Source organism: Sciurus vulgaris (genome assembly GCF_902686455.1).
Source record: "Sciurus vulgaris genome assembly, chromosome: 11".
Taxonomy (NCBI): domain Eukaryota; kingdom Metazoa; phylum Chordata; class Mammalia; order Rodentia; family Sciuridae; genus Sciurus; species Sciurus vulgaris.
Window position 1 is genome coordinate 113895095 of NC_136472.1, and position 65264 is coordinate 113960358.

Here is a 65264-nt window from a genome sequence, read left to right on the forward strand (position 1 = left end):
GACATATACAATTTAAACAGATCAATGTCAAGCAATGAAATAGAAGAAGCCATTAAAAACCTACCATCCGAGAAAAGCCCAGGACCAGACAGATTCTCAGCTGAGTTCGACAAGAACTTCAAAGAAGATCTCATTCCAATACTTCTCAAAGTATTCCAGGAAATAGAAAAAGAGGGTACCCTACCAAACTCATTCTGTGAAGCTAATATCACCCTCATACCCAAACCAGACAAAGACACATCAAGGAAAGAAAATTTTAGACCAATATCCTTGATGAATATAGATACAAAGATCCTTTACAAAATATTGGCAAACCATATCCAAAAGCATATTAAGAAAATCATGCACCATGATCAAGTGGGGTTCATCCCTGGAATGCAAGGATGGTTCAACATTCATAAATCAATAAACATAATCCATCATGTCAATAGACTTAAGGATAAGAATCATATGGTTATTTCAATTGATGCAGAAAAGCGTTCGAAAAAATACAACACCCCTTCATGCTCAAAACACTAGAAAAAATAGGGATAGTAGGAACATACCTGAACATTGTAAAGGCGATTTATGATAAGCCCATGGCCAACATCATTCTTAGTGGAGAAAAACTGAAACCATTCCCTTTAAAAATGGGAACAAGACAGGGATGTCCTCTTTCACCACTTCTATTCAACATTGTCCTCGAAATTCTAGCCAGAGCAATTAGGCAGACCAAAGAAATTAAAGGGATACAAATAGGAAAAGAGGAACTTAAGCTGTCACTATTTGCTGATCACATGATTCTATATTTAGAGGATCCAAAAAACTCCTCCAGAAAACTTCTAGACCTCATCAATGAATTCAGCAAAATAGCAGGCTATAAAATCAACACACATAAATCTAAAGCATTTTTATACGCAAGCAACGAAACAGCTGAAAGGGAAATGAGGAAAACAACTCCATTTGCAATAGCCTCAAAAAAATAAAATAAAATACTTGGGCATCAATCTAACCAAAGAGGTAAAAGATCTCTACAATGAAAACTACAAAACATTGAAGAAAGAAATTGAGGATGACCTTAGAAGATGGAAAGATCTCCCATGTTCTTGGATAGGCAGAATTAATATCGTCAAAATGGCCATACTACCAGGGGGGCTGGGGAGATAGCTCAATTGGTAGAGTGCTTGACTCCCAAGCACAAGGCCCTGGGTTCAAATCCCCAACACTGCAAAAAAAAAAAAAAAGTTAGAGGCAAAAAATGACCATACTACCAAAAGTGCTATACAGATTCAATGCAATTCCAATTAAAATCCCAATGACATACCTTACAGAAATAGAGCAAGCAATCATGAAGTTCATCTGGAAGAATAAGAAACCCAGAATAGCTAAAACAATCCTTAGCAGGAAGAATGAAGCAGGGGGTATCACAATACCAGAACTTCAACTATACCACAAAGCAATAGTAACAAAACGGCATGGTATTGGCACCAAAATAGACAGGTAGATCAATGGTACAGAATAGAGGACATGGACACAAACCCAAATAAATACAATTTTCTCATACTAGACAAAGGGGCCAAAAATATGCAATGGAGAAAAGATAGCCTCTTCAACAAATGGTGCTGGGAAAACTGGAAATCCATATGCAACAGAATGAAACTAAATCCCTATCTCTCACCCTGCACAAAAATCAACTCACAATGGATCAAGGATCTTGAAATCAGACCAGAGACCTTGCATCTTATAGAAGAAAAAGTAGGTCCAAATCTTCACCTTGTTGGCTTAGGATCAGACTTCCTTAACAGGACTCTCATAGCACAAGAAATAAAAGCAAGAATCAACAACTGGGATAGATTCAAACTAAATAGCTTTCTCTCAGCAAAGGAAACTATCAGCAATGTGAAGAAAGAGCCTACAGAGTGGGAGAAGATCTTTGCCAATCATACTTCAGATACAGCACTAATTTCCAGAATCTATAAAGAACTCAAAAAACTCTACACGAAGAATACAAATAACCCAATCAACAAATGGGCTAAGGATATGAACAGACGCTTCACAGAAGAAGATCTATAAGCAATCAACAAACATATGGAAAAATGTTCACCATCTTTAGTAATAAGAGAAATGCACATCAAAACTACACTAAGATTCCATCTCACCCCAATTAGAATGGCGATTATCAAGAATACAAGCAACAATAGGTGTTGGAGAGGATGTGGGGAAAAAGATACACTCATACATTGCTGGTGGGGCTGCAAATTAGTGCAGCCACTCTGGAAAGCAGTGTGGAGATTCCTTAGAAAACTTGGAATGGACCTACCATTTGACCCAGCTATCCCACTCCTTGGCCTATACCCAAAGGACTTAAAATCAGCATACTACAGAGATACAGCCACATTAATGTTCATAGCTGCTCAATTCACAATAGCCAGACTGTGGAACCAATCTAGATGTCCTTCAATTGATGAACGGATAAAGAATGGAATATCACTCAGCTATAAAGAATAATAAAATTATGGCATTTGCAGGCAAATGGATGAAATTGGAGAATATCATGCTAAGTGAGATAAGCCAATCTCAAAAATCCAAAAGGCAAATCATCTCACTGATAAGCAAAGATAAGCAAAGCAAAGATGGTGGGAGGGGGGAAAGAATGGAGGAAAGAGGGACTGTATAGAAGGAAAAGAGGTGTGGGAGGGGTGGGGGGAAAGGAAAAAATAACAGAATGAATCAAACATAATTACCCTATGTAAATGTATGATTATGCAAATGGTAAGCTGTTACTCCATGTACAAATAGAAACAACATGTATCCCATTTGTTTACAATAAAAATAAATTAAAATTTAAAAAATTAAAAAGAAAAAGATGTAACCCCTTAAAAAAAAAAAAAAAAGTTATGTTGGTTCTTGTTATAGGACTCTAAGGGATTTTTACTGTTTTTTTCCAATTCTATGTGATGTTGAGTCTTAAATAAAATAAAATTTTAACTTACTGCCATTTGAACATGATATCCTTAACATAAAAACAAACCCAAACTGTATCTTATCTTTTCTGTGGTACAGAGAACAGGTAATACACTAACCTGTCTAAGAAGAGTGGAGAGCAAGATTGTAGGTACTGATCAAAGGACATTTGCTACAATGTTTAAATCATTTACAAAAATAATGTTTTTATATTGTGTAATTAGATTTTTTTTTAATTGTAAGGTTAGAAGAACCATTTGAAAATCCTGAAACAAAATGAAGTGTGAAGGTGGTGGAATGAGACAGACCTCATTACCCTATGTACGTGTGCACAAGCATAGAAACGAAAAATCGTACCCCCTTTGTGTACAGTGAATCAAAATGCAGTCTGTAAAAATTAAAAAACAAACAAATTAATAAATAAAAATAAAAAAATAAAGTTTGAACTGGCACTTTGGAGCTGAGCGCTTTGGTGCACACCTGTAATCCCAGCGACTGGGGAGGCTGAGGCAGGAGGATCGCAAGTTCAAAGCCAACCTCAGCAACTTAGTGAGGCCCTAAACAATTTAGTGAGACCCTCAAAAAGGCTGGGAATGTGGTTCAATGTGTGACTGCCCTGGTTTCAATCCCTGTTACAAAAAGAAAAAACAGGTGTGTTCTATAACTAAAGGATCCCAAAACAACAAAATTTTCTTTTCCTGTCCAGGCTCAATTTGCCTTCACTCAAGACACAAATGTGGGGAAAAGAGAGAGGCCTGGAATGTTCCCCCTCCCTTTGAGAACATGGTTCCTGGTGACACACCCCAATGTCTTCTGCTTGCTCTAGAAGTGGATGGGATACGGAGACCTCTCCCCTTCTCCCTGGGTCCAGCAACTTCCCTCAGAGGCGCCCAGCTCCAGAAGGGAGGAGCAGATCAGCCTCCTGCCAGTGAATTACTCACAATTTAGTTTGCTTGGTTGGAGAGAGGCTGGCCTCCCAAGGGTCATCTGACTTCAAATTCCTCCAGCTCAGTGACCCACTACTGAGCAACTGCAAAGCCTGTTTCTCTCAATGACACACCCACATGCGTCCCATCACCCTGCAGTAGCTTTGGATTATAGAGAGAAGTCCTTCATTAGCCTTTTGTGCCACTGTGCATTCCTCAGACCCTTTTTGTGATGGCTTCCAAACTCTGCCTACCTCAAAGGAGAAACTAGGTGTACAGGAAGCTGGTGCGGCCAATGTGGGGCCCCTTCCTTCCTGTCCCTGGACACCTTTCCAGCCATTCTCTTTCCCCACTGCCCAGACCAAGGAGTCTTCTCTGCCCTGGTCAGCCCCCAGAATCTGTCTCCAGAACAGCAGTATCCACAGCCAGGAAGACTGGCCCATGTCCATTTTCCAGACACTGGGCTGGTTCATGGTGATCAGTCCATTGCCCCTTTCTCTGCCCCACCCCACACCTGGGAAAGGCCAAAAAGCACTGGGTGGTTTCTGGGTCAGTCAACAAGCCAAGGGTGACTGTTCTCACAGGTGAACTGAACTCTCTGAGCCACTCTGTCCTTGCAGGGCACATCCCCTCAGCACCAGTGGGACTCTGGAGGGTCTTGGGGCTGGATCATCGACTGGAGGTCAGATTTCTTCCTGTCCTGAGGCAGGCAACAGGGACAGCAGCAGCTTATATTCATTTAGTTTCCTGAGTAGGATTTTAGCAAGTTTTTTTTGTTTTGCCATGCTGGGGATCAAACTCAGGGCCTCGCACATGCTAGGCAAGGGCTCTACCACTGAGCTACACCCCAGCCCCAGGAAGTAGGATTATAAACTCCAGAGACTACTGATTCAGTCATTGTATGTGTTCATCCATCCAGTCACTAATCTTCATGGACTATAAGCCCACCCTATGTGCCTGGCACTGTGCAAGGCCATAATCCAGCAGGAAAGAAGGTGAAAGTATTCAGACATCTGTATGACAAAGAAGAGTCAGGTCAATGTCCACACACCCCCAGCCAAAAACAGAGACTTGGTGAAAGAAAAAAAAAAAAAGACTATCAGGTACATAATTTGTCAACATTCTTTATTGAGCATCTACTACGTATTGGATGTTTTCATGTAGCGATCCCATAACGATCTCACGGTAACCTTTGTAGGCAGCAGTTACACCATGAGAAAGTACTCATGAGAAAGAACACGGAGACTTGTCAAATGTCACAAACCTACTAAGCACCAAACCCAAGATCCATAGTCTGTGTCCTGTTTCTTGACCTTGCTGGCAGCCCCAGCGTGAGCACAGCAGGCCCGGGTCATGGAAACGCTCAGGAGAGCGAATGTGGCCCTACCCACCTTCTCCACCAACCCCAGCTCGCAGCCTCTTCGTGCCTTCATTCATACAGGTCCGTGACAATTGCTGAGCATCTACTTGTGCAAAAGTTTTGGGGAGAGGAAGAGGGGGAGGAATCATGAATGGCTTGTCATTGATGGTTCCGATAAGAGCTGATGGTCATAAATAACTACCGTGCAGAGGGACAATGGGAAATACGGTGAAGTATTTGCTCAGGTTGGGGTGGATGTTTGATTTCATGGACTTTGTGGAGGAAGGGACACTGAGATGAGCCTCAAGGACATTTAGATTTTGGTTACACAGAGCTGTGGGGGAAAGGGCTGCCCGAATTTCAGAAACAGACCCTAAGCGAAGGTGTGGGGGAGGGAGAGGCATGGAGGCGCAGGCAGAGGGGAGGCCCTGGGTCTGTCCTGTTGGAGGGGAGCGCTGGGAACACACCAAGCTTCTGTAAATGTCTGTCACTTGAAAAACCCAAATGGTAAGTTGAGACCAGACGACAGAAGACTCAACATGCCGCGCTACAGAGCTGGCCCTTCTTTGTGTTCATCCCCTGCCCTCCTTTGGCAAGGAAGGACAGGTGGCCGTACCCGCTGCACTCTCGGAGCTGGTCCCACAGTGTCAGCAGCCCCATCTCCCCTGCTGTGTCATCACTTGCCCTCTTTCAAGTGCCTAGCCCACACCCAGCTGCCCCCACTGTGTGGCCCAGAACGTTTCCTTCCTGGGGCAGCAGGGCCAAGTCATTTGGAAACCTCTCTCTGATGAGCTCCGTGATCAAGGTGCTGATATGGCAGGTGGGCCGCCTCACTGTGTCCCCAATCTCGGAGGTGAATGCGGTGGGGAGTTTCGTTGACCTATCTCCTCTGCCTTGGGCCCGGTTCACTTTCACTGCAGGGGACCGTGCGGCTTCACCGGAGGATGCCACAGGCCACATCACGATCCTACTTAGGCCGTTTCCTGCCTTTGTCCTGCCTGTCCCATTCTGGGCCACCCAAGGCCATGCCTCTAACTAACCAGTCACTGACCACAGTTCCTCACGCTAGGACTCTAAGGACTGAAATTGGGGAAGATAAACTTTGTACCATTTGACTTTTGAGTTTCTCCTCTAGAACCAGCAGGCTAGCTGTCCCTCAGGGGATAGTTCGTCTCTTGCTGCTTGGAGGGCAGAGTACAGCGTCCCAAGTCAGAACAAGCTGGAATTCCCTTCTACCTGGATAGACTCCTGAGACCTGCGGAGGCTTACTTTTCTCATAAATAAAATAGGTTAAGAACTCCAGGCTGGCTTTCATCCCAGGCTGAGATGAGACCCTGGTGAGACAAAGGATGTGTGAGAGTTCCACAAACTGTATATTAATCTGGAAGCATTATGGTGGAGGTTATTAGTTTATGAAGATTGAGTTCACATTCTTATTCGTTCTCCTAGCACCCTGTTCTTTTTCTTCATAGCATTTATGGATTTTTATAACTACATTGTAAGTTCCTATTATCACTAGGCACATGGTTTATGTGTTTTATGCCGGCCTCCTCAGCAGGGCATGAGCTACGGTGGAGCCAGAGCCACTTTTAATTTTGTTTCTCATTACTCTCCCAACACCTAGTTCAGTGCCTGGAATGTCACAGAGGCTCAAGGAATAATTAACTGAGAAGTTATTTCAGGACCCACCACCCATCCTCACTAGACATTTTTTATTAGGTTAGTCTGCATTGCTCACTGCTGAAGCCTGCATGTCATAGGCAATTAATAAAGGCTTTTTTGGAAGTGGGAATGAATAAAGCTCTCTAAATGCCATGGTCATTGTCAGGTTCTGTTGCTAAAAGCTCTGCTATATTTCCCAGTTTCACCCTCTGTGATCCCAGCACCCAGACCGGCTTCTGGGGCCTCTCAAACCTGCCCTCATGGCCTCCGGTCCTTCTCCTGCAGCTTCCTCTGCTCCAGCCCAGACTGAATACTCACCATCGCTCACCAAGGTGTGCCATACCCACTGCAGACTCTGCTGCTGACCGGGTCTCCCCGAAGTTTCGTCTCAAGTTCCTTCCTTTCCAACTCCCCCTTTAAAAGCATGAGTGTGTTTTCAGGTGTGTGTATGTTTGTAAATATGTATGTGTGTGCGTGTGTGATAGTACATCGTACCATGGAGAATTTCTTCTCAGAAAAAAGGCTTTCATGTGCACAATATTATTCAAGACAAAAAATACTGAGATTGGCCATGCAAACAGTCTGCAGGTTAGGAAACTACAAATCAGAGAAGTTATATTTGGCTGTGGTTTTGTTGTTGTTGTTGTTGTTTGTTTCATTTTGTTTCTTGGTACTGGGGATTGAACCCAGGGGTGCTCTACCACTGAGCTACGTCCCCAGCCCTTTTATTTATTTATTTATTTATTTATTTTTATTTTGAGCAGGGTCTTGCTAAGTTGCAGGGGCTGGCTTTGAACTCCTGAGTCACTGGGGTTACAGATTGTGTCACTATGCCCATGCAAAGAGTTATATTTGTAATTTTCAATCTGAAGATTGCACCTTATGTGGATCCAGGAAGATAATTTGGTTGAGTGGCCTGAATTCAAAAAAGAGAAAAGAGCAAGAGAAAGAGAGAGGAAAGAAGGAAGGGTAGAAAATAGGAGCATATCACATATACTATGTATTGTTCATGATATTTGGTGTGTGTGTGTGTGTGTGTGTGTGTGTGTGTGTGTGTGTCCTAACTGGTTGTGATATAAAATATATCTCTTATTATGAGTCATGATCAAAGTGGCAGGATTATGTGACATGCTGAAGGTTAACTAGCAGAACTTAAGTTCCACCAATTATAGTGGGGACTGAGATAAATCAGAGAGGTACTGGAGTCTGGGAGGCATAACAGAAACCTCAGCTGTGCCAATTAGGCCCCAGGGAAGCTGGCTGTTCTGGGGAAAACCAACTGTGGGCTGTGCTGGGTGTGGGAGGCGCTGTCCATTGTTCTGTAGAGGCCTCAGCTCTGGCACTCTGCGTGAAGGGACCCAGAGACTTGCTGGGGTGGGATGGGCACTCCAATTTAGGATATCAGCTGTGCCAGGGCAAGTGTACCAATTGATACATCCATGCGAACCAATCCTGTGTGGCCTTGGGGCAGTGGTTCTCAAAAGGGAATTCTCAGGCCAGCGGATAAGCATCACCTGGACACTTGTTGCAAATGCAAATTCTCAGGGCCACCCAGACCCTGAGTCAGATAGTCTGGGAGTGGGCCCCAGCAATCTGGTTTACCATGCCCTCCTGGTGATTGTAGCCTAAAGATGAGACCACCATCTTCCGGATGCCCTGTTTGGCATCCTGTGTTCGTATGTCCTAGAACATTAAGCAGGGCCTGGTCTACAGAGCCCTGCTGACCAAGGATGGTGCCTGAGCCTCTTGATATCAACTCCACATTCTCTCACCCACTCAGCCTCACAGTTTACCCAGCGCTTTCACACACAGCACTTGTGTGAAAGGATGCTGCGTGTATCCTTACTCCACGTGCTTTCTGGACTCAGCCTGTACTGTTTTCATTGGCATGGTTCAGTTTTGTACAGAGCTCTGAAAATGTTCTCAGGAAGCACGTGCATACGAGTGTGCAAACTTGCATATGTGCATCTGTTCTGCCTTCTCTATTGGACACTGTGCTCTTGGGTTAGTCTCCCTTCTTGTTGGTGCTCAGCTTGGTACCCAGCAGACAAGCACCTAACCCTGGCCACACTGCCTGCTCCCAGACACACTCATGGCCCAGGTTACCTTGAAGTAAACTTGATGTGCCTACCCAGCACCTGCAGCCCATTTCCTCCCTGTGGACTTCTACCTGTTACCTAATGACAGAGGAGCTGTGCGTGGGTGCTGCCTCCCAGCAATGACAGCCTTCACCACCCACTTCCTGTGTTGACTTGTGCTGTTGGGTCCCTGTTGCCTGAGTGAGCTGTTAACATTTATACTACTTCCCACTATCATCCGAAACTCAGTTTCCACATCTGTAATGTGGTAAGACCAATATCTAACGCTTAAAGACGGTTCGGGGGATGAAAGGAAATGATAGTGTGAAGAACTTAGCTCAGCTCATGGCACATAGTAAGTACCTGAAAAATAGCCCATAAAGAGTTTAAGCCTAGTTTTCCTGTTAGATAGGTAAGCGCCTATCACGTACAAAGCAGTCTCTTCTAGAAGGTCACATGGTCTTGTACAGTAGCAGATTTGGTGTCTGTAGAGCTGACTTTAGACGGTAACTCTGCAAGCCACTCTCCATAATCATTAGCAAAATAATGAGACTGTTTCTCATCCTCTCAAAAATATGGCCAGGGATGGTGCTGATGTATCCTGTAAGAGGTGTCTTGAGGATTTTATATAATTAAATGTAAAGAATTAGTGAGGTAGGAAGCCAGGTACACTGGTGCACACCTGTTATCCCAGTGGCTCCGGAGGCTGAGAGAGGAGGATCGTGAGTTTAAAACCAGTCTCAGGGGCTGGGCTGTAGCTCAGTGGTATAGCAGTTGCCTAGCATGTGTGAGGCACTGGATTTAATCCTCAGTACCACATAAAAATAAATTTAAAAGAAGTATTGTGTCCATCTACAACTAAAAAAAGAAAGAAAAAAAAAAAAAAAAAAAAGCCAGCCTCAGCAACTTAGCAAGGCCCTAAGCAACTCAGCGAAGCCCTATCTCAAAATAAAAAGGGTTAGGGATGTGACTCAGTGGTTAAGCGCCTCCAGGTTCAACCCCTGGTACCAAAAGAGAGAGAGAGAGAGAGAGAGAGAGAGGAAAGACTGAGGTGTGAAGGTTATTGAGACTCTCTTTGGGGACCTAGAGGGACACCCCACTCTTCCTGAGGTTGATGAGGTGGTGACCTGTGGAACTCTGTTCTGCATTGTTGAAAGAGACACAGAGAAAGAAGAGAACAAGTTCTCTGCCAACATAAGAGGGAGACCATCCCAGGTTAAAGAAAGGAACAGAGGCAAAATCCCAATCAATTCCCTATAGCAGCACCTCAAACCTCTGTGAAACAGTTGAATTTTTCTATAGACCCAAGTGATTATAGCTGATATCTAGAACAAATAGAAATTTAATATAACCTATGAACAGCAATGTATAATGACTGAGAAAACTCCACCTGAGCTGATGTTAAGCAGCCACCCACACCAGACACAAACCCAGTCTTGGCAAAGCCACCAATGCTCATTTCAGTGGAAAGCCGAGAATACAATTCGGTTTCAGTGAAGATGCCCACTGATTGGGTGTTGGATTCCCACATAGATGAAACATAAACAAGTAAAAAACTTAAACAGAATTTGGGCTGCCTTTCCTGGAAGGGTCGCACCCCATCTGATTGTCACACACAGGAGGAAGCCCAGTCATTGCATCTTTAAAGTCAGAATTGTAACTTAGGCATTGCCCTCTCTATCTTGAAGAAACTAGTCTGGTTTTATGGGTTTAAAGATCACAAGATCATGTGTTAGTCAGCTTTCTATTACTGTAACAAATACTCCAAATCATCTGCTTATAAAGGAGAAAGGTTACAGAGCACAGTGGCACACCCCTTTAATCACAGTGACTCAGAAAGCTGAGGCAAGAGGATTGTAAGTTTAAGGCTAGCCTCAGTAACTTGGTGAGACGTTGTTTAAAAATAAAATATAAAATAAAAATAAAGAGAGAGAGGAAGAACAGTAGATACCTAAGGGCATGAAGCAGGGCTTATCTTGACTTTGTCCTATCAATATTTTCTATCAGGACTTGGATAGGCCCAAAGGAGTCTTTTGTATGTTGTCATCATATCACCAGATGACTGAATCAGGATCATACGTTTCCTCTATGAACTGAAACAATGAGCTTAAACCATACAATTGAAAGCCATTGATATTGTTGTCTAGGTGCGTGGGAGCCCACAGAAAAGCTCATGTGAATTGCAGTTATATAAGAATGGCGTCTTAAAAGAGGAAAATCATACCTTTCTATAGTTTTTCTTGGAGGAGGATTTCCGGACCATTATCCAGAAGTCACCCAGAGACCAAAGAATAGGCTGACGAGGCGCCCAAACCAAGTGTTTGAAGAATAGTTGAAGGCAGTTGTGAGGGGGTGTTTGGGGGCCGAGGAGACTCACGGGCATGTGATATCTGTCTTCAGAGGCACTTATTGGAAGAGGAGATTCATGATCTGGACCAAGGCACAGCCAGGACCCCTGGGGATGAGTTACAGGAAACAAATTTTGACTCAGCATGAGGAATAAGTTTCAATTCATTCAACCATCCAACGCTGAATCATGAAAGGAGCAAATTTCTCACCCTCTCCCTGAGATGTTTGTCCTGTACTGAGTGATCATCTGATGACACAGTGACAAGAATCTTGTATTTGCTGAGAATGGGGGTGGTTTGAGGATGGTCTGATTTGTCTTTCAAAATCTCTTTCGATTCCATGAGACTCTATGTTGTATCCTTCCTGATCAATGCCAAAGCTACGTTGAATATGCTGATGGTGTGGAGGGGTCAGAACATGGAGGTGGAGTGCTGAAGGATGAGGAGGCCCAGAGAGCTTTGGACCCGGAAACATGGAGGAACTTTCTCCCAGAAGGTTTTAGGACTGGACATGCTGGAAGGGATCTCTGACCCTTGTCCTGGGATTCTTACTCTGTTTTTTTTTGGGTTTTTTTTTTTTTTTTTTTTTTTTTTGTTTTTTGGTTTTTTTTTTGTCCTGAGGATTGAACCCAGGGCTGCTTTCCCCCTGAGCCCTTTTCATTTTTTACTTTGCAACAGGGTCTTGTCAAGTTGCTGAGGCTGGCCTCGAACTTGTGATCCTCCTGCCTCAGCCTCTCAAATCACAGAGATTGTGGGCATGTGCCACCACACCGGGTTTGGAAAGTCATTTCTGAAGGAAGTGAATGGAGAAGAGAAAAAGAAGACTTCAGACAGCATAGAGGCTGAAAACTATTCACACCTTTGAAACTTGAAAAAGACGCATGTGTCGGGGGTGAGGTGGGACCAGAAGCAAGGAGTGTAAGTAAGAAAAGGGAAAGGTGACCATGGAGAAGGTGAAGGAGGACACTCGAAAGGGTAGGGTCTTAACGAGATTTGGCTGGAGGGGAGTGATAACAGGGGAGGGGCGGCAAAGAAACAGTATACTGTGTGCAGGCCCCTCTATGTGAGCAGACATAATTTTTACATCATTTTGGACCAAACCATCCATGTGTGAAGGACCTCTCATGGAAGAAAAACCATAAAAAGGACACCTGGAGGGAACATGATCAATGTCAACGAAGGAGCTCCATAGAAGAAGCCCAGGCCCACAGACAGGGCAGAGCCAGGGTTTCCTTGAGCCTTGAAGAGCAGCAGCCTGCATAGCAGAGAAATGCTGAGTGTGGAGTTAGGGAACCTGACTTCAGGTCTCTGCTCTGCTGCTGGTTAGCTGCAGGATTCTGGTAAGATACTGTCCCTCTCTGGACCACAGAGACCTCTTGCACAAAACCCAGGGATTGGACTCTGACATCCTCCCAAGCCAGGTAGTCTGTGATGTTAATAATTATCTACATGCCAACCAAGTTCATCCATAGGTAGAACATGATTATTTGTGAATCAGAAAATGACTCTGTGACCGTGTTTATGTTGTGCTTTCCTTTGGTAATTTCATCTTTGCCTTCCAGTATTGTTTTAGGATTGAAAAATGCTAACCCCTCTCTTCCAAACTTGAGCTGGCAAGAGAAGGGGCTTTGCCCCTGTCTGGGCAAAAGGGTGGGGTATATTGGTTAACTAAGTGTCCTGGTGTGTCCAGGACTTGGGGTTCCCCGGGACAGGGGACTTTCTGTACTGGACAAGCTGAGATGTTTGGTCACCATGGTGGTAAGAAAGGTGAAGAAGGTCTAGAGGTGGCTTGGAGGACAGGTGGCTGGAAGGACACTTCCTTGCTTTTCCTTGGGGAGTTTCCCTTGTCAGCTGTGGTTTTTGACACAAGGCACAAGTCCCTTCAGAGGTGCAGGGGCAGAAGGGAGGGACAGCCTTCTCATCAGTCCCAGGCCCCGGTTGAGACAGCAGTTGCCAGGAAAGAGGCTGAAATGCTTGATGAGCACTGGTGCTGTGGGGGATTTTCCCTTTTTATTCAAAAAAACAGAAAAGACCCAGTGGAAAAAAAAAAAAAAAGATGATTGGTGAGGCCGGCAGCGGGCCGTAGGCAGCCCCAGGAGACAGCGTGAGAGTCATTTGTTTAAATTTGCAGCTGACGCCTGCCACCTCTCCATAGGCACCGGACGCAGAGGCTCTCAGCCTCAGACAGTGACCAGTCTGGTGACGCACAGCTGCGGCCATGAACTACCCGCTGACCCTGGACATGGACCTCATAAACTACAACCTGGAGGACCTGGTGAGTAGGGGCAGTTAGCTCTCTGTTGCCCAGGCAGGCCCTACTTGGAATTCTAAATATTCTGTGCCAGGGTCCACAGGAGAGGGGACAACTTGGGAGTTCCCTCCCACTGTAGATCTATAGAATCTAGACAGGTCCATCAGCTCCTGCCTTTTAATGTTTTATTTCCCATTCTAGTGGATAAGTAAAGCTGCTGCCCCTTAATAGACATCTTTTAGAAGGAGTTTCAGACCCTGCAGCCTCCCCTGACTTGCTGTATGACGAGGAACCCAATACTCTGCCTTTCCATTTTCAATACAGAATCCTCTCCTCATCTCTTTGGGTTGGAAGAAGGGACTAAACAGGAAAGCACTTTGGAGGTTGTCCTTACGTTGGGGGGACTTGCACTGCTATTCGATCAATTGATGTATAGCTGTTCATCTCCTGCTGTGTAATCATATCATCAGGGCATGACATTCTATGTTGGATGGAGAAGTAAAAGACCTAATCTTTGCCCTCAAATGGTTTATGGTCCAGTTAGGAAAAAAATAACCTTTGGAAGTTATTAGACAATGATTATGTTCTAGACTTGAGGAAGTATGAGACCAGATGGTAGCAAAGGAGAGGATCCCCAGGGCCAGAGATGGGAACCGTGGGTGCAAGGTTGGAGAGAGAGCCCTGTGTTAACCTAGAAATGTCTTAGAGCATGTTGTAGCCTTCTGCAAAGAACTGGAATCTCTAGAGGTGAGGTATTCTTGGAAGGGTTTCTTAGGTGGGTAAAGAAAGGGTCCCCAGCAACAACAACAACGAATGGTCTGGCACCACTTGAGTTTCTACAACGAAGCATCACGGTTCAGTTGACTTGGTTGTCACTGGACTCCCAAAGGATGTATGTGGGAGCAGCTCGGTTGAAGGACCCCCCAAGGATCTGGTGTGCACACAGCAGAGGACTGGTTAGGAGGGTTTCTTGGAAACTTGGTCTTGATCTTTTGCTGTCTCTGGTGAAAGGACTTCTCTCTGAGCTGCTCTCCAGCCTCGGTCATAAAGAATCCAGACCCTGGCTCCTGACCGTAAATTCACCCCCAGCAGCTGTTCGATTCCCTCCTTTTATAACTCTACCCACTGTGATCCCAGACTCGCTTGGAGAAGCCTGCCTCTCTTCTTGCCCAGGTCACAGACTGGGAAGTGTCAGTGGGACATGGGCAGAAGTGAAAGGAAAAGTTCTTTATGCCAAGTCTGGCCTCTGGGATCTAACCTGTTAAAATCAGACATATAACTAATCCATCCCTTAATCAGATCCTGCTCAAGATTTTGTGGGTTCAGTGCCTGATGGAAATGCAGGGCCCCTTGCTAAAAAATGTTAGTAATTTCAGGACAGCAAGAGCAGAGCATTAAATCAAGTGTGAGGTCCTTCTAAGCGCAGGCCCTCTGTGACTGCCCAGGGGCACGCCCACACAGCCAGCGCTCAGTCTAACTACAGGGTCTGGTCTGTGCCCCAGATCAGACTAAAACCTCACTGCCCTCCAAGGCAACATGCCCCTAACCTGGCCCCCGGGCCACCACTGGCTGCACCTTCTAGGCCACTGGGTGTCTTCTAACCCACAGCTTCATGCTGTCCACAAGCCCTGACCCAGTTGGATGTTTTAATAACCACCTGGAGAACTGGCCGTTCCTGGCTTCTGAGAAACCTCAAGAGTTTCCCCTAACTGCACACCTCACTTCACTGCGTGACCTACTAGAGACAGGTGGTGGCAGGGGGCTAGCCGGGCATGTTCCATGTCACGAAGAAAAGCTACATCTGGAGGAGACAGACTGGCAACTTGCTTCATGCCACACCTTAGGCCATTGGTCCTCAGTCAGGCATCTGAATGTGCCTGGACCCCTCCATCAGGGTCTAGCCAAGAGCCCAGGAGTCCTGGGACCCTCCACGCTCTGGAGCCCTTCTTCAACCTGCCACCAACGCCCCCTCCCTCCTTCACCTACCTCCTTCATACTCTACCCAGGGCTGTTGTCCTTGGGAATGCAGACCATCCCGCTCCGTCCTATTCTCTCCCTGCAGGGTCCTGAGCAGCACTGGTAGACTGCATCACAGTCACAGCACAGAGACTCTGGGGTGGAAGGGCAGGCAGAAAAGTCCTGCCGTAGTGCCTTCTTAATAAGTTGTTTCGGGTTTTTCGCAGTACTGAGGATGGAACCCAGGGCCTTGTGTATATTAAGCCACTTCAACTGAGTCAACTGAGCCAACCCCCAGCTGCAGTAAATATTTTTTGGTACCAGGGATTAAACCCAGAGCCACAACCCCAGCCCTTTTTTATTTTTTATTTTGAGATAGGGTCTTGCTAAGTTGCCAAGGGCCTCTCTAGGTTGCTGAGGCTGACTTTGAACTTGTGATCCCTGCCTCAGCCTCCAGAGCCGCTGGGATTACAGGTGTGTGCCACCATGCCCAGTCCCAGGAAATATTTCTTGACTTGTGGTACAGGTGAATCCTTAGCTCACCGTTTCCCTCTGGGATCCATTCAGCTTTTCTATTCCTTTTGCTTCCTACTCCCCTCCTGCCCTTGTCCAAACCAAGTACTGTTCCATTTTCTCAGATTACTTGGTTCTACACTCCAGTGTTGGGGTTGGAACTGGGTTTCTTGACCATAAACCAAGGACTGGCCATCCCGTGTTCCCTTCCTCCTCTTGAATTCTAAGATTAACTCTGACCATTTAAAATGCCTACTTTCAGCCAGGCACAGTGGCACAGGCCTATAATCCCAGCAATTTGGAAGTCTGAGGCAGGAAGATCATAAATTCAAGGCCAGCCTCCCAACTTAGTGAGACCCTGTCTCAAAATAAAAAATTAAGGGGCTGGGGAGATAGCTCAGTTGGTAGAGTGCTTGCCTTGTAAGCACAAGGCCCTGGGTTTGATCCCCAGCAGCCCGCCCCCCCCCCACAAAATTAAAAGGAGTTAGGATGTAGCTCAGTGGTAGAATGCCCTTGAGTTTAATCTCCAGTACTGCAAAAACTGCAAAAAATAAAAATAAAATAAAACGCCTGCTTTCCTAAGGTGGGCTGTTAATTTTCATGAATGGAGGTTACAAACAGGAAAAAAAAAAAAAAAAAAAAAAAAAAAACTAAATGGCTAAGAACTGGAAAGAAGGATCAGGACCCCCGGGGTGAGCATGCCAGGGACCCACACTGCTGAGAAGGCAGGTTTAGACAGACAGAGAAAAGACCCTGTCAGAGGAACCTTGACTGGAGAAAGGACTTTCTCTGGATAGAACCAGGGCCTGGTCATGAACTATACGTCCAGCCTGCCCTGCACATCAGCCAACTGCCACAGAGCAGGGAGAAGCTGGTCTCAGTCTCAGAGCCTGGTTTGCTCTGACCTCATTAATGATCACCACCAGCCATGACCTCAGTGTGACCAGAGCATCACAGGCTACAAAGCCAGTCCACATGCACTGTCGCGTTTCACCAAAGAGGTGAGAAGAAGAGGAACTAAAACCAGCTCAGGCTTTTCTGGGCTTTACCTAGGGGGAGGGAAGGATACCCCCACTACAACCAAGTCAAAAGTCCCAGAGGAACCCAGTGGAGGGCCCAACTGCGGGGCCCCGGGGGGTCAGAAAAGAGGGAGAGGCCTGAGTTCATCCCAGGAAGGGATCAGCATTGGGGGGAATCTATGTTCAGGCACATAGACCACAGAGACTCTGTCAGTTGCTCTTGCCTTCCTTGGTGACACAGACTGGGTCTGATCCCACTCTTGGCAGGATAGCTTTAAAAAGTGGCCATGTATTTGAAAAGGAGACTCAGGACACAAGAATGAGTATTCTTTCAGGAATGTGGGAGTGAAAGAGTTCAGATCAATTCTATGCCAGGAGATGGTTTTAAGAGGTCACTAAGAGACATGTCTGCACGTGCCTTGCAGTCCCCAAAGTGCCATCAGATGTTGAGGTGCGAATCAAACAACATTACCCTATGTAAATTTATGATTACACAAATGGTATGCTTTTACACCATGTACAAACAGAGAAACAACATGTATCCCATTTGTTTACAATAAAAAAAAAGTCATTTAAAAAAAAAAAAGATGTTGAGGTGCAAGGTGGGCATTCCTCTAAATCTAAAGGTTCAGTGCAAAGGTGATAGATACTAGCTTAAAGTCTTCTGCAGAACCATAGCCAGAGCAGTGCCACACTCCTAAGGGCCAAAACCCTTGGGTAGAGGTGAAAGAGGGGTCTGGCAGCTTGCTCCTGAAAGAGGGGCAGGGAGAAAGGCAGGAGCTGGAACAAATGGCCCGCCAGAGTCTCAGATGGTCTTTAGAGTGTGGGTCTTCTGAAAGAGGAGTGGGGCAAGAGGTACAAACCTGTACCCACACCAGGAGCCCAGTCTCATCCCCAGACCCCTGAGCCTTCACACTGCTGAAGGCTGAAACAAGAGAGGCCCTGGCTGCCCCGCTCTCTGCTCTTGACTGTGCTAGGCTCTCCACACAGGGACACATGTGTGGTCCTCATGTCCAGAGCTACGATCCATCAGCTTGTGTGTGTAGATGCCTCCCTAGGCCAGCGTGACTTAGTCCTTGGAGTCCTGAGGTTGGGCCTGAGTAAACCATGTGCTTGGTGGACAGCCCTATCCCCTCCTCAGGACTGGGAAGCAAGGTCAGGCTGGGAAATTCACTGGATGCAGGACAGGCTGGAGAAGCAAAGCCTCCCGTTACTGAGTGGGAAAAGATCATGCTGAGAACCACTCGTCCTGGGCAAGGCGTGAGAGGATTGGAGCTGGGGGCTGGGAGCAGGAGGCATTTGAAGGCCGTGTCCCATACTCACCAGGGCAGGCAGGAATTTCTTTCCATGAACTTGCGCGCAGACATTTCTCTCCCTCACTGGGGCTCCTTCCCATTGTTAGACAGTTCTACCTGCCGGAAAGCTATCCCTCCCTTGACTGAAATCCCGCCCCTTAATTTCTGCCCATTTCCTTTCAGGACAGTTTTTCAAACCCCTCAGCAAAGTGACCACCCTCAAACCTTGTCCAGACCAACCACTCTGGGTTGGTGTCCAGTGGCTACCACAGGCTTCTGTTCACCTAGAGATAACGTCAGCTCGCTATCAGCCACATCACTCTAGTGAGTCATTTTAAGCTTTCAGTCAACAAACTCCCAAGTCTTTTTTCTCACGAACTGTTGTCACCAGATCTTCCCTAGCTTTTCCCTGGACAGTTGATGTTTTGAATCTCTCTCTCTCTTTTATTGGTTCTTTTTAGTTTTTTCCTTTCTTTCTTTCTCTTTAGAAGAACTAGAGTTTTTGTTTGTCTGTTTGTTTTGGAGCCAGGGACTGAACACATTGAGCCACATCCCCAACCCTTTTTATTTAGAGACAGGGTCTTGCTAAGTTGCTTAGGACCTCGTTAAATCACTGAGGCTGGTTTTGAACTGGCTATCCTCCTGCCTCAGCCTCCCGAGTTGCTGGGATTACAGGCATGTGCCACCTCACCCGGCTCCATTTCTCCCCATACAATTCCACCTGATTAGTTTGGTGCCGGCTTATGGAGAACTCTGCGTTGTCCAAAGCATCCCCCAGCCATGTCTCCATCTGGGGCAGGACTAAGAGTGCTAAGGAGGAGAGAATCCAGGGTCGATCCCTGAGGCATGCCCTAGACCCCCCACCTCACCCCACAATACCTGCTGACAGAGAATTCCAGCCAGCAGATGCTGGCCAGCACAGGGCAGTAAAATGGCCCTGTTATTCAAAGAAGTCACATGGGGTTTGGAGACCTTAATTGCCAGGGAGAAGCCTGGATTCTAGGTGGAGGGAAGAAGAGGAACACTTGTGGACCTCACCTTGGGCCAAGCACTTTGAATCTCTGCACCCCACCCTCCCTACCCCACCCTGTTACCAGGATGCTGCCCTGGCCCCTACCCCACCCCATCCTCAGCTCTGTGCCCAGCTTCGCTGCAGTCATCATGTTTTCTTGCATCTTTGGGGCAGGAGTCCCTGGTCTGTGTGTTGGTTGTGGTCTGCTAGGTGCCTGCCAATGACACAAGCTGCTATGGCCCCAAATTGGTGCATGTCCTCCTCTGTACAAGGTGCCGTTGCCATCAGAGTGGGCACGAGGGCCTTGGGTTTCTGCTGCTTTTTATGGCAAAGAATGAGTGAGCCTGTCAACAGCTGTCTGCACAGACTCCCTTGGTTGTAGGTCATGGCTCTCCCTTCGGCAGCACAGGCCCCACAGTGTTCCTGACCCCTCACCTCTTCCCACCAGGGCAGAGCCAACCTTGCTTTACTAAGGTTTTGTGGGGAATGGGTGGGGAGGACCAGAACTCCTCTGTATGGGAAGTGGCTTTAACACATGACACTCCCAAGCCCCCAACATGTCTGTTTGACACCTCCCACTGATGTCAAACATCCCTGCACCCCTCAAACCAGCTAGCTTTCTCCTGTCTTCCCCTCCTTCTGAGCGCTTTGCAAAACCAATACCTGTTGTCAAGGAGAAAAAGGCAGACCTTTCCCTACAAAGCTGGGTTCTCTGGAGATTGGGTCCCTGAGGAGATGTTCCACTGTGTTGACCTTAAATTGTCAATAAATCAGCCAGGTACGGTGGCACACACCAGTAATCCCAGCGGCTAGGGAGGCTGAGGCAGGAGGACCATGAGTTCCAAGCTAACCCCAGCAACTTACCGAGGTGCTAAGCAACTCGGTGAGGCCCTGTCTCTAAATAGTATACAAAATTAGGGTGGGAATGTGGCTCAGTGATTGAGTGTCCCTGAGTTCAATCCCTGGTATCAAAAAAAAAAAAAAAAAGGGGGGGGGTATAAATAGTCAATAAGCCCATCAGCTTAGATACTCTGAAGGACAGGTAGGAAGTTGAGCCTGTGGGCCAGATAGGCTGGCTGGACCTGTGCCCTCCCCTGAGCTGTGGGGCAGCCAGGCTCCAGCCACTGTCCAGGTAGGTGGAGTCCAGCACCACCAACTGCCTCAAGCTCAGCCTCTCCCCTCTTACTTGAAGCCTGTGCTCAGCAGGGGGATGGCCCACCTCTGTTTCCTCTTGACCTCCTGCTCAATTGCAGTAAGACTCCAATGGTTATATTAAACGACTCTTGGAAACATATCCCAATAAGGCAAAAGAACCCGAGATAGGTAGGTGCAAGAGATAAGAACTGCAGAAGAATACAAAAGCAACTGTGTCCTGTTGAGCCCCAGCAAAGCTGTAATTTCAAGTGGAAGAAATTAGGAAGGACGTAGGAGGCTGGATCTTGAAGGAAGGGCAGGAATTATGTAGGCAAACTTGAGAAGATAGGCCTGCCAGGCCATAGCAGGAGTTTGGGCAAAGATTTGGTGGAAGGAATAAGTGGAGTGTTGGGACAGGCAGATGGTAGAATGGTTTCCCTGGAGTACAGGGTGCTTAACACAGTACGGGGAAGATAAAGTTTGACAGATCAGAGGGATATGCATTGTGGAGAAATTAAAAGGCCCTCAACTAAGTTTAGATCTCACCCTACAGGTTCATGGCTTTCAAATGAAAATAGAACAACTTTCTTAAACAAAATCCTGTGTGTTAGCTGGAGATATAGCTCAGTTGGTAGAGGGCTTGCCTCACCAGCACAAGGCCCTGGGTTCAATACCCAGCACTGCAAAACACAACAACAACAATAACAACCACCACAACAAAAAACTATGTTTTTGACAACACAGTAGAGGCAAGGAGAACCTGGATCCCCAACTCCAGGGAACCCTGCTATATATAATCAAGAATGACCTGCCACTGGTTCTGAAATTCAGCAATGTGTTTTGAACATCTTTCCCTACGAGGACCTGCCAGAAAGCCTCATTTCTTTCAAGTACGCACTGTCTTTATTGTGTAAACACAAGGAGTTTAACTTACTCCTTTCTTCTCCTGATAAACCTTATCACAAAAATGACTTTTTCTTCTAATGGTCTTGCTATTAAATGTGAAATTGAAAAAAATAAAGACAAAATGAAAAACAGGTGACAGGGAACCAGTAAGGGAAAGGCAGGACACTGATGCGATAAGATTTGTGGGGGGCTTTTTTGTTGTTGTTTTGCTTTTGAGACTGTGTTGCCCAAGACAGTCTCAAATTTGTGGGCTCAAGTGATTCTCCCACCTCAGCCTCCAGAGTAGCAGGACGACTGGCACGCGCCAGCATGCACAGTTGGAATTTATGTGTTAGAAGATACGCCCTGTCCTCTGTGCAAGAAGTGGACAGAAGGGCTGGGGATATAGCTCAGTTGGTAGAGTGCTTGTCTTGCAAGCACAAGGCCCTGGGTTCAATCCCCAGCACCGCAAAAAAAAAAAAAAAAAAAAGTGGACAGAAGTGAAGAAATTGGCAGGAGAGGGACCATAGAGAGATGGTAGTCCTGAACATTAGGGTGAAGAAAGGCTGGACCCAGGAGATACAGAGAGTGCAATGCTGGAGGGAGTGGCAGATGGCCTTGTTGTTGCATTAGTATATGTCCCCATCCCTGTCTCATGGAGTCATCTTCTCCAAGGACCAGAAGGAAAGACCCCAGGGGGGAATGGGTTTTCCCACCATTGGGAGTGAGGGTGTGAACCATATTTCAGCTCCTATGTAACAAGAAAATCCTGTGGCAGCCAGTGAACAACCCACTGTTTATGGAAGACCCTTGTCCCCCTAAAAGGGGGTTGTGTGATACCACCCAGAGTTAGGGGACAGAGTACTCCATCCCATCCTCTCACTTCCTGGGGCTAATCACATATAGAATTGCCTTTAGAACCCACATAAGTTGGGCATTATGCCAGGCAAGGTGGTGCATCCTGTAATCCCAGCAATTTGGGAGGCTAAGGCAGAAGGATCACAAGTTTGAGCCTTGGCAACTTAGCGAGACCCTGTTTCAAAGTTAAAAAAAAAAAAAAAAAAAAAAAATCAAAAGGGCTGGGGATGTAACTCCATGGTAGAGTGCCCCTGCGCTCCATCTCCAATACCACAAAAAAAAAAAAAAAAAAAAAAAAAAAAGTTGGGTATCATTGGTTTTGCATTGCACTGGATGGGGGTTGATGGGGAGGGTGGGAAGAACGGATCTGGGAGGTGAGGAGGAGCAGGTGCAGGGGCAGCTGTGAGTGAAAGGTATGAAAACAGGCACCATGTCTTCCTCTGTGGTTAGCTGGTAAACAACCTGAGCGCTGGGGGGTGGGGGGTGAGCTGTTGGAGAGAGGAGGAGGATGGGGAGGGGGAACTTCCGGAGACATAGTGGGCACACCCCCTTCAGTTAGAACAGGCTCCTTCCCTCCGCTGGGCCTGATCTGATGCATTCTTCACTTCCTTCTGCCCCTCCCGGTTCCTGGCTTTCTTTTCCTGGGCTCGCCTTGCCGCCTTGGCACCTTGCGGAGAGAGTTTGCTAGGGATGAACGGGGAGCTCCGCATCTGTCACTCGCCAGGCATCTTCCAGGCAAGCCCAAGCGGTGCTGCTCAATGCTGCTCATTGGCTCTAGAGTTAGATAAATGTGATTCAAACACACCTGATCCTCAGCAACACTCCTCCATAAAATAAGAGTCATATGGCATGCCTTGAGTTTCTTGTGTGGATTCAACTAGACGGGAGGTCACGATTTCAATGATAATGAATAGGGGCAGAGATCAGGAAGAGGCCAGCAGACCACATCAGCACCCACTCTCCCTCCCTGCCGGTGGGTTCCTCAGTTTCAGTGTCCTCCGTTCTGTTCAGAATTGGAACAGATATTTCCTTGTTCCAATCAGTTCCAGTCTCTAAATGGCAATCCTGACTCCAGTCCCCCAGCCTGCAGCCTTCCATACCTAAGGACACATAAATACTAAATAAGTCACAGGTACACAATCCGTCAGAGTTCACAAAGCACATTCGCAACATGTATCTCCTTTCATTCTCATCACCAACCTGTGAGGGATTAGTCCCTTTTACAGATGAGAAATGGAAGCTCAGAGGCTGGGGACGTGGCTCTGTGGTGGAGTGCTTGCCTAGCATACATGAGGCCCTGGGTTCCGCCCCCAGCATCACAATAAATAAACAGATAGATAGATAAACAAATATTTAAAAAGGAAGTTGGAAATGACAAAGTGATTTGTTCAAGGACACACCAAAGAAATTGGAATTTCATCATCAGGACATAGGAGCGAACAGGGACAAAAGCATCCCAGAGGGATAGAAAACATCTACAAGGAGTTAGGGTTCCTCTGGAAAGATGAGCTCCTCAGTTTCTCACCCTTCTGTCTCCTGGTCCTTGCAGTACAAGGAGTTTGCCAACTACAATGACAGCACAGAGACCCCCCTACCAGAAAGTCACTTCTGCTCCACAGAAGAGGGGCCCCTACTGACCTCCTTCAAGGCTGTGTTCATGCCTGTGGCCTACAGCCTCATTTTTCTCCTGGGCATGATGGGCAACATCCTGGTGCTGGTGATCCTCGAGCGCCACCGTCAGACGCGCAGCTCCACGGAGACCTTCCTGTTCCACCTGGCTGTGGCTGACCTCCTGCTAGTCTTCATCCTGCCCTTTGCTATAGCCGAAGGCTTTGTGGGCTGGGTCCTGGGGACCTCCCTCTGCAAAATTGTGATTGCTCTGCACAAGATCAACTTCTACTGCAGCAGCCTGCTCCTAGCCTGCATCGCCGTGGACCGTTACCTGGCCATTGTTCATGCCGTCCACGCCTACCGTCACCGCCGCCTCCTCTCCATCCATATCACCTGTGCAACCATCTGGCTGGCGGGCTTCCTCTTCGCTTTGCCAGAGATGCTCTTTGCCAAGGTCAGCCAACCCCACAGCAATGACTCCCTACCACGTTGCACCTTCTCCCAGGAGAACCAAGCTGAGACCAATGCCTGGTTCACCTCCCGCTTCCTCTACCATGTTGGGGGCTTTCTGCTGCCAATGCTGGTGATGGGCTGGTGCTACGTGGGGGTGGTGCACAGACTGTGTCAAGCCCAGAGGCGCCCTCAGAGACAAAAAGCAGTCAGGGTGGCCATCCTGGTGACGAGCATCTTCTTTCTCTGCTGGTCACCCTACCACATTGTCATCTTCCTGGACACCCTGGCCAGACTGAAGGCCGTGGGCAACAGCTGTGAACTGAATGGCTCTCTCCCCGTGGCCATCACCATGTGTGAGTTCCTGGGCCTGGCCCACTGCTGCCTCAACCCCATGCTCTACACCTTCGCTGGCGTGAAGTTCCGCAGTGACCTGTCTCGACTTCTGACCAAGCTAGGTTGTACCGGCCCTGCTTCTCTGTGCCAGCTCTTCCCTAGCTGGCGCAAGAGCAGTCTGTCTGAGTCAGAGAATGCCACCTCCCTCACCACCTTCTAGGTTCTAGCACCCCACCCCTTGTTTCTGCTTTCTTTGGGGCAGGCAGTGGTGGTAGAGCCCCTTCCAACAGGAGCTGGGGTCCTAAGTGTTACCTTGACTACCTCCTGGTAGGGGGGTCAGCTTCTCTCTAGGACATCCCCACAGCTCTTTTGCCAGCCCTGAGGCTAGGCTGGAGTCCAAGGAGGGGAAAGCAGACAAAAGGCAAAGCAAAGGATATCTGGACCCATCTGCATCACCCTGGGCTGAGAGAACTCCACACACCTCCCACTCTAGCCAGCCCAGGCCTGGCCATTGGGAAAGTCAGTCCCCTTCTGGAATACACTCATCCTCTTAAGGGTCGCTGACTGCCACAGATACTCACCTCTCCTCCTATACCCCTGCCAAATGAAGCCAGAAGAAGCTGGCACTGGGGGATGAGCAGAGATTGAAGCTGAGGAATGGCCAGCTAGCAACAGAGTGTGGCCTTAACGTGTCTTAGTTCCTTAAATACGGACATTCTGCCAGGCCAACCCTGCAGCTGTCTTGACCAAGAAGGAAGCTTGGACTGATCTACTTTAGGTAGCTGCCCCGACTGTGACCAAAACAGCACTGGATCAGTCCCATGCCAAGGGGTCCTGGATTACAGATGGAAGACAGACTCCAAATGCTCCTGGAGGCCAGCCAGTGTCCTAAGGAACAGCAGAAGGCAGGCCAGCAGAAGAGGAGTGGAGGAATGGAAAAAACTGCTACCCCAGCCCCCACAGAGGGACAATCAATCAAATCCAGCTGTCTTCTCTCCCCAGGGAGCAGATGGAGGTGGGTGGAAAGCTCCCAGGTTGGGCCAGGGGAGGCAGGATCTAGGGCCCTGGTGGGCTCCGGGCATTGATGGAAGGAGGCAGGCTCATTCTTTCCCTGGCACCCTTCTACAACCTACAGAGCCATGGAAACTGGAACAACAGAGGGTCCTGGTCACAGCAGAGTGAACCTTAGCCAAGAGTCAGAATGGAAACAGAGACCCCCTGGAAAGGTCCTCTGGAAGTCATCTCATCCAGCTCTCCACTCTATGGTGTCCCCTTAGGCAGGGCAACGTGAGAAGCAGACCTGGGCAGGGAAGTCCCCAGACCCCAGGAAGCCATGCCCAGCCCCTCAGAGGATACTACTCAGATGGAACCAGAGGAAGCTGCTCCTCGCACACTCGGGGAAGGCCTGTCAGTACAATCTGGGCTCTCCCTCTCAGCCTCCGGTCGGGGGTGGGGGATCAGGAGTCTCTGCATCACCCCGTTCCACTGGAGTCAGGCAGGCCCCTGGAGGCCTCCACTGGAAATCAGCACTGTGGCCTGGGGGGGCTGTGCCCTTGCCACAGAATGAAGGGGAACCCCTGGCATCCCCCCTCTTCTCCCAGCATCCAAGAGCAAGCTGGGCAGTGGAGGAGCCAGACACAGAAGCAAAAAGGCAAAAGGTTGGATTCTGAATTTTCTTTTTAATAAAAAGGCACCTATAAAACAGGTCAATACAGTACAGGCAGCACAGAGACCCCCAGAACAAGCCTAAAAATTGTTTCAAAATAAAAACCAAGAAGATGTCTTCACATATTGTATTTATATATTTATATTTATATATATATATTTATATAATGGTACAAAATGGCTGGGGGTATGGCCATGGATGGAGGGAAGAAGGCTGACCTGTGGAGTTCACCTTGGGAAGCTAGTGGCGGAGGTGACAGAAGAGGGGACCTGGAGGGCCCTGGGCCCTTTGAGGTCTGAGCCCTCTCCTCAGAGCAGGAAACACTTAGAGAGTAGGATAGTTTGGGCAGTCTTGGGACAGGGGTGGGGGCTCCAGGGCCCAGGTCGAGGCAGGGTGGGCAGAGTGCCTGGCAGGATGGAGGACAGGTGCACCCCCACCCAACGCAGAGGGCCTGGCCATGGCCCCTGGGAGGTGCTAAGGGAGTCAGGAGCCTGCTGCCAGCCCCAGAGGAGGAAGCGGCTTGGCCTGGCTGATGGTGGACCTAGAGGACAGCACCAGACTGGGAGAACTGGGCATGAATTCCCTTTGTGTTACAGCTGCCAAGGTGAGGCCAGGCCCTGCAGGTCAGGAAGGCTAAGGACTAGGACCTGGTAGAAGACACCCTGTCTAGAACGACCCTTGGCCCTGGAAGCAGGGCGCAAAAGGCTTCAGTCAGGGAACTGCCCTGCCACCTCACAAGGCAGGAAAGGAAGTGAGAAAAGGAGAAGTATTTTACTCCTGGGACCAAGGGGGGCAAAACACCCAGTTGTGTATGGCTTCAGCTCTGACCAGTGGCGGGTGAGCAGCTCTTCTGGGAAAGAGCAGAGGGGGCGGGGGAGGCAGTGGCTGCGCCTGGGTGGCATAGACAGATCTGGTCCACAGCCCTGAGCCTGGGCAAAGGAACCTTGCCAGTGAGTGGGCAGGCAGAGACAAGGCGGCAGGTTGCTCCCCAGCCCCCTCCAATACTTCCCCCATTCCATCCTCAGAGGGTGGAGGTTGGACGGGAGCAGACTGACTCAGCCAAACCCTGTTCCTTCCTTCTTTGGTAAGAAGTAGGTGGCGGCCTCTGGAAGAGTCAGAGCCCCCCACCCTGGGTTACCTGGCCCAGGGCTACTGTAGCCATGGGTTCCAGTGGCATTATGCCACCTCACGTGTGGCTCCACCCAAGGGAGCCACCCAGACACTGCCCCTTCTTCCTTTCCTTCATCCCAGATTGGGGATAAAGGGTTTCAAGTTCTGGCTAAGATGTAGCAGCAGGGGCACCCAGACATCCACAGCAGGAGGCCGGGGCCCATGTCACCGGTGCGGGAGAACACATGCACACGTGCACGTTTTTCCCTGAATGACTCAGCAGCGGACAGGCTGCCGCCCTGGGGTCTCAGCCCTGCTAGGACTCACCAGGTGGAAGCCTCGGTGGTGTGACCTCAGTTTAGGTGTGGGCATCTATGTTGTCTGACCATTTGGAGAGGGGACAGAAATGGTATCCTTTATGGACCCAGACACTGCAAACAGTGGGGTGGGTATGGGGAACTGCATGTCCCTGGGTCCAGGGGAATGGAAGGGGCAATCATTTGAAGAAGGGGGAAGGGTTTCTTTTATCCTTTGTTTTTTTTTTTTTTTTTTTTTTTTTTTGTGTGACTTCTATCAAAACACAGAAATACAGCACACGCACAAACCAGCACAAAAGCGCAGCGCTCTATTTACAGCCCCGGCTGGCACCTGCCCACCTGGCCAGCCGCCTGCAGAGGGGGTTGGGAGAAGGGGTCAGCCACGTCAGCAGAGAAAGGAAATGAGGCAGGAAAAGACAGAAGGAAAACCGGGGAGGAGCAGAGAAACCAAGAGGAGAGAAGTGGAGCTCAGGCAATGAGGAGACAGTGGCATAAAGGGACAGAGGGGAGACCCTTCCTCTCCTTCACCCCTCCCCCAAGGACCCAAAGCATAGTTGAAAGTGGGGGTGGTGCAGAGAAAAAAGGGAAGATAGAGGTTCCATAGGAATCGGGAGGGAAGGGAGGGGCAGTCCTGGAGGCAGAAATGGAACAAACCCCAATCCCAAACCCCCCACCCCACTCTGCCACTTCCCCCTAAGCTGCCAGCACATCTGGTTTCCACAAATGCCACTCCCCACACAAGCCCCCTCCCACCCCTCCACCCCAACCCTGGACCCAGGCCATCCCAACACTGGAGGGAAGAAACTTTTTTTTAAGGTTAGCATATTTGCAATATTGCCCAGCTCTAGCCCCCAAGGGGACTGCTAGAAGGGCAGGTTGGCCATGCTGCCCGGCGCCGGGAGGTAGCCCATCTGGCTGTCCAGAGACACACTGCGCTGCCGCAGGGGGTGGGACACCATGAGGTTCTGCTGGGGTGGGGGGCCCATGAGGGAGCCCTGTGGGGAGAGCATATGGGGGGGCTGGCTGTAGACCTCGCCCCCCACACCCCGTTGCTTCATCAGCATGAAATTCTGCTGGGTCATGAGGCCTTGTGGTGGGGACATGACCCCCTGGTGCAGGCCATGGGGCACCATGCCCTGCTGTGGGGGCACACCTGTCCTGCCCAGCAAGGACATCTGTCCGGGGTGGCACATGGACATGTTGAGCCCCCGCTGGACGCCCTGCTGGCCCGGGAGGTTGGGGGGCCGAGAGGGGGTCTGCTCCGCCATCATGTTCTGCAGGTTCATGAGATGCAGATTGGGGGGCTGGGCCTTGGGGGGCTGGTTCTCACTCTTGGGGAAGTACTGGAGGGTGCTGCTTGGCTTCTCAGAGGGGATGATCCTTGACAAGTCGAACTCAGGGATCCCCGTCGGGGTGGGCCGGATCACCTCGCTCAGCTCAGGGTCGTTCAGCACTGATGCCACCCCAGGGAGTACCCCCGGTGGGTATGCGTCTCCCATGCGCCCAGCCATGCCTTTGCCCATCAGATGCTGTTGGGGAGGCATGGGACCCGGCGGCTGGGTGGGCAGGTCCTCTGGAGGCAGGGGCATGCCTGAAGGGTAGTGCTGCTGCAGGCCAGGCCCCCCGCCCCCACCCGCAGCAGGGGCCATGGCACCATGGGGCTGCTGCAGCCGAGGGGGGAAGGGCATCATTTGGGAGGAGCTGGGCACAGGGCCACAGGGGGCACTCAGGGAGTCTGGGCCCCCTGGAGCTATCATCATTGAGTTTTGGGGAGGCCCTCCTGTCCCCTGTGCGTTGGGGTGCAGTGGAATGTTGGAGCCCAGAGGGGTGGGAGAGGGCAACATGGTAGGTGGGGGCTCATGGGACAGGGGCTGCTGGCCTGGCAGATTCATGCCCATGGGGCTCTGGGCAGCAGCAGAGTTCAGGTGCATCTGGTTGGGTTGGTTGTTGCTGATACCTATAAGAAAGAGGACGAGAAGGTCAGAACTGCGTGCACCAACTGGGGGAGACAGAACCAGTCCTTCCCCCCACTCCCCACTTTTTACCACTGGTTACCCTTGGCTGCAAGGGAAGAGACTGGAAGTGTTTGAGCTGGAAGCCAAGAGCCCAAGACCTGGCCCTGTGTTGCCATGGGCATCTTGTGGGATCCTAAAAAGGCCACTTGAGTGCTCTGGGCTGGGTTCCACTAAACGACTACAGGAATGGGAATAGGGCCCCAGACCTCACACCTAGTGCCCAGGGCCCTGTGGAAGCATGGGGAAGCCAGCTCCACCACAGGCGCAACTCCCGGCATGCCCGCTCTTCCCATTCCCAGTGGCCCCTGCCTGTCCTCGCACCTGGCCCGGAGCCCTGCGGTGGTGGTGGAGGGGGTAGCAGGGGCCGGTCAGGCAGCAGCTCGTCGTCTGAGGTGGCGATGGTCTTGATAGCATTGTGGTAGAGCGGGGTGGAGCTGGGCATGGCGTACTTGGACATCTGGGACATCATCAGTGACAGGGGGTTCTGGGAAGGTGTGGGATCAGGGGAGGAAGTGAATGGTAGGCTGGGGTTCATGAGGCCGCTGGGAGGATTGGCGGGAGGCGCTGAGGAGCTGCTCCGGGGGCCGCTAGGCGGGAGGGCACCTAAAGAAGCAGGGAAACAAAGAGAGTGGGGGGGTGACTGGGTAGGGAAAAGTGACTTTGGCTGCTCACATTGGGGGGTTTAGGAAGAGGTCAACCGTCTCCACCTAAGTCCACCAGGCACAGCCACATCCCACTGAACACAGGCCCCTGATGACCACCACCCATGTTCAAGCAATTCCTATAGCCTCAGGGCCCCAGGCAGCGGGGAGATCCCAAGTCCCAAGGGCTACACCTCAAAATGCCTGGGTACATGGTGCCTCAGAAAAAGTACAACACTGCTGCCACCACCTGACCCAGTCCAAGCCTACTGACCATAGAAGTGCCCACCAGGAATCCTGCGACCCCTGGCCTACCCGGTTGACTCACCCTGTTCCATGTTGCCCAGGGTGGAGGAAGAGTTCATGTTGAGAGGCGGCTGCTTATTCTGGGAGACCCCAGGGCTGGGCATGGCTGTCTTGGGCGAAGCAACCCAGCCTGGAGAAGGCACCGCCATGGAGGGAGACTTGAGCCTGCTTGGTGAGCCAGTGGGTGAACGGACATTGAGGGAGGAGCTGAGGACCTGGGGCGACTTGAGAGGTCCTGGAGGGTTGGCGGAAGGTAAGGGCACCATCTGCGAGGGAGTCTGGGGTGACTTGAGGTTGGCGGAGGGTGAAGTGACCAGGGGTGAGTGCACCTGGCTAAGAGTAGGTGACTTCAGGTGCCCCATCCCTGGCGAGCCCATCTGATTAATACTGATGGTGAGGTCGGAAGGCCGTCTGCCCAGTCCCCGATTGGGGGCTGAATGCACAGACCCAGGAGGAGGATTGGATGCAGGGGGCAGAGGCATGTGGCTGAGCCGAGTGGTACCCACAGTGCCCATGGGCATTGAGCTCTGGTCAGGGCTGAACATGTCTTGGGTATTGCCCATGTCCTGGGGCATGGTTTGGTAGGGTGCCTGGCCCCCAGAGAATCCCTGCTGGCCCTGGTTGGGAAACTGTGAAGGCATTAACATCTTCTGTGGGCCGCCCATCATGCCACTGCTATTCTGAGCCCGAACCCGGGCCATCTCCTCAGGACTGAGGCCCTGAGGCCCCATCATGTCCCCAGGACCCCGCATCTTCTGCGACATCAACATCTGCTGCTGCGGGGTCATCTGCACGTTCAGGTTCATGTTCATGTTCATGTTTACGTTCATGTTCATGTTGAGGTTGCCTGGCCCCATGGGTGGGTCCACCTCCCTCAGCCCAGACTGCCCCATGGGGGGGCTCAGGAGGCCCCGACCTCCACCGAACTCCATGCCCATGGGTGTTCCTGCCAGGCCCTCGCCACCAGACATCTGCCCAGGAAACATGGCAGGATCCATCTGTCGATGTGCTTGCATCATCCGCTCCATCTCCATGCTTTGCCCCATGCTGCTGCCAGCCATGCCAAGGGGCCGCTGCATGCCCATCGATCGCTTCTCCAGCAACTGGTGCCGCAGCAGCTCCTCCCGAACCCGAGGGGTCATGAATCGCTCCGCCTCACCCTGCCCACCTGGGTAGGGTACAGCATTCTGGGCAAAATTGCTGGGTCCCCCCATAGGGGGCAAGTCTTCAGTCCAGCCCATGCCTGGCCTCACAGGCCTCTGCATGGCATTCATGGGCACCTCCATGGGCATACTCTGCATGCCCCCAAACCCAGGTACCCGTTGCATCTGGTTGCCTGGGAAACGGGGACCAGGGAAGGGAGGTCCGCCCCGAAGCTGCATGGGATCTTGGACATCCATGGGCCCCCGCAGCTGTGCGCCCATTCCAGGTGGCCACTGGTCCCCAGGCTTGCTGTGGTAGGGAGGCGGGGGCCCCCTCACCATCATGCCTCCCATGCCCATCATGTCCTGCAGAGGGCGGCCCCCATGCAGTCCAATCTGCTCCTCTTTCCGCCGCTTCTCCTCATAGTACTCTTCCTGCAGCTTCCGCCACGCCACCTGCTCGGGCGTCAGGCTATCCTGGCCTAGCCTCTGCATCATCATGTTCATCTGCTGCCCCATGTCCCCTCCTGGGGGGTGCCCAGGCACTTCATGCTCCAGTGGTGGACCTCCGAGGCTCTGTGTCTGTGAAATCATGGACTGCAAGGGCTCCTCATATTTCTTTAGCCCACTGGGAGGGGCTGTGGGTGGCTGCTGGGGGGCAGGAGGGGCTTGTGCTGGTGGGCCCCCCTCGCCGGCTGCTCCTGGGGGCCCCTTGAGGAAGGGCTCAGTCTCTCCACTGCGGAGCAGCAGCCTCTCAATGTCTCTCAGCGTCTGCAGGGAACGCTCACGATGCTCCAGTTGCTCTTTGGACAGGCCCTCGGAGCCCACCAGGCTGCGCTGCCCATTGCCGGTGGGTGCAGCCTCCCCCAGCAGGGCGGGGCCCGGGGCACTGCTGGGGTCTCCTCCGGGAGGCAGAGGGTTGTTCGTGGTGGCAGCCGTCGGGGTGTTAGGGTGGGTGCCCCCGGTCCCACCACCTGTGCTGGCAGCTCCCACTGAGTTGGGGGCCAGGTCCTGATTGGTGTCCTCAGGAGGTCCCTCCGGGGGCAGAGCAGGGGGTGCACTGCCAGGGGCTGGGGGTGGTGGCGGTGGCAGTGGAGGTGGCTGGGACTGTGGGGTACCTGCTGACGGTGTGCTCAGGGGCAGCGGTTCTGGGGTGGGTGGCACTTTGGGGGCCTGCAGGTGGACAAAGGCAGAGGGTGAGATAGGTAAGGGACATCCCAACCAATCTCAGAGCCAAACAGACACCACACTCACCTGGTCAAGCTTGGCCCGGGGCACGTTCTGCTGGTGGTAGGCGAGGATGGAGTCTGCCCGGCCCTGCAACACCGCCTCCGCGGCCCTGCAGCAGAGAAGCAGGCATGGTCAGCTCAGAGTTGGGGGCAGGAGGGAGCCCCCGACTCACCGACCCCACCCTGCCCCCTGCCCACACACAGAACCCCAGGCCTAGGGGCGCTGCGCAGACACAGCAGACCTGGCCTCCCCTGAGGCACTTACGTGTTGGCCAGGTGTGTGGTGAAGACATACACGAACTGCGAGGGGGGCTTTCCAGGGACGCCCCCGCCCCCACCCCCAGAGGCATCAGGACGAAGGCCTGGTGGCGGGCCATGTGGAGGGCCTGGTGCACTGCTCTCACTGAGGGGCAGTTGGGCAGTTTGGCCAGGACCCAGCTGTGGGGCCGCCATGGCTGGGTCTGCTACATTACAATCTGCAAGAAAAGAGAGAAAAAGGGGTGAGCGGCTCAGATACAGGGGGAACCAGCTGGCGTCTCTTGCCCAGGAATGTCCATTGCCTCTCAGTGCCTTTCTGAGGGTCCTCTGTTGCTGCAGTCTGGTATCTTCACCAATCTGGTTTGCCCAAGACCAGTCCTTGCCCAGGATGACAAGAATAATATCCATGGGGAGACGGGGAGGGAAAACGTGGCCCTTACCAGCAGGCTCCCACGTGCCTGGCTTTCTGCTGGACACTTAGAGATGTGATTTCAAGTCATCAACACATCCCTGGAAGGAACGCGTTGCACTCCAGTTTACAGAGGAGGAAACAAGCCTGGCAGGGATGAACTGGCTCAACCTTAGGTCACACACCCAGATAAGGCAGAGCCAGGATTTGAACCCAAGGTAGCATGCCAAAGCCCTCCTTAGCTCTGTTCTGACCCTTCCTGCTGTGGTGTGTGTGTGTGTGTGTGTGTGTGTGTGTGTGTGTGTGTGTGTGTGTAGTAAGTCAGGCAGGGAGAAAGCAAAGAAGTTGCATGAACTGATGATTCAAACAATGATTCACCCTAGCCCCACCACTAACTGACTTTATGTTTATGAACAAGACATGTTCTCCCTCTAAGCCTCAGTTTCTTCATCTACACAATGGGAATACTAGTTTAGCAGCCTTTACAGGGGACAGATGAAAGAAATATATTTACTATGTCACAAAGTAAAAAATCAATTTGAAAAACAGAAGGTTAGAAAGGCTCTGTAGAAAAACAAACCATTTTCCTCTCCTCTCATACAACAGTCAACACAACATTCAACACAGACGTCTACGACTTCTGGTCACCGAGAATTATGTGGGGATTTCTCCCCACCAGCAACCTATCAATCAATTCTGCAGCAGCAGACTCCGGCTGGGTGGCCTCTAGTTCAATTCAATTCTGACATTGTCTACCTGCAATAGCATCTGATTGCACAGGTTAAGGGCTCTGGCCCACAATACCACCACCACCACTTCTGCCCCCACCTGCTTCCAACACCAAAACAATTGCAAGTCCTGAGTTGTTTATCTCTGAATGACCTGCAAACCCACTCCTGAGGTTCTACTAATTTGCTAAAGCAGCTCACAGAACTCAGGGAAGCATTTTACTTCCTTTCACTGGTATATCATAAAAGATATTACAAAGGAGACAGATGAAGAACTGCAGAGGGCAAGGCATGAGGGAAGATCTTCCACACCCTCTCCAGGGATGCTAGCCTCCAGGAATCACCATGTTATATAACTACATAACACTGTAACTCCCCAAAGTCAGTCTTTTTGGAATTTTTACAGAAGATTGCTTAAACATAATTGATTAACTCATTGGCCACAGATGGTCAGCTCAACCCTCAGTTCTTCCCCTCCCCCAGGCTGGAGGATGGGATGGAAAGTCCAATCCTGACGTGGTCTGTCCAGTGACCTGTCCCCATGCAGAAGCTACCTAAGAACTGCCAGCCACCAGTGAATTCATCAGCATATAAAAACACACATCACTGTGGAGATTCCAACGATTTGAGGAGTTGTATGCCAGGAAATAGGGCAAGATCAAATACATATTTCATAATATCACAGGCTGACATACTGGGAACACTCCCAGAATAGACCCGCTACTCTCAGCACCAAAAGTCCGATTCCATAACCACAAACTTGATTCTCAGTCCTAGTCTAGAAAAGATCCACAACTGCACATCAATGGGTCTAGGTAAGTGGGTGGACTCAGTCCCATGCCAAGATAAACCAATCAAAGGCCCTGGCCTGCAGACAGGAACAGTACTGTCAGTAACAAAGGACCACCGCCTAAAGCTGCCTCCCTGCACCAGGGCAGGGCTCCGGCTCATCATCAGTATGCCTCCTTGGATAAACCTCTGAATGACCCACCCCATATTGGCCTTGCTCTGGACCCTGTCTCTCCAATTACACAGAGAAAAGCAGAGACAGAAGTTTGGCCTGGGGGAGACCTGAGAACAGACCTCAGTGCATGAGGACTGCCCGGGGAAGCAGACAGTATAAATTTTGCACACATAACAGGTTCCTGGCTACAAGCTATGGGGAGGGAGGCAAAGCTTACTTCAATAAAGAACTTTCTAGTACAATGATAAAAACACAAGTTAACGCTGTTCTAAGTGTATTGCATATATCAACTCACTCCTCTTACCTACCCTATGAGATAAAGATTATTTTTATAGAGGAGGAAACTGAGGTCCTTTCCCAAAACTTACACAAATAACAAGTGGAGACTCTGGGATGCGAACCAAAGCAGTCTGATCTCTGACCCTGTGCTATTAATGTCTGCATTGTTCTGCCCCTCCATTAAGAACTCTTCAAGAATCCAATAGCAGTAAAACTAAAATAGTTACTGTGGTTTGGTATGGGACCTTAGCAATATCTTTGCGTCTCCCTGCATTTTCCAAAGTTTCTACAAGGTGTAGTCTAATGTTACAAAAGTGAATGAGAAGTACAGGAAGGGTCCTACCCTAGGAAGCAGTGAAGGTTCTACCATTGAAGGGTTTAGCCAAAGGTCATGGACCACCAGGCAGTCCCACCTGAGAGAGGGGACCTGGGACTAGATGGTCTTTGAAGTCCCAGCCAGCTTTTTCCCTCCCCAGCATGGTGCAGTCATTCCGCATTTGCTGCTGTTTCCTCCTCTGCAATAAGGAAGTAAGGATTCAATAAAGTAGCCAGCATATTTTTTTTCTTTCTCCTTTCTTCAAGCAGTTCACAATTTAACACTCTCTGACTAGCTTTTCTTTTTTCCTATCTCTTTTCTTTTTTGTTACTGGGGATTGTACTCAGGGTACTTCACCACTGAGCTACAACCCTCAGACTTTTTTCATATTTTATTTTGGACAGGCTCTCACTAAGTTGCTGAGGCTGTCCTCAAACTTGTGATTCTCCTGCATCTGTCTCCCAAGTCACTGGAATTACAGGTGTGTGCCACCATGCCCTTCTGGCTAGTTTCTTATGCATTATGTTGCCCCAACCCTGTCAAAAAAAGATGTAAGCTTTGAGGAAAAAGCACCAAATAAATGAATGCAGGTTTCCTAAGGGCAGTGGTTGTACCTGTTCTCCCTGTTACTCAAAGAAGGTCCAGGTATACACTGATCGATAAAAGAACGTGAGGAGTGGGCATCTATCCACAACCACTCCTCTTCCTAGTAACACGCCCCAGGCACTTGCTGGAGTCAATCAGAGGTTAGGGAAGGGCACCAGAGATCCAGCCAAGTGTCAGCTCACACCCAGGCTTAGCACTGCTTTGCAAGCAGAGTCAACTTGTCCTGCTCCCGGGGAGGCTGGACCTTCACCTCTCACTGCTGACCAGTAGGTGGCAGCATAGGCCAGGATTTCATGGTAGAGGTTCAGGTGAGGTGGACAGGAATGAGGCCACCTGAGAAAACCCTTCTCCACAGGGGTCCCTAAGAAGAGATGGCCACTTAGCATTGGGAATGTTGGGGCTGGACTGTCACAGTACAGAAGGAGACCTTCTACGAAGTAGACAGGAGAGAGGAAGCCTGGAATCCTGGCCCTTGCCATCTCTTGCCCAGACTCAGTGAGAAGGAGGTTGCCCTAAGGAAGCCATCCCTGGGGAAACCATAGGCCACAGCATCATGGCATCAATGGACACTCACTGTGGGTGGCCCCAATGGGCTTGTCATCCTCTTCGCTGTCAGGTCCAGAGCACCATTCGTCCCCGCTGTATGGCTGCTTCCGCTCCAGGACACAGCGCCGCTTACTCCGGGGTGCCACCTCTGCCCAAGCAGAACGCAGGCAGGCAGGGGTAAGAGTGAGTGCCCAGAGGTCCTGTCCCCCCACACCCAGGTTTCCTCCCAGGTCCATTCTCTAGGATGCTGCACCCCAGAGGGCACTGCCCAGGCCATGGTGGGCACTTTGCCAGTTCATGGCCCCCACCACACCACCATTTGTTTCTGATTTCTCTCTCCAGCCCCAGCTGCCTGTCTCCCCTCCCCCCCCAACACCAAGCACAGCATAATCCCCAACCACAACTGGTTCTAATTAGGGCTGGGGGGGGGAGGGGGAAGCCGCATCCACCCTTCCAGGCCCCAGTGCCTGTTCCCAAACAGCTCCCACTAGCCAGGAGCCAGGCGATCAGGAGGCTTGGGGAGGTGTGAGGGTCTGTAGTGGGAAGGCAGGACAGAGAGACCAGAAGCTCATCACTCTGTGTGACACTTCATGGGTGGGATGGGGATAAAGGAAAGGTGCTGGTGCATACTGGAGACATGGAATGAGGGTCAGGCAAGGGGACAGAGAAACGGTCTCCTGGCCAGTTTAGGTCTTGGGGATAAGGAAATGGGGTACCTTTGGCCTCTGAATCCAGGGATGGGGTCCCAGCCTCCCGCTGCTCTCCAGAGTCCACAGACACGCTCCGCTCCCGCTTCACCTTGCCTTTGAGGGAGCTGAAAGGGGGCACCCCTGCTTGGGGGTTCTTCAGACTTGAGTTGCTAGGTGAGATCTGGTTGGCTTTGGCCCCATGGCTCCCCGCCCCCACGCCCTTCGAGCCCAGGTTGCAGGTGGGTCCTTGGTTCACATTCTGGTGCTGGGATTGGGCCCCGCCATTCCCTGTCTTGCCATGATTGGTCAATTTATTTTCTGGGTGCATTGGCTTGGCTGGGGCAGGGGGGCAGTGGCCGCGGGGAGACAGCGGCGGGCTCCCTGGAGCTTCTCTCCTCCTGGGGTGGGGTAACCTGGGAGAAGGTAGGAGAGACGTGAAAAGTTAACTTTACTAGAGGCTAGGTATGTCTGGATTTTAATTGTCCCATCCTACCTTAATTAGTGATGGATATGAGGGGGTGCTAAGTAACATCTCAAGACCACCTGCTATTCCCTATCTGCCTCCATGGCTCCTCAGACAAGGGTTGATGCCCTTGCCCACCTTGGGGAGGGGAGATGGGGCACCCTCCTAGCCAGCCCCCACAATTCAAATGGAAACCAGGGTCTGGAGTTGACAGAAATTACCCACTACAGCCCCTGTATCCATCAGACTGCAAGCTTCTCTGGCAAACCTGCCCCCCAGCACCTGACCAATACTTTAGCACCCGCTCTTCTAGGGTTTGTTGTCTTCAGGCTCTTTCCAAGGTCCCAAACCTCAACTCCCAGGTGTCCCAACACAGGCAGAGAAGGGACACAGGACCTGTGAGTCACTGCTCATGTCCCAGCCCTACTCCCCAGGGGAGATGGGGAAAGCACACTTGAGAGTGGTACCCACTGGTCCAGACAGCTCCTCAGAGCAGGAGGGGAAGGCCTGAAGAGGGTGGGCCGGCAGGCCTGGCGGGCAGGCAGGAGCAGGAGGGGGAGGGGAGCGGCATGTCAGGCAGACGGGAGTGCAGCTTGAAGCCAAGGATTCCTGCAGCCTAGGCTGCGGGCCCTTTAAGCTCCAGCCCGCTCCCCCCACCGCCTCCCCCTCCCCGGAGACCTATTAATAGCCGCTGGAAAGATCACATCACGGGAGAGGATATTTATCCCCCCTCATTCCACACCAGCTCAGATTTATTTCAGCTCTGCTGTCCTGCTGCTGCCGCCTGGCCCTGTCTGCCGGCTTCTCCAAGGGAGGAGGAGGGAGGCAGTCACCACCCCCACTCCAGCCTCCATCCCCAGCTAGACTGAGGCCAGGGGGCGCCATCGGACCCCACAGTAGGGTGGGTGGGGGTCTGCTCTAACCGTTTTTGGAGGGAAGAGCTAGGAGGGACCAGAAGCAGCTGCCAGTCCCTGCTGCCCCCTGGGCCTGGGTGCTAAGGCTGGCAGAGGCTCCTGCCTGGGACTAGGCCTTCCCACTCCACCCACCCCTGTAGCCCGCTGGTGGCTCAGGAGCCAGGTGTCCAGGTGGGCTCGTTCCCCAAACCAGCACAGCTCGGTCCCATCACCACTGGACCCTTCCCTTCCCCGCTCTCCACACACACATCCCGCCCTCCACGACACCCACACACCTTGTCTTGTTAGCCAGGATCCTCATGACTCCCACACACAGTGGGGCTACGGCCCCTGTGCGTGCCCAGGGCCCAGCCAGGTACTCGGTACTGGAGCACGGACTGCAGCAACAAGCCCCAAAGAGAAAACTTGTGACTTGGGGAGGGGGTATGAAAGGGGGAGGGGAGAAGGGAGGACCCAACAGCCCTGGGACTAGGGAACTGGATAAGGAAGGGTGGGACTGGAAGAGGAAGACTACGAGACGGGGTCTCGATCCTAAAGACCAGTCCTATCCCCATCCCTCCCGCACCTTGCCCTCAGGGAGCTTGCAGTCTCCAGCAGGCCACCCCGGCCCCCCACGGGCTGCAGACGCAGAATTCACTAATAGGCTAGGTTGCAAAGGTGCCGCGTGGGGCGGCCGTGAGTTCTGCCCTGGGCCCCTGGGGGACTCCCGCTCCCTGACACGCCCCTCACCCTGGGCTCGGGAATCCCTCACGCCCCGCCCCAGCGCTGCGCCCTGCCCCTAGGCGCTCCAGCCGCCAAGGGGCCCGGGGTGGGGGGCAATGCCCCGCCCCCAGCTCGAGGCCTAGCCCGTGCCCATCCCAGCAGGCCCGGGCGGGCAGCGAGAGGCCTGGCGGGGCCCCGGGGCTGCAGCTGGGCTCTTCTGGAGACCAGTAACGCTGGCTCAGATTCCTCCCCGACCGCAAGAATGCAGGAGCCTCCCCTCCCCCCGCCCTGCACCCCCACCCCGCCCCCTTCGGCAGAGCCCCAGCGGAGAGGCAGAGCGAGCGAGCGAGCGACAGAGCCAGCGAGGCAGGGAGCAGGGAGCAGGAGACGGACAGGGCTGCAGCGTGGTTCTTCGCGGCCCGCGCGCGCGCGCGCGCGGACAGACACACGGACGAGTCCCGCGAGGGGCTTTGCGCGCGCCGGCCGGACAGAGGCGCAGCAGGCTCTTGGCGCGGCGGGGCGGGGGCTCAGACCCACAAGTACCCGAACTCTGACTCACACACTCTCACAGCTCACACGTGGACAGGGAGACAAAGACACGCACGGAGCCCAGGAAACTAGAGGCGCGCTCACGGCCAGCCCGTGGAGGTGTGCCGGAGGCCCCAGCAGCGCTGTCGGGGCCGGAGCCGCCGACCAGCCTGGGGCGCACAGACACCCCGGCCGCCAGCGAGCCGAGTAGAAGTTCAACTACTCATTGAGCAGATGAGAAGACTGAGGCCCCGCTACAGGGGAGCCATAGAAAGTTGAGCTTTACAGTCACAAAGAAACACACAGGGCCATAGATACACCAACAAACAGACTTACACAAACACTGACGCCTCACCCAACCACCCCCTGCTCTGTCCCCTCCCCCTCCCCCACCCCCAGCAGCCGATCCCGGTAAAAGGTGGGGGAGGGAAGGGGAGGAGTCTTGGCCCCAGGAGCGCCGTCCGGTGACAGGACCCACTAGACACACCCGTGCACACTCCCGCAGCTCCCTGTGTGGCTGCGGGAGCCTGGTCTGGGACCTCGGGTGGAGAGGGCCCCACCCGCCACCCTGTGGGAGTCTAACCCTAACTTAACCCAAGAACACACTGACTTTCCCCACTCCCGCCCTGTCTCTGGGGAGAAAGGCTCCTCGGGGAAGGTTCCAAAGTCCAGGGCCTAGCTGGGACGCAGCCTCCCCTCACCCCTCATCACAATCAGGGAAGATCAGAGGCAGAAGTCACTGGAGACACCTGGGCTTAGGGGTGGGTGGGCCTATGGCTGAAAGGTATCCCAGGCTCTCACCTCACCCGCTGGTGGATTTTCAAAACTATCCCATTTCTCAATGAGGAAAGTGAGGTCTGGGGTAAGGAAATGATGTGCCTTTGGTTCAGGTGACAGCATTGGCATTGTCATGACCACAGGCACTGCAGTGTCACCTGGGAGCCATGATGCACATCTGAGCCTACACCAGATAAGCAGGCTTCTTACATTCCAGGTGCTGTGTCCAGTCCAGTGTAAGGGTCAGGTCAGGGGAAAAGCCACCCACTACCTTCTGTTAACAACCTCAAAAATTGGAGACATATAATAATTTGGAGAGGGACCCGTAGAAATTAGTCCTCTCCAGTGGCCCCAGTGAGGCTAAGGCTCCTCCCCAGGAGAGTCTTTGAGTTGCCCTCCCCTCTAGGACTCCACTCCCTGCTCCCACCCAGCCGCAGTGCGAGCTGAGTCAAGCACGGATGAGTCAGGACTTTCCCATCTCACACCTCCCCCCTCCACCCCTCAGGAGTTGGCCCCAGCTCCCAAAGACCCCCTCCTCCTTCACACAGTCCCAAAAGACACTGGATAGGCCTGGCCATGGAAGGCAGGAGGGCTGATTTTTGGTGGGGAAGTTTTTAAACAATAAAGGAAGGGGCCTTCCTAGAAGCAGGTCTGGAGCCCCTAAGATGAGTGAAAAGAAAGGGAAGGAACTCTGGGAACACATCACTTTTGGGCAACAGTGGGGGGAAGAGATGACATGTGCTCCAGAACAGGGAGCAGGTGCAAGTCACCTGAGTGAAAGGCCAGTAGCATACCCAGGAGAATGTGCCTCAAGGCAAGGTGGCTGAGAAAGCCTGAGCTCACTGCCCTGGCTGTGTAACTAGGGGGTGGGAAAACAGCTGCCTAAGAGTCAAAATGGGCCTGACCCCAGCTAGAGGAGGGAGACCAGGAAGCCTCGGTGCCCAGAACGTCCAGGTGGACACTGTTACAGGCAGGGCAGATATTCACACAGCAGCAGGAACCTGCTTGCTTGACCAGCTGGCCCACAGGTCAGGGTCAGCCGCACTGCTCTCCTGGAAACCACCCCCAGGTTGGAGATGCAGCTCAGTAGTAGAGCCCTTGCTTCGCATGCCCGAGGCCTAGGTTCCATCCCCAGCACCACAGGGGAAGGAGGGGAATACGCCCCAAAAAAGTAGCAGGAAAATGCTGTGAAGGGACCACGTACCCACATGCAGCGTGAAGGCACCTCTATAAGCGGAAAATGAGCAGCTAGGAACCCCATGATGGGGAGAAGGCCAGGGCCCTGCTGAGGGCAAATGGGATGAGATCCTTGGCCTCTGGCTCAGGGAGATACAGCCCCCAGGACAAGTTCCCAAGTCTCCTTTCTCCTGGGTATCAGGACTCCCTGGTCCTTAGACCTCTCCTCCACCACTCAGGTCACTTCCTCTTCCTGAGGTGGTGACTCAGCGGGGTGGGGAGGTCAAGGATTCATAACCCAGCAGGAAATCTGCTTAAGGACCAAGGTGTTGCTCTGCGACCCTCTGTATGGGGACTTCCAGGCTCTGAGGGCCTTCCCCTGACCCTGGTTCCTAGCAACTTTCCCCACTCCGCCCCCCCCCACCCTCTGCCAAAGGAGACCATGCAAATCAACCATTTTTGCTAAGGAGGTTTTGCCTGGGAGTTTCCAGCCCCACTCCACCTGTAGCCCCAGGGTAAGGTCAGGCAACCCCAACCCTGCAGAACCATGGTAACTCCTGGTCCTAGACCTTTCCAGTCTGGGATCTTTGAACAGGATGCCTGAGGGAAGGCAGTTCTGCCAATACTGGTCTACGGTCCCTTCTGGAGTCTGCAGGGACAAGTGGCATTGCCTGGACAGGCCTGAGGTCACCTCACTTCTCTTGGCTCCTTTGACCATTACCAGTGTAGCCAGGCCTGGGGAAGTAATCATGGCCTGGCAGTGGGGTGCCCCCAAAGGCTGCTGCCCAATCCCTGGCTGATCCCTCCCCCCGAGGGGAGGGGTGGGGAGAGGGTGGGGGGCACAAGGAAACAAGACAGGGCAGGAAGCCCAGGCAGGCGGCGGGCACTCTGGGCCAGGCACAAACAGCCAACACAGGAAACCACAGCCCACCCCCGCCCACCCCACCCGCCCAAGGCTTTGGGAGAGAGGAGTGCCAAGAGCCTGGTACCCCAACGAGGCCAGGGCCAGAGGTTAGCCCTGGGGAAGGGATGTGTGCGAGGCTCTCTGGCCCTCTCTCAATCCCAGATCCTACCTGGGGAGGGGGAGAAGAAGCCCAGCTGCCAGGGATGGTGCTGCCTCTTTAAATCCACCGAAATCCTGAGCTAGGCCCAACCCAGCTCTGGTTTCACAGGAAGGAAAGGAGCTCAGGAGCCAGTAGGGCAGGCGGTGGTAGCTGGAATTAGCCCCACCGGCCCAAATATATCTGGTCTCCGCCTGCCACCCCATTGGCACTTCCTGCCCCTGGCACCTGTAGTAAAATGGGGGTGGGAGAGGGTCTAGGTGCTACTTCTACTCTGTGTGGGACCTGTATCTCAGGAGGTGGCCTCTTGTAGGGTACACATGGGTAGGAGGTGACTTCCCAAGCCTGGATTCTCAGAACAGGGAGAGAAGGGCTGGGACGCTCCCTGTGACCATCACCTGGCCTCAGTCCTCCAAGGGGTTAATCTGGCCCCTATTTAGGGGGGTAGGGGTGGCCGAGGAACCTCCTCCAAACTGCCTGGCTGCTGGGAACAATGGGGCCATTGTGGGAGGAGTGGAGTGCGGGCAGGCTGCTGGCACAGCCAGCGCACCACGGGGCGGGACCTCACCCAACGCCTGCCTGCCGGGCTCTGCTCTCTCCCCCAGGTACACATCCTTCCAGCACCCTCACCTTGCCTGCCTGGCCTTAACTCTTGGCACCAGCAGCACCTAGAGGGCAATCGAGCTCTGCCCACATTGACATCCAGACTGCCATGACCCTCCAGGAAGCAGGGGCATGTGGGCCAGGACAGGGTGGGGGTGGGGTGATGAGACAGGATGTATGCCTGTGATCCTCCTGCAGGGGAGACAGGAAGGCCAAATGGGGTTTCTGGTGTCAGTCCTGGCACCCTCAGGCAAGAAGGGCTTTAGGGGATTGTAAGAGCAGTGACAGGCAGGGTCCCCTGCCCCCAGGCCTGCTTTTCCACACCATTCCATAAACCTGCACTCTGAGGTGGGCTAGTGCTCTCAGCAGCTTCCAGACTGGGGTCCTGGTAGGCACTGTGGTGCAGTGGAAAGAGAACTGGCTTTGCAGTCAGGCAGACAGGGTGCCAATCACACTCTGCCCCTTCTGAGCTATGGGACCTTGTCTTTCCCTTCATCCCTCCTACAAAATGAAGATAAGTGTGTGTGTGTGTGTGTGTGTGTGTGTGTGGTGGTTGGTTGCTAGGGTCTCATACATGCTAAGCAAACACTCTACCACTGAGCTACATCCCCAGCCCCAAATGAGGATAAGTTTAGAGTAAGATAACAGCAGTGAAACTACCTAATAACTAAGATACTCGAAATCTCCTCTGACCCTGATGGCCCTTTTTTAATCTCTTTCAATGGCACCCAAATATGTGGGCATGTGGTAAAAGTAGGCATCATCCAGATATTTGCCCTTTGAGTATCCAAGTTAGCAGGGCCCATGAGCATCATATTAGTGTTACCAAGTACAAACTCAGCTTTTCCTTTGCCCTCCCTGAAGAGGCCAGCTCCCTCTGCTACCATGCCCCTGGGCACCACTAAGCTCACAGACATACTCCAACCCAAAGCAAGAACCTAGAGAGCAGTTGTTCACCCCCTTAGCCTCAGGTTTGTGTCTAAAACCCCAGGAGGCAAGTGAAGGGGGATTTCCCTTCCACAGTGACCTGCATCCCCCCCACCAAGCACCCCTCTCCCTGCCTGACCTCTTGGCAATCCCCTGTGGTGTTGGGTGGGAGGAAGCATGGCCTATTCGCTCACCATGAGCTTCTTTAAAGAGTGGAGGGCCTGGGAGCAAGAAAAGGGCAACTGACAAAGAGTTCTGGAAAGTAGGAGATCCAGGGGAAAGACCTGTTCTCTTCTAAGCTAGAGAGGGCTGTACCTCTCAGGGTGGCCCCACAAGCCCCCAAAGAGTTAACAAGTCCCTAAAAATAACCTGCTCCCAGCAGGACCCGCTGATCAGAACCCTCCAGCCATCTGTTCCCATTTTCTCCTGTTCACATTGGAACATCTGAAACCAGCCCCAGAGCCCCAGCCCAATCCCAAAAATAGCCCCAGCCTGCCCAAGGAACAGGCCCCAGAGGCTGAGCACTGCAGGCATGGCCAGCCCAGCAGTGAGGCATGGCCCATGCAGACAATGAGCTCTGACCACCCCCACCCCACCCCAGGCTCACAGAAGCAGGAGATCCTCTCTGTTCCACAAGGAAGTAGGGAGCATAGCCAGGGGCTCTGGTCCATCCCTCTTGGTACCAGACCAGAGAGGGCACCTGCTAGCAAGCCTAGGCCTCAGACCAAGGCGCCTTGGTATCCCAGGCACTTCTGCCACATCTTAATTCCTAGATTTCCACCCATCTTTTTGCATAGCTCTCCTCATTGTGAGGGGCACCATCTACGTCAGGGCTCCTCAAGCAGAAGTTCCCAAGCCTGAGTCCCTCCACCATCCATTCTCATCCCAGGGCCTTTGGGAGGTCTGGGCACCCAGTGGCATTCAGCATTCTTTGCTCCAGGGCACGCAGGCTAAGGGAGAACTAAAATAACCACTGAGCTTCAACCTCCAGCCCCAAAGCATGACCTTCTCTAGCATGGCCCACACTCCCCCACGCAGCCCTGGGAGAATTTCTGGACATCATGGATGCTGATATGACCCTGCTTCCCTCTAGGCTTAAGGATGCCCTCGACCCTCTATGGCTAGCAATGCCAGGCATGCCCACCTGGGCTTCTGTATGCATCACAGTCCTGGGCATTGACCCTCCACACTCAAGGAAAATGCCCAGGCAGGGAATCCAGGGAATCCAGGGAACCCAGAGACCTGAGGCAGACATAACAGCTGCCATCCACAGTACAGCTCCACACTACCACTTTTCTCCCCAAGGAAGGTCCCTGACCCCTAGGCCAGGAAGGAGAGGAGGCAGCCATTGAAGTCATTTAAGGACTAAGTGTCTTGTTCAGCCTGATGAAAGAACAGAGCAGCAGGGGATGGATGGTAGGAGGGGTGCTGAAGCTGAATGGAGCAAACAGCCTGGGGGAGGGAGGCTCAGCCCTGAAAAGTGTTGGGAGATAGGGAGGGAAGCAAGTCCATGGCTCCTGTTCTTCCCCAGACCTGGTGGCCATCCGGAAACCTTGCAATCAAGGTGTCATCTGACACCAACCGTGGGAAAACTGAGGCAGCAAGAAAGTGGGCCTGGAAGGTATTAGAGTTGAGGACTCAGGAGTGCTGGAAAGGCGGTCTCCGCCCCACCCACACTCCAGCCTTCCCTGCTAAAGCCCCTGGGAAGGTCAAGAACTCCTGTGAACAGCTCTGGCAAATAACCATGAGGGAGATCCCAAACATTTTCTGAGCATTTACTCAAGTCCTTCACTTGCATTATACAATTGAATACTCAGAATAACAACTAAAAAGTACTTATTAGTATCACTATTATTATTATTATTATTATTATTACTGTTGAGACAGAGTCTCATTATGTTACCCAGGCTAGCCTTGAACCCCTAGACTCAAGAGATCCTTTTGTCTCTGGAGTAGTTGGGACCAAAGGCACAGGCCGCAATGCCCAGCCCTAGAAAGCAACTTCTATTATTCATATCTTACAGGTAAGAAAAGGGAGGAACAGGAATTAAGAAGCTTGCCCAAGACATACAGCCCACAATCAGAAGAGCTAGGTGAAGCCAGCAGTTGGGTTCTTCACCAATGCACAATGCAGATGCACCATGGTATCGGTCTTCCTGCTGTGATGAAAGAATGAGCTTCCCAGCCTCACATCCTCATCCACATGCCCTCCCTCCATTCCTGATGAGTCCAGGTCCAGCACTCGAGGTCACAGTTCCTGCCAGGGGAGGAGATCAAAGTGTGCCTCGCCCCCTTTATACAGGTGCCCTGCCTGGCCTAAGCTACCAGAGAGCAAAGTTCTAGGTACCAGCCACAGCCCCACCCACTCCAGTCCGTTACCTCCTCACCCATCCAGGTCCCTAACAGTCAGCAATGTCACAAGGCAAATTTCCAGGTCAACAGAACACAGCCCCTGCTGTGAGATGCCCTAGACTAAAATGAAGTCTGCTGCCCCCTCACACCCCAGGAGGGGGTCAAAGGTCAAGTTTGACCTGCCAGGCAAGGGTGGAGTCCAAGTCCTGCTCCCCACCCACCTGCTCAGCCACACCTGTCTACTGATCCCCACTTTTTTTCATTGCCTGAGTTGGAAGCAGGTCCACTTCCTCCCTGTCCCTCGGGATAGTGGCCTCCGGCAGGGAAGGGGCGATTAGGTGAAGGGACTAGAAGCTTCTCTTTCCTGAGGAAGGTCCAGGAGAAGCACCTCCCTATCCCTGGCTTCCTTTAGCTTTCCCTAGTCCAACAGGAGCCCACAGGAGTGTTTGTTGTGAATTCAGGGAGTTGTTGCTAAGTAAGGAAGAAGGGGAGGGAGGGAGGCTATGCGTGTGTGTGTGTGTGTGTGTGCGCGCGCGCGCGCGCGGCACACATGTGCCTCTGTTCGTAAGCTGCACCTATAGGGCCTGGGCAGCAGAAACCACACTAGGGTGGCTGGTGGCCACCCTGGCCTTGACTCAGTCAGGAGAGGTCAAAGCCAGGGAGGGGGAAGTCTACCTTGCCCTCCAGGGGAACTGGGATGACTCTCCCACCTCCCCAGAGAAAGATGCAGCTTAGAAAAGCTGTGGCCCTTCACTGGAATCCAGCTTTAACCCTTCCTGTCCCAGCCCTGCCCCCACTCCCTACCAGTTCTAAGTTGAAGGCTATTTGCCCACCAGGAGCCAGAGGAGACCTCCCTCCTCTGCGGGGAGGGGAACACAGAAGAAGTCGGGGCAGAAAGCCAGGAGGAGGGAGCCCAGAAGACAAACAGCCGAGCAGGAGGCTAAGCCAGGATGATGCCACTGCGGACAGAGATCAGGGAGGCCAAGAAGGACACACACAAGCACATGGACCTCTCACCTCCGGAATAGTGTGTGTCGGGCTCAGGCTCAAGGGTGTGGTCTGGGAAGGGGGCTCCCTGTGGAGAGAGGGTCACAGCTAGAAGCCCCAGGCCAGCAACCTATGCCCCTGCTCCTCCCAGAACCCCAGTCCCAGCCCCCCCACGACATAAACACGTATACACGTACACTCAGCCTGCAGCTCCAGGAAGTCTCTGAGCTGCTCAGAACCCCCACCCCCCAGGACTTCTGTGGACTGGCTGGGAGCCAAGCCTGACCCAGTTGCCCCACATCGCCACTCCCCTCCCTGTCCTGGAAGCAGGAAAGGAGAAGCAGCACTGGAAGAGCTTAGGGCTCCCTGAGAGCTTGGCCCCACAGGGAGAGGCGAGGCGGAGGACTCCCACGACCTGGCCTAAGGACCCTGAGGACCCTGGCTTCCAAAGGCAGCCACCCCCAGGTTACCCTATGTCAGGAAAAAGAATAGCTGCAGGGCCGATGTCCCTGTGTGGTCTCTTTGGCTACAGCCCTGGTTCCCTGAAGACACAAAGTCCTGAGGACCTGGTCTGGGTGGGAGGGCCTGGGGTGAGCAGTTCAGCAGAGGGGGGCTGGGTGAAGCTCCCACAGCAGGCGGGAGGAAAGCTGGTGGCTGGGCTCAGTTTGTACTGGGGGTCAAAGGGGAGTTCTTTTCCGAAGAATTCTGGGAGAGACGCCAACTAGAGCAAGCTGCTAACCACCCCTCCCTCTCTCTTACTGCACTGATGTGTGTTGGGGGGGTCTCTGCCAACCGGATTTAACCCTCTCCAGCCTGTGTTGCTCCCAGGCCCAGAACAGGGCTGCTGGGAGCGGTCCTCTGGCTTTCAGAGTTAGGGGACAGGTAGCACAGGGCATCAGTCTGCAAGAACACAGCTGGTTCCACATGGCCCCATCTGGCACCACCCTGCCCTACCAACACCTGGGTGACTTTTCTGGGCTCATCTCCTGAAGGTGTCTGCAGTGACGTGTGTGTGCGTGTCTCAGAGACAGATTGAGAAACAAACTGAAAAGTCCTTGCCAAGGCCCTCCCCCTGCTGGGTTACTGAACACTGTGCCAATCTGTGCCTCTCTCCCTCCCTTCTTCCCACTGTGCCCTGGACCAGAGGCCACAGGGAGGGGGGTTAAAAGGGACAGCCTATCCTCATGCTCACCCCTGCCGCTATCTCCACAGGTGTTCAAATCATACAAACAGCCCCTGCCTCAGCCCTCTTCTTTCCTCACTGGCTTGCCACATGTACTTCTAGAGGAAAGCATTGCCTGAGATTCCAGAATGGGAAACTGAGTCAGAGCAAGATATTAGAGCTTCCAGTGCCCGTAGCCCACACAGACAAGTCCGCCATCACCACCCCTGCTTTGGTCAAAAGAAACAAAAAATAGCTAGGCATGGTGGCTCATGCTTATAATCCCAGTGGCTCTGGAGACTGAGGCAGGAGGATCACAAGTTCAAAGCCAAGCCCCAGCAACCTAGCGAGAACCCACCAGTCTCAAAATAAGAAATATAAAATGGGCTGGAGATGTGGCTCAGTGGTAAAGTGCCCTTGGGTTCAATCCCCAATGCCAAAAAAAGAAACAAACAAACAAAAAATAAAACCCTTGGACCCTCCCCTCCTACAGAACACTGTCTAACTGCAGTAGAGAGAACGAGATTAAACATCGAGAAGGACTTCCCTGCATCAAAGATACAATAGCAGCTGGTCCCACCCCAAATGCCTGGGCCTGGATTCCATGGCCCTGTCTCTCGCTCAGGTTGAAAATATGAACATCTTGTCTTATTTTGTTATTTGCCCCTAGCTGGGGAAATCAACTGTTCTGAACCTTAAATTTGCCACCAAGCTCCCAGTTTCCATGTGGTTGACTGCTTCCTGTCCCCAAAGAAGCAAGTGATTCTAGGAGCGAAGGGGTCACTTTCCGTTCCCCAGCCCTTCACTTCAGAGCACTGCTGAATCAACCACCGCTGTATCAAGAGGGTGGGCTGGTGCTGTGGGGCCCCTGGCGGTGAAGGGCAGAGGGAGAGGGAAAAGCAGAGGCTCACAAGGCAACAAGGGTTCATCCCAAAGTCTCCCCACTCCAAGGACCACAGAATTGCCAGAAGCCTCGGCCCTACTCCAAGAAACCTCCCTATCAAAGGGCAGAGGACTCCATGTCCCAGGGAGCTGCAGGAGACCTGTGACTACACACCCCAGACATGTTCCCAGGGAGGGGGGTATGCAAAGCACAGGAGTGAGTGTGTGAGCACGTGCACATGCACACATCACAGACACACCCCAGCACACTCTCCTCAGGATACCCCCAGATGCATGCAACCAGAAAACAAGCACATTCAAGGTATCTCCTAAAAATATACCCCAAACCCTTCACAGAGACTCCCAAATTTCCAGGCAGCTCAAGAAAGCTCAGGAAACATCCAGGATACTGGCCAGTCACACAGAACTGCCAGCAGAAGATACACCTACTCTGGGATACACACACAGTCACAGGCACACAAAGTAGTACGTGGCCATGTGCTAGCACACAAACTCAGAGGAGCCACCTCTCAAGGCACAGCGTGAAGTCAGATTAGAGGACAACCCCTGGGGGCCAGGAGTCAGAGGGGGTGGAGAAGCACTCAGGGATTTCAAAACAATCCTGGTTTCGAAATGCTAGAAATGCTGGATTCAGGGCCATTCCCAGTTGAGGCTGGGGGTGGAGAGTGGGGGGGGAGGGGAAGACAGGCTCACCCAGGGCTACCGCAGGAGAGAACTGGATAGAGGGAGTCCCAGACCATGCGAAAGGGGGCCCAGAAAGAGACACCAAGGTTAGGAGGTACGGCTGGCCCACAGCCAGACAGGGAGGGCCTGGGCTGCTGGACAGGAGGCAAAAAAGGAGAGGCCTTGGCTTTTGCCACTGACAGAAAACTAAGGAGGCAGAGGAAGGCTTCCACTCAGCCCTCAGGACTGAGAGTAAGGGGGAACCTGACAGTGTCCCTTCCCCACTCATGGGTGGCAGTGACTACTTTCTCTTCTCCGACACAGCCCATGGCTCTGCTTCCCAGCCTACTAGCAGAGCCCCAAAATGGGTTGAAAACTAAGGGGTCAGCCAGTGGGGGGCAGCCCAGGCCTGCAGAGTTAGGCGTTTCCAGGACTGCCCACAGCCGGGGGCAGCCTCCTGGCAACCCAGGGCTTCCCTACCCTCCACAAGAGACCTCTAGGGGAGACTGAGGCAGTGAAACACAACATACCCCACACCCAGGAAGTCACCCCTCCCATGGCAGCCAGGATGCCCTTACTGCCCCTCCCCCAACCTCTAGGGAAAGTCAGCAGAGCTCACAGAGGGAGGGGGGAGAGAGGGGAGGTCAGGCCAGGCTGGGGGCGGGGCTCTGGAGGCCTGGCCCTGGCACCCAGCAGAGGAAATTCCAGGCTGTAACTCCAGGCTGCCTTCAGGGCCGCCCATCCAAGTGACATGCAGCAGCTCAGCTGCTCCAGGGCTGTGGCCTTCTTCACCTAGCCCCTCAGCTCAGAGCCCTGGCTATGCAGCTCTCAAGCCTCAGCTGTGGGACTTAAGAGGATGGGACCTGGGGAAACTTAGCACTCCATGGAAGAGATCCTCAGCCCTGACAAGAGCCCCTACCTGATCCCTGGAGCCAATCTGAGTCTCTTCCCCAGGCCCCTGGTGTGAGCCTCCACAGTGTAGCTATGGGTGGGCAGCTGTTGGGTCTGGCACGCAGGGGCACAGAAGCCAAGCTAGAGCAGCCAGGTGCTCAACAGGTTGAGCCAGTCCCTGGAACGGCCAGCCCCACCCCAGGGAGAGCGGGCTGGCAGAGGCTCCCTGCCCGCGGCACCCAGCCTGTACCCGCTTCGCTCCCACGGCTGCCCACTTTCCCACGGTGCCATCCCCCTTTTTTGACTCCCCCCGGGGTCAGCAACAGGGCAGTGCCCAGGGCTCTGGTACAAGGAAGCAAGGGATGCCATTTCCCTGTCACCCTTGGGTGCCCAGGCTCTTGAGGTTCCTCACTATCAGCAACCAAAGAGCTCCCGGGAAAGGAACACAGCATCAGGCAGCAGGAACCCCACAGTGCCCTCCACCTCCTTGAGGGCCTCTTGTGATCCTGGGAAGACTGGACACAGACACCGTGGCTCCCCAGAGCTGCCCCAGGGCACTGGGACAGAACTTCAGCCTGCAGGCGCCAGAGGCAGTGTGCGTGTGTGGTGGGGGGTGTCCCCAGCTCCTCCTCTGACTCCCTGGAGAAAGGTCGGAGAGCTGGTGCATGTTGCTCCCTTCACTCTTGCCAGAGCTGCTGCTACCTGCAACCCCTAGCACCTTCCTCCCCACCACCCTCCTGGGCTCCCTGGAGCTCCATCCCAGCCACACCCCCAAAGACAGCAAGCCCCCCTATGCACAGCATCTCCTTTAATCTAAAGCAGGTGCCAGGCATTCCAGCCCTTGCTGAGTCGACACTGCCACCGGCTAGGCCTCTGCCCAGAAGGCTACTGCCCTTCCTGGTCATGGAAGCTGAGCCACTAGCCTAAGGCTTCTGCTTAACCCAGGTACCAGGAGGTAGGAACTAGCTAAGCAGAGTCATGGGTATCCAATGTACTTCCAGCAAGCAAGATCACTTGTTTCCAAATTAGTACAGATGTGCTAGCCCCAGATTTCTGTAGCTGGACCACCAATCCTTCTCTAGGACCCTGGCATATCTGCCCACTCCCAGACTTTCCAACCTAGTAATTAGAGACTCATTCTGAGCTTTCCTATGGGCCTCCAGAACCCATTTCCAGTTATACAGCCCCTGCTACCCTGGGGTACAAGAGGCACTCTGGACTCAAGATTATAGGACTACTGCCCTTCATCCGCACCTCTCGCAACATGAACCCTTATCCCAATAAGGGTAGCTGAGACTCCCCTAGAAGGAGATGGCCAAAAAGCTGGACTTCCAGGCCTGGTCATCCAAGGCCAAGGAGACAGATCCACCTGGGGAAGGCAGCACCTTCCTTCCTAGTACCAAATCCCTGCTGCCCACTTTGCCCCTCACCTTCCTCCTCCATGCTCACTCAGTCCTAAGGCGTCTATCAGCGGGGCCTCAGAACAGACATCAGGAAGACAGGGCCTCAGCATGCTCTTCCCCTGGGGCCATGAAATTGTGGTCCTGACCCAGAGAAGGTAGCCAAGCCTGTGCAGGGGGATAGCAGAGGAATCCCTGCCCTGAGGAAGTGGCTGCTCCCTGGAGAGTCAGCAAGAAGAAGGAGAATGGAAGCCCTCCCCACCCCTGGTCTGTTTTGAAAGCTGCTCAAAGACACCGGTGGGATTTTGGCAGATACAATGCAGACAGCCTTCCCAGGTAACACAGTACACCAAGGCTAGAAGGGAGGGAGGGCAAAAGATCAAGGGGGCCATAGAGCCCCTTTCCCAGCTCACCTCTGTCAGAACAACACTTTTCTTCCTGTAGCAGAGGCCCCCCAGACAGGGACACAGACACACACTCCAAGCAGCAGACAGACAGAAGGAGGAGGGAGGGAGGGGGTGTCAGAAAAACCCGGAAGGAAGGAAGCTGGACAGACAGACAGAAGCTGATCCTGGCTTCACTGCTCCAAGGAGACATGCTCCAGACTCCCAGACTTTAAGGGACATTCCCCTTCTCAGCCCCCAAGAGGGAGAAGGGGAGACCCAACTTCCCTGTTGCCTGAAACCAAATTCCAGCAGCACTGGGGTAGTACTACCCCAGTCTGGAAAAAGGCCTAAGTCTCACTTTTCTTCCTCACATTCTTCCCCAAAGGCTCCTTTGGACCATGGCAGGGGCCACCTCCCCTTAGCAGTACAGGGACACCTCCAAGGAACTGTGACTGCCCCACCCCCAGCCAAGCCCACAGCACTCAAGAATCCTTGGCAAAGAAGGCTCCTTCAGTCTCGGGGCTCCTGCTGCTCAAAGGTAGTGCCTGGGGGCAGAGGGTGACCCCAGCTCTCTCCAGCCCCAACCCACCTCCTTCTGGAAGCTCCCATCAGGCAAGAGAGGAGTGCTGGGGTGCTGGGACCCACGGGGTTGGTGAACCTGGGAGGGGGACTACATCTCCCAGAAGCCCCCAGGGCAGGGTTCGCTGCTCCAGCTGGCCCAAGGCCGGCCTTGTTCTCTATGCTAGGGTGGCAGGGTCCCCAGGCTGCCCCTAAGCCTTTCTCTCTCTGTTTTGGGGCTGCCAACCTAATTGGGGGCCTAAGAGTAGCCTCCACTGACCCTGGGGGCGTCCCCCGCCCCTTGAACAGTCTGGGGGTGCGTGCCAGAGGGCAAGAGACAATCAGGCTGTGTTTCCCCTCCCCGATTCAAACTGGATCTCCCTCCTCGCACTGCTGCTGGCCTGGCATGACTTTCGCCCTCGCCCCCAGCCCACCCCTCACCTCGCGCGGGTCGGGGGTCGTCACGCCAGGCCGGAGCTGGACGCCATGACCAGGTGAGGGTCGGCGGGTAGAGTGGGGTCCTCCTGCTTGCCACTTGGAGGTGCGGAGAGGGCGGGCAGGCGGTGATCTTTTGATCCTGGACGCCTTGATCTCAATACCAGCCCGGCCCGGGAGAGGTTATCCTGGGATCGCTGGGAGCCTGGGTTCCTGTCTCCCGACGGCGGAGCATGGTCGTGGGCGCCGGGCAGCGGCGGGAGAGGGCGCACACCCGCTCCGGCCGGGGCTCTGGGCTGGGGTCTCGGCCCCGAACCTCACGGCTCGGACTCCTGCTCCAGCTCCTCCTCCCTTCCTTCCTTCCTTCCTTCCTTCCTTCCTTCCGTCCTTCTTCCTTCCTTCTACTCCTCCTTTCACTTTCCCCAAGGCCCGCGGGGACGGCGGGCGCGGGGCGGGGAAGGGGCTGTCTAGGCGCTTATTGTTGGTCGGACGCCGAGGGTCCGGGTCTCAGCCCCCGGGCGGCGCGGCGCCGGGGGACCCAGGCGTGCGGGCGTCCGACCGGCTGGCTCCGGGCGGCGGCGGTGGTGCAGCGGCCCCGGGTCCGGGGCATGTCCGGCCACTGGCTCCGCCGCGCGCCGCCGCCTCCCCGGGCTCCCTTGCACTGCCGGAGCCTCGCTCGCCCCTCCACTCGGTTCCTCTCCCCAGCCTGAATAAGCATCGGGGCTCTCTGGCTGCCTCCTTCTGCCTTCATACCAGAGCCCGGAGAGGCCCCTGTCAAAATAAGAGCTCCCCCATCTCGCTCGTCTCCTCGCCCAACCCGGCTCCCCCAGCCTCCCAGTGGTCTGACTCGGTAAGGCGCCCAGCCGGCTAGCGCGAGGCAGGTTGGCCTGGGGGCGGGGAGGGGGGGCTTCTGTCTTTCTCTCCTCCCCATTCCTGAGGACTGGGGAGGAGATGCACCGACAGCATCCCAGGCTAGGGAGAGGTCCTACAAATCTACCCTTCTATATGTGCGGACTGGAAGGAGTGGGAGTTGCCTGGACACACACACACACACACACACACACTCACACTCACACAGCGCACTGGCTTCCCTCTTCAATGTACCCACCCACATCCATTATGCACTGAACATCTCTTTTATTCCTCTTCCCACCGCCCCCAGTACACCATGAGGACATAGACTGAATTTTCATCTCAAGCCTCAGCAGGAGTGTAAAGTGGATGCTAAGAAAATGTTTGTGGAAGTGAAACCTTTGTCTTCTCAAAAGAAATTTCCCCTAACCTTAAAAGGCTTCTCTCTCTCTCTCTCTCTCTCTCTCTCTCTCTCTCTCTCACCACCCTATGGGATAGTAGATACACTGAAAAAGAAATTATAAGGCACTTTTTAAAAGCATATCACATGTTATTTCAGTGTTCACCAGGACCCTGCAAGAAAGATGTTTTGGCCCCATTACACAGGTGAGGAAACTGAGACTTGAATTATGTAAGGACTCACTCAGGGTTAAACAGCTAGACCATGGTAGACCCAGGACTAGAATTTGAATCTCCTTATCCCAGGGCACTTTCCCCACCCACCCAGAATTAATACTAACAAGTGACAAGCATTGACTACTTCAGAAGGGAAGAAAATTAACAAGTCTGTTTGCTCCTTTCTGTTTCCACTGTCCTCTCTCCAGAAAACTCTAGCTTCAGCAACCTCCTTCTCTTCTGACCATCTATCATTTGTATACCACCCACCTGAATGCTTATTTGTATTTTACCTTGTTTCTCCTGTGTGTCTGTCTAGTTGGCCCCAAAGATTCCTGAGGGCTCAGGCTATGCCTTGTGTCCTCTATGTTCACCTCAAGGTAGGCTCAAATACTGGCTAGGTTCATAGTAAAACTTCATTAAATGTTGATTTGATGGATTGACAGTGCCAGAAATTAGGTACTGAGCAAGGTCAGGGGAGGCTCAAGTGCGTGCGTGCGTGCGTGCGTGTGTGTGTCATGAGGATGAAGATACCCTAATAGACAGAAGATAACATCATAACCCCTCATGTGTGCCTAACACAGTTTACAAAGCACTTTCACACACATGATCTCATGGTCATGTTTTAATCCAATCAACAAAACTTTCCCAAGTGCCTACTAACTGCTGTACCAAGCACTGTGCTAGGTTAGGGGTTGAATCATCATAATTCTGAGTTAGGTCTTATCTTCATTAAAAGAGATGAAACTGAAATCCAAAGAGACTAATCCCAGCATCTAGGATAGTACCTAGCTCAGGGAACTAGGTTTTAATTTCTTCTCCTCCTCTCCCAGCAGAAGGCCATTTCTAAAACAGAATAGTATTTAGAAGGGTCCACTCCATTTACAGTATCACATATATGACAAGCCACATAGGCTTTTTGTGATCCTTTTGGCACAAGTTCAGTTCATAGTAGGTCTGGAAAACAATGTTTGTAGGGATGCGTGTGGACGCATTGCAAGGGGTCTCAAATGTGCTACACAGTCAAGTTCAAGAGTGTTCGGTATGTCCTGTTGGAGCAACCATGTGGAGCGCTCCCCAGGGTGGGGCTGTGACTCATTCCCCTAGCGTAGGTTCCAGGTCGGGATGCCGAGCTGAGCTCTGGGCAGCCACGAGTTCTGGGTGGAACCCTGGAGCGAAAGAGGAGGCAAGCGGCACGTTGCTGGAATCGAGCAGCTCCCTCTACTGGAGAACTCGGGGAACTACTGTATTTCCGTATATCTGTGTGTCACTGTGTCACGCGGGATGTCACAGGTGTGTCAGCGAGAGTCGTTGTAGGCATTTGTGGGTGGAAGTGCCGGCATGGGCAGGGGTGTGTTAAGTTGCCTATTCGGGCTCACTGTGACTGTGCCAGCGCCATGAGGGGCTTTTTCTGGAAATACAGTGTGTATCCGCAACCACATCTTGTGTTACAATTTATTTACTTTGGGGCTGGGACTGGGGGAGGCCATAGCGAAGCGTATTATCGGAGATTACGCATCTTTCTGTTGCTGGAATTACTGAGACGAACGGATCTTCCAGCTGGCACTCCTCACCTGCTCGTGCAGTAGCCAGAGAACGTGGGAGCTGTTCGGGCCAGGGGAGCAGTTCCTGGGAAGCGACTCTATCAGCTCAAACAACTAGAGACCCAAGAAAGGGTTAACCTGGAGCCCCACAATGACTTCAATCATTGGTTCAGCGTGCTGTCAGTCAGCGTCCGAGGGCGGGGTTTGCGAGGCCGCAGTCGGATTGCCCAGCGCCCCTCACTTGCCCCTCGACCCCCCACATCATTTCATTGCTGGGCTGCGCCCACACCCCCATCTCGGTGGAGACACCTTCCTGGGCCCTGGAGGAGAAGCAGATCCTGGCATCCTGGCTTCCCCACTCTCTCCAGCTGCCTGGCTTCCTGATAGATGGTGATTATTATATAATAGACTTGCTGGACAGAACCGTGCCAGCGCTCGGAACACTTTGCCCCCTCCTCGAAGCCTGCCGTAGGGCCTGGCACCTGCTGCACTGAGTCTGTTTCCCAGCTTTGCCGACGCCCGCGGCACCGCCTCCATCCCGGGGCGGGAGACCCCAGAGCCACCTTCCTTGGTGGCCTGGGGCCGTGTTCTGGGATGGTGCGGGCGCCACGCTGGGGAGTCTCTCCGGCGTCCCGCAGGTCTCAAGGTCGGCATGTGGAGTGTGGCTTTACCAGCGCCTAAGATTATGGGATCCACTTGATCCCCTCCAACCTGAACTTGGAACTTAGGAGCCAACAGAGGTGGGGCTAGGGGGCGCAGGGGCCAGGGTTGGAAAGGGAAAGGATTTTGGGAAAGGTGCGGGGGCAGGAAACGGGAGGCTGAGAAAGGGGGCTGACGGGGGCAGCGGGGGAGGGACTCTTATCCTGACAGGGCTCCCGCCTTCCCCGACTGGAGGGTTTGGAAAAACTGAGCAGGCAGCCAAGGCTTGGCTGGAAATCCTGCAGCCCACCCTCCTGGGGACACAAAGCTGGAGGGCGGGGGCAGGGCGAGGGAAGAGAGCACGACCCCGGGTGGGCAGGGCCTCATTTGGGGCTGGGGGCCCAGGGGCCAGGTCCCTGGGGAGGGGGTTCCTGGCGCTGTCTCCCTGCAGTCTGCTTCCCCCTTCTCCTTCTCCCCCCTCCTCCCCCTCCCCCTCTCAAGCTCCAGTCTTGCAGATTGCGGGCAGACTTAACTCCTTGCATGCCAGCCCGGTGGACTCCGAGGTGGTGACGCCGCGAAGGAAGGAAGGAAGGAGGGAGGGACTACGGACCCCACTCCCACTCACAATTTAACACCTTATGGCCCGGAACGCAATCCCGGAACTTGGGCTGGTCCGACCCTGAGAGGCCGCCTGGTACAGGAGGAGAAGCACTCAAAGCTGCGCGCCTGGGAGCTGTGGAATCCAGTCCGCTCTCTTGCCCAGTCTTAACCATCTACCCTCCCCACTCCCATCTTCTGTGTCTGTTTTCCACTCTTTGGCTACCCTACCCCCGCTTCACCCACTAATTGGGGCCGGGGCCCCTGACAGATAGAAGGCTGCAGGGAGCCCGGAAGTCTGGGTTTGGAAACTACCTGAACTTTCTCCTCTGTATCCCTCTTCTAAGACCCCCCCTCTCAGGTGACCGCAGCCCTTGCCTCTCTCGTTGCCAGAGGGGCTTTCACCCATTTGAGGGCCTGGCTACCCAACTGAATGCTTGCCTCCCCCAGGGAGAGGACAAGGACCTGAGTTCCTGGAAAATCCTTCACCTCTACCCAGCCCCTCCTCTAAACGTCGCCCCCTCCTCTGTCAGATGTCCCCCAAGTTCTGCTACGAATGATTCTGCCTGAGAGGTACTGCAGACTAGGCAGGAAGGAGTTAACGAAGCTACCAGGCTCAACGTGACAGCCAGGTGAGGCACCGCCCATCTTGGCCTCAGGTGCGAGTAGGTGGGAAAGACCAGGGACACTGACCTTATGGGCTGCTTTTCTTTTGCCCCCTGGTGGCTCGATGAGGCTTAGCAACGGTTGGCAAAAGTATGTTCACGTGGGGGTTCGCGGAAGAAGGACGTTGTAGACTGCTAGAGGCTAGGGTGCTCCTCTTCCAAGGGAAAGAGGTCCCTCGAGGGGGTGGGTGCAAAGAGGGAGCTCCCACCATCCCTGCCTGTCATGCCGTCCCCACTCAGCAGGCTGCCATATCCTTACCCTAAGAACTCTACTTATGACACCCAAGTATTGCGGACACCTGAAGGAGGGCATGGAAAAAAGCAGAAGACCCAAGGGCCTGTCCTCCCAGGCTCTCCATATACTAGAGGGGGTAGTAGGAGGAAGCTGTCCCCCACCTTCTTTCCTTTTGTGCCCCAGTTCGTCTCAAAGTTCTCCTCCCTGCAGATCCCAGCACCAGATACAAACCTCAGGCCAGGTTCAAAGCTCCTACCAGCTACCTTGTTCCTTAAGCTTCCCTCCCCTCTAGCCAAGCTGTCTTCTGGGTCTCCCCATAAAAAGACCCTTCATGTGGGATTCTAGGAGCTCACAGCCACTTCCTCTTATCCCTAGCATGGCTGAAACTCTTCCCATCTAAAGCCCTCTCAGGTTAGCAAGGCCAATGATTTGAAGGGTTCCCTTCTTCCTCCCCACCCCCATCTTCAATTGCCTCACTTCTCATTTCCTACTATCCTCTAAGATTTGCTTTTGCATAGGCAGTTCACCCTATAGGGGACGATTCTGTCGTTTTGTACACTGTGATATCTGATGTAATATTTGACTTTTCCTCCAGGAATTCTTTTCTGACCAACTCCACCTACTTATTCATTCAACAAATATTTGTTGAGACCTACTGTGTGCCAGGCACTGGACTAGAACTGGATATATGTTAGTGACAAAATAGATAAGGTCCTTCCTTCACACAGCTGACACCCTAGCTGGGGACAGACAGGTAAGGAGAGGATTCAATTCAGTGGGACAAAGGCTTGGGGAACACTTAGGAAAGACCCTACCCTGTTTTGTGGTGTCTGAAATGGAGTGAACTGAGACTTCTTACAAGCCTCAGGTGTGGTTCTATCCAAGCAGACAGTACACATCTCACTGGAGGTCTAAAGGTAAGAGGGCTAGACCGGATGTCAGAAGAGATCACCAAGGCTTAATTTCCATAAAATCCCTTGCTAATAAATTCTCCTGGTCCACAAAGAAAGAAGATGGGCCTGAGAGTCCACAGGATGTGACATTGGCCTAGTCACTCCTACTCTGTGGGCTTCACTTCATTCTTCTTCTCCTTGTTTGTTTTTTTTTTTTTTTTAATTAAAATCTTTTTTATTTTTACAGGCTGCATTTTGATTTATTGTACACAAATGGGGTACAACTTTTCATTTCTATGGTTGTACACAATGTGGAGTCATACCATTCATGTCATCATACATGTACATAGGTAATACTGTCTGTTTCATTCTACTATCTTTCTGTCCCCCACTCCTTCCCACCCCATTTTCCTCTACACCATCCAAAGTTCCTTCGTTCTTCACTTCCCCCACCACCTTCCCTCGTTATATATCGTCATGCACTTATCAGAGAAAACATTCGGCCTTTGGTTTTTTGGGCTTGGCCTATTTCACTTAGCATGATATTTTCCAACTTCATCCATTTACCAGCAAATGCCATAATTTTATTCTTCTTTATGACTGAGAAATATTCCGTTCTGTATATATACCACAGTTTCTTTATTCATTCATCAGGTGAAGGGCATCTAGGTTGGTTCCACAATCTAGCTATTGTGAATTGACCTGCTATGAACATTGAGCTGCATCACTGTAGTATGCTGATTTTAAGTCCTTTGGGTATAACCTGAGAAGTAGGATAGCTGGGTCAAATGGTGGTTCCATTCCATGCTTTCTGAGGAATCTCCACACTGCTTTCCAGAGTGGCTGCACCGATTTGCAACTCCACCAGCAATGTATGAGTGTGCCTTTTTCCCCACATCCACACCAACACTTATTATTGCTTGTGTTCTTGTTAATAGTCATTCTAATTGGAATTAGATGAAATCTTGGGTGGTTTTCATTCACATTTCTCTAATTACTAGGGATGATGAGCACTTTTTCATATATTTGTTGATCACCTGTATATCTTCTTCTGTAAAGTGTCTGTCCATTTCCTTAGTCCATTTATTGATTGGGTTCTTTGTATTTTGGGTGTAAAATTTTTGAAGTTCTTTATAAACTTTGGAGATTAGTGCTCTGTCTGAGGTGTGTATGGAAAAATTTTTCTCCCACTCTGTACTCTTCCTTGTTGTTGTCTTTTAACCTATCTCTCAGGCAAGGTCTCGGTGTTCTTCAAACGTTAAAAAGAAGGATTGGATTTAGCTCCAAGATCTTCATTCTGAAGACAGCAATTAGATAGCAGGCTTGTTGAGAGAGAAAAACACTCGCTTAGCTTTGACCAGCATTGGGAGGGAGCGGAGTTCTTAAGCCCAGAGGCAGGTAGCTTGGTGGTAGAGTGCTTGCCTAGCTTGTGCAGGGGTCTGGGTTTAAATAAGCATAAAGCTAGGAGAAGTCATCAGAGGCAGGGCCCCCAAAATAAGTCACAGCCAGTCACCTCCTGCTCCTTGCCTGCTGCCCAATTGGTCTGGCAGTTCCATCCTGGGAACATAATTCTTGCCACTTAATTTTTGTGTTAAAGGCAAGAGCCTTTCTGAAATGCTTCTGGGCGCAGGGTGCATTGGGGGGCAGCGTTCATAGAATAGATTTAGTTACTGCATTAATTTTCTCTTATATGTAGTACGACAGAACTGATATTTTTGAGTGGAAGGCTTGCACACAGGTGAAAGGACTTGTCTAAGATCACATGGCTGGTGAGTGAGAGTTGGAGGAGAGACCCAGGCCTTCTAATTCCACATCCAGACTCTTTCCACGACACCACCACAACACTTGTTTCCAACTTTCCACTGGACTTTTTCCTGTGTCTGGCTCATTTCCCTGTGAGGCCCTAAGATCTGGGAAGGCAGGCTTGGCTTCTTTATCTGGACCTACCCCAGAGCCAGGAGTGGGTGCTCAGAATTGCCAGTCTCCCGGGTCCCCCCTTTTCTCTCTTATCATGACCCTATTTACATGCATGTAGAGTCATTTTAAAGATTGACAGAGAAAAACACTTGTGGACAAAGCCCTAGACCAGGCATAGTCACATTCCCAGTCAGACCTAAAACCTGCCCTGTGACTTGAAGTAAACTGATGGACTCCCCTAGTCTTCAAGTTCTGTTGAGACCTACAGCCTAACTCCTAGGCCTTTGCAACTTGAAATGCCAGCTTGGGAAGTGTTTAAGAGGTAGACTCAGAGGCCTTTTTTCAGGATTCCACAGCCTCAGGACCATATGTGCACTATCTGCAGGTACCAAGATGCTATGGGCTGGGACACCCACACCATGGCACTATGCTTAGCCTTATGAAAGTTACCAGATGTGTGAGCTGAGTCTATTCCTGGCCCCCACAACCCAAGACTGATCATAATTGTGAAAAGGGATTCCAGGTTTTACTCGTATCTCTGAAGGCTGTCCAGTTCATAACCTACAGCCACGTGTGTTCAAATTCCCTTTCCTCTGCTGCTCTGCTACACCTTGCAACAGTCTTGGTCACTTTAACAGTCTTGGTCATTTTGGAAAACTCCCAATCAGCCCCTCTGTCTTTTGTAGCCAACAGAGTTTTTGTTTGTTTGTTTGTTTGTTTTTTGCGGTGCTGGAGATTGAACCCAGGGCCTTCTGCTTGCAAGGCAAGCGCTCTACCAAATGAGCTATCTCCCCAGCCTCACAGAGCTTTTCTGTCTCCCTTTGTCTACTGTCATCTCCCCACTGTGTGGAATGGTGGAGCCACTTAGCTTTCATTATTTTCCTCTTTTCTTCCCCCTCTCACCTCCTGTCCTGTCCTCCCAGTTCTGTATTACAAAAGCCCTGGAAGGAGCAGGCCAAGACAAGATTTCCAGCAACAGGTGAGGGATAAAATTATCTTGGGGGTAAGAGGAGGCGGGGCAGAGGAAGGCTGGGAGCAGTCAATTATTAGTTTTTTTGTCTGTCTGTTTTGTTTTGTTTGTAGTACTGGGGATCAAACCAGGGTCTCACACATGCCAGGCATGCGCTCTCCCACTGAGCTACCTCCCCAGACCTTTTTATTTTATTTTGTTCAGCATTTCACTGAGTAGCTCAGGCCGACTTTGAACTTGTGATGTTCCTGCCTCAACCTCCCAAATGGTTGCATTACAGGTGTGCACTACGGCATCCAACTAATGATTAGGAAGCTTTTATCCTGTAACAGATAACATAGGTATCTACCCTCTGGGGGCAAATGAGATGGAGGCAATGAAAGAACAATAAAGAATGCTAAATAATGTAAAGGTGTGGAGGTTATGCTGTCAGTTCAGGTTGCAAGCTTAGATAGATGGAGAATGAGAAAACTGACCTGAGTCTGGAAGGACAGGCCAGGTGGGTACCAGGGAGCACAGAGGGCTGGGTGAGGGGCACGAAGAACACAGGCAGGAGCAATCCTGTTCTTAGTCCTGGAACTGGACCTCAAAGACCAACTACCTAGTTCAAATTCTTTCTGGTGTGGAACTCCCTGCCAACATCTCTGGCAAGCAGTCTCCCGGAATGATCTTGAACACCCCCAGGAATGGGGAGCTTATTGCCTCCTGAGGCAGCCCATTTCATTTATGAGCATCTGCTTTTCCTTCCTCTGAGCTGAACTCTGTCTCCCAGTGGTCTCCACTGAACTGAACTTCGCTTTGAGCTGAACTTCGCTTTGAGCTGGACTTCACTTTGAGTTCCTAGTGGTCCATGTACTACATCATGGGGGTCACACAATGTAAGTCTAATTTCTCACATATTTGAGCTTCAGTGACCCTGACTCTTATCTTCTTTAGCTCAAACATTTCCAGTTCGCTAAACAGTGACTCCCATGAAAACACCTGACCAACACAGAGTAAAGCAGGAGTGTCTGTCCTGTCCTTTATTCCAAATGTCATATCTCCAGTAAAATACTTCTTACTGAAACCCCTGATTCTTTTTCACCAAAACTACCTCTAGGTCATGCCTGACCATTATATGCTATTAAGGTCTTGCTAGCATCTCTGATCATTTCATCTTATTTGGTTTACATACCATTCTATACCTGGAACTGATTTATGGATCATTATCCTGTATTTCAATGTTTATTATCCTTCCAGGCTTGTATCTGTGATTTGTGATATTAGATCTTCACTTAAGGTGTCAATCAAAATAGTTAACAGGACAGAGATGAAGACAAAACCCTAAAGCACATAAATGTTCTTCACTGATACCAATTTATGTCACATTGAGAAATAGCAAGCTTGACTCAGGAGGTTGAGGTAGGAGGATCACTTTTGAGGTCAACCTGAACAACTCATCGAGACCCTGTCTCAAAATAAAAAAATATAATAAAATGAAAAGAAAAAGGGCTGGGAATGCTGTTCAGTGGTAGAGTGCCCTGGTTTCAAAAAAGAAAATGAAAGAAAGAAAAAGGAAGAGAAGTAGCAAGATATATGTATTAGCAGGTAG

General features: G+C 52.2%; 2 protein-coding genes across 5 annotated transcripts; one reads left to right on the plus strand and one right to left on the minus strand.

Moving 5' to 3' along the window:
• Nucleotides 1-13011: 13011 nt before the first annotated feature.
• Nucleotides 13012-26993, plus strand: CXCR5 (C-X-C motif chemokine receptor 5). Its single transcript, XM_079103123.1, has 2 exons — nucleotides 13012-13592; nucleotides 23790-26993. Exons 1-2 carry the CDS (start codon nucleotides 13536-13538, stop codon nucleotides 24855-24857), a joined length of 1125 nt encoding a protein of 374 aa, XP_078959249.1. The 5' UTR covers nucleotides 13012-13535; the 3' UTR covers nucleotides 24858-26993.
• A 1022-nt stretch (nucleotides 26994-28015) lies between these two features.
• BCL9L (BCL9 like) lies at nucleotides 28016-55603 on the minus strand. Of its 4 annotated transcripts, XM_079103114.1 has the most exons (10): nucleotides 54753-55603; nucleotides 48379-48436; nucleotides 39511-39612; nucleotides 37886-38271; nucleotides 37198-37317; nucleotides 33329-33539; nucleotides 33089-33173; nucleotides 30715-33007; nucleotides 30067-30348; nucleotides 28016-29687 (listed from the first exon to the last, which is right to left on the minus strand). In XM_079103114.1, the coding sequence occupies exons 3-10, from the start codon at nucleotides 39534-39536 to the stop codon at nucleotides 28594-28596; spliced, it is 4497 nt and encodes a 1498-aa protein (XP_078959240.1). In that variant the 5' UTR covers nucleotides 39537-39612; nucleotides 48379-48436; nucleotides 54753-55603; the 3' UTR covers nucleotides 28016-28593. The 4 variants fall into 4 exon arrangements, with proteins under 4 accessions (XP_078959240.1, XP_078959241.1, XP_078959243.1 ...); XM_079103115.1 differs by lacking the exon at nucleotides 48379-48436; XM_079103117.1 differs by lacking the exon at nucleotides 39511-39612 and having other exon boundaries at nucleotides 54753-55601.
• Between the last annotated feature and the right edge of the window lie 9661 nt (nucleotides 55604-65264).

Coding starts and splice junctions, on each gene's coding strand:
- CXCR5 (XM_079103123.1), top strand. CDS start 13,536: ATGAACTACCCGCTGACCCTGGACATGGACCTCATAAACTACAACCTG. Junction 13,593..23,789: donor ACTACAACCTGGAGGACCTG/GTGAGTAGGGGC, acceptor TGGTCCTTGCAG/TACAAGGAGTTTGCCAACTA.
- BCL9L (XM_079103115.1), bottom strand. CDS start 39,536: ATGAGGATCCTGGCTAACAAGACAAG. Junction 38,272..39,510: donor ATCCTGGCTAACAAGACAAG/GTGTGTGGGTGT, acceptor ACCTTCTCCCAG/GTTACCCCACCCCAGGAGGA. Junction 33,174..33,328: donor ACCACACACCTGGCCAACAC/GTAAGTGCCTCA, acceptor TCTCTGCTGCAG/GGCCGCGGAGGCGGTGTTGC.